The following is a 70,749-nucleotide window of genomic DNA, read 5'->3' as shown; positions in this document are numbered from 1 at the left end:
CCACCCTTTTCATGAGTAATAACTAATAATAAGTATCATTTCTTAGGATATTGGGTAATTGATAGCTTAAAATATCGATCTGCATTTTTTATGCCTCCTGTCTTTCTCAGGTTTTTCGTGAATTTGATATTTGTTTTTTTTTTCTTATTTATACTTGTTCCTGAACCGCAGAAGTATAAAATCTTAGTGTACCCGTTTTATTTGAAGGGCTATAATGCTTAACTGATTAAAGGATGGTCGAGACTGTACTACCAAAAATAATCTTTTCAAATTTGTCCAGTACACATTCTATGAAAAGGCTAAATTATGATAAGGAATATGTTTGTGGATTATTCTTATCTGCTGAATAGTTCTCTGAAACTTATTTTTCTGGGAGTACTGAGTAGTAGTATGCGTTAAGCTGAGCTTCACTCTTCATTTCTTGAATTTGTGTGCACTATAATATCGAACCAGTGTCCCTATCCATTTAATGGGGGTCTTCTGTTTGTAGGTATCCCTCATACTGTGGGCCAAATATATGGCCTCGTGATGCTGTGCCAGAACTTGAAATGGGTAGAATGTTAGCTGGTTTTTTATAAGTTTCGGCAGTGTTCATTGATTTTCTATTATAGTCAACTTTTAACCCACTTAAATTTATTGGATTTCTCCTTAACCCTTGAGTTATTACCGATTTTCAGAATATTGTTGGTGGTGGTTATCTTTGGCAATTTATCTGACCACGAAGTAGTTAAAAATATGTCAGGCAATATGATAATAGTTTATGAGGCAAATTCCGATGATTTGTTTTATGATGGAGCTAAATTTTTAATTTCTAATGGTCAACACACCATATTTAATGTGTTTCCTTGCTGTTAAATAATAACTCGGAAATTTTGTCTGTGTATCAATACTTTATAAAATGCTTTGCTGTCCTAATTTTTTATTACCAGAATATTTTACTTCAATTGACTCGTCCTCTCGAAAGTTTCATGGAATTACTTGATTTATGGACTTTTAGTTTTTGTCTTGCTATGAGATATCTCTTAGGCTCTTCCATTTTTAATACAATTCCTTCACTCTTACTGTGGGCGATATCGCTTTTATTTTTTCATATTAATATGTAGAGTTTAAAGCTCTTGGAAAGTTGATTCTGGATGTTGGATTACTGCTTGCATATCATTGTGATCGGTATGGTAAGAAATTTGTGGGACTTAATTTTTCTTCTACTAGTCTAAATGAAATTCATTTGTCAACAAAATATTTATGAGCCATTTTCCTGCTTTTTGTTGCTTTAATTTTTTAATCGTTGATGTGTTTCTTTTTCAAATTACTGATTTTTTTTGATAGTCATCATACCGTGATTAACAACAGATCCACAACTTTGAAAAATCAAACGCTGTTCTGCATCTTAAGTCTTGTTGTAATATCAGAACATGTCCTGCTGGGAATTTATAACGGAATAAATATTTGACATGCATAAAAAATTATAAGCTCTGAATTTTTAATCATGTCTGCTTTGTGGGTGACTTGTTTGGGCATTTGCTGCTCAGAACTCAGAAGGCACTAGTTTGCACTTTGTGTTTGCTGTTTCAGTATTGAATTATCTCATCTAATGGGTTGGTTCTTGAGTTGTACTTGTGCAGCATCAAATGGTTCCAAAGTCCATGAGAATGAAGGTCTACTACAAATACTTCTTCGATCTCGATGTCATAAAGGTCGTCTCCTTTATTATTTTCCTTCTCTTCAGAGGTACTTTGTTCTCCTTTAAACTTTTATAGCACCATTTAGAGAGGTATGTTTTGTTATCGAAATTTAATGGCTACTTCTGAGTAAGTAAAAATGGACATTGTTTTTACATTATTCAAGTCTCTTGCAATATGCATTCATTCATCAAAGTAAGCCACATGAGCATTAAAATACTTGCTCGTTATAACTAAAGATGCCCCCACCTAAAGCATTCCTAGACAATGGTGGGGATTGAGTTGTTTCTTCAAATAATTGCACAAATCGTTGGTAGCCTTTCCCAGTTTTTTAGGAATATTTGTCATCTTGCGTCACAATGTGCCTATTCCTACAATATACATTTGACAATAAACAAAGGAAGTAAAATGGAATAAGAAACAACACTATGGCAATAAGGTCTGGTTTTATATTAACAGTGTGTTTGGATGTATTAAAAAAGAGATTTGGAATTAGATTTGAAATTGGAATTGGAATTTGATTATAAATCCAAGGAATTGGAGTCCATTTTGGTGTTTGGCAAATACTTAAAATGTAATTTGATATTTGATTTGACAATTAAATCTAATGTTCCTTATATTAAAAAAAATTTGAATCGCTTATTTTTAAAAATTGTTTTAATATTTATATAAATATTCATATATTTTTATTAAGAACAAAAAGAGTTATTTTTAACATATAAAAAATATTTTTTTTAGATAGTTTTTTTAAGAAATGAAAAATATAAAGTTTATGACATGAAATTTAAAATATAGTTAACAAATTTTTATAAATTAGGTTTTTATTATAAANAAAAAAAAAATATATATATAACATAATAATGTTAATTGATAATATATATTTTGGATAAATGATATTTTGTAATTTTTTTTTAAAAACTTAAAATTTATAAGTAATATAAATTTAATAGTGGAAATGATATAAATTCTTTTTACACTAAAATCCCATAAAATCACATGAAATCCTACCGATTTTGTAAGAATTTCACTTAGTTAAATGAAATCTTATGAAATCCCATCAATTAACAATCACATGTTGAAATCTCATTTTGTCAAACACTAAAATGCTATTTGCAATTCCAAATCCCACCAAATTTCATCTAATTCCATTCTGCCAAACATAATGTAAGACATGATGATAAGATTTTTCCTAGAATTGACAATTTTTCCTAGACATGATGATAAGATTTTACTAGCAATCAACATAGTAAGATTTTGACGCGACACAACTGTTTTATAGATAAGGATTATCCCCAACACATGTAGCTCTTAACAAGAAATGAAATCACCCTTGCCCATAGCACAAGCTAGAGCTCTAAAAGATGATTAAAAAAATCACGATGACTCTTCTCTTAATTATTTTCCTGCCCTAGCTTGGCTTTCTAAACCCATATGGATGCATTGGACCCATAACACCATCCCTCCTCAGTTCTTGTTAAAAATTTCTTCCCTTCCGATATGGAGGCGATGTCAGTTCCATTTGAATCTGGACTTGTATTACCGCTGAGCAGTAAAAGCTAATATATTACTTATTTAATTCCAATGCATGGGGTACTAGTATACATGCTTCTTTTGTCAATGCACATGTTTGGAATTGACAAATATATTGATTTCTCTGAAGTTGATCATACGAGGCTTGTATTTGTTATACTCAATAACCGAAATTTACTTTAGGCTAAAGGAAAAAAAATGAAAAAGTATAACATGGGAAAATGGAGTTTGAAATTTATATGGGGCACTTACAATTATCTTTACTTTTTCTAAATGGACTAATTCACAGAGGGGAAAACCAATTTTGAGCCTCGAAGGATGGGAACCATTGGTTGTTGATCCTATAGAGTATAGAGGACATTGATTCTCCGTTTGAGTCATGGAATCTTTTTATCAAGAAATGTATTTGCATGTTCTCTGGAGCGGTCTGCTATTTGAAGTTCCATTACTAACAGTTGATTTTTTATGAATTATTTTCTTTGCAGCAGCTCCATAGAAGATGGCGACTCAATGTCATCATGGTGTGGATGGCATACTGATCATGGTTCTCTCACAGGTGAGCAGATTGTTTAGATTTGAATAAAAAATCACAAATGTGGTTACCTTGGTTAGATAGTTTAGGTGCTTGAGATAAATATTCATGATGTTTAAATCAATATAAGCTTAGCATAATAAAACATATATGGGAACTGTGGTTCCACTATCCTCAGGATTCTATTTGACGGAAGTTTTCATTATTAGCTAGTATTACATAGGTACAATTATTTCACATGACTGGAACCTGAAAGATGATTTTATTTCTCATCACTTTGATTAATACCCACTAATCCTTGAAAGTGCTTGGATAAAGTAAACTGCGTCATGTCTTTATTACAATATTAGTAATTTTACTTTAAAATAAGGAATGGTTTTGTATGGCGATAAATTCGTATTCTTAGGCACCACTTAGTTTGTGGGATGTGATAATAGAAAGTTGTATGACATGGGAACAGTAAATCGTCAGATACGGAAAATAGAAGGATGTATAACTCCAATTACTTTACATTTTGAGTCAATTGCTGGATGAACAAAGATGTGGAAATAATTTATGTGTTATCATTCGTACCAAATGGTGATCTGAAAGCAGTATTTGGATCTACGAGGCAAATATGTTACAAGTAATTTATTCGGAAAAACTATGTAGACGTGAATATAGTTTTTCGAGGATAACAAAAGAAGGACTCAAGGAAGCTATTACACGCTGACCCCCAACCATAATGCAACTTAGCATGTCCCTGATGGGGTTCTGGAGGCTGTGCCCCCAAACAAAAATTTCAAAGAGGTTATTTTAGCAATTTCAGCATAAATTTATTAAACATAGCATTACCAAATGAGTAAAGTTCTCTTTCTGTCTCAAGTATTTTGGGGACACGATCACTAATTGTAAACCAGAAACAAGCAGGTGATTTTTTCTATAACAACCACTTTAAAATCTGAAGGTGGATGAATGTTGAACTTCAATAGCTCTGTCTCCAAGGATATGATAGAAGTAATCAGAATCTTGTATTCATAACATTATTATGAGAATCTAGTGATCATGGTTCATGGCAACTTATATGGTCCTCTGCCAACAAAGAAATAAGTGAAATCTTGGTTAAAGTTTAACGGGTCTTTCTCTGATTTACTGGATATATCGACCTCATAATGAATAATTATCCTGAACATTTTCTGTATTGCTTTTCTTTTTCTTATATTGTGCCTCATTACTGCTTTAATCATAAGTGTAGGTCTTACTTGCGGAATGTTTATGAAAGATGCTGTAGAATTGCCCAACCCTGACAGTGCAGCTGGCCTTTATGTGAAAACACGGTCAGGTCAAATAATCAAAGTAATAAATCCTTCTGCTGATAACTAGAGTAATGCCAAAGGTTTTTTGATAGTTTCCATGCTAAATAGCTAGAATGTCTTCTCTTGTATATTACCAGGCAATAGGTTGAATTGTTCTCCAAGTAAAATTAAATCAAATCATAAATGGTATGAATGATACACAAGGCAACAACATGAGGTATTGTGGTTTGGGCCATCGATATTAAAGCTTTTATGTACAGATTACATCTTGAAAAATTTTGAACCTAAAACAATTTTAATTTTATTTACATTGAAACCTGGTCTCTATTAGTAGAACAGAAGTATTTTCAAGATTCTTTTTTCATACGTGTAGATATTTTTTTATTTCAGCACATGTAAGAGCAGGACTTGACCAATGTGTTTTCTTGTCCCATTTTGGAAAAAAGTTACCGTGCATTGCAAATTCTTGTGAAAAATTGCATATGCAAAATGTTCTTCCTGAAAATAGAGGTTAAATTCTGTGTCATAAGTAAGCTCTGGTGATCTGATTCTTAAGAAAAGATATTAGAAAAGTTTGATAATTTCATCCAGCATAAAAGCAAAGGATCGTTTAGCATAGAATTACACTTTTCAAGGCGTGCTAAAATGCTATCAAAATTAAGAAAATTAAACACACCACTGCAGCTGTGCCACCAATTTTTCCATTCTCTTTCCCATCCTCTTTTCTTTTAAGATTATCATAATGCATGATACTGCAAGCAATTTAACAGATTTGAATATCATTGTTTTATGAATTGTGATTTGAAATTCCTTGTCAAACTGATGGTTTAAACAATATTTATGGGATGAGTCACAAATCAAAAGAAATTTTATAATGGAGATAAATTTTTTGAGTTGAGGGTTAAAACCTAGAAAAATGTCAATCTTTTTGTATACTCTTGCAAATTATGTTGGTCGAAATTTCCCATATTCTTAATGTTTTAGGTGGTGTATGGAAAAGATGAAATAGCATATCAAATAGGTGAAACAACAGAGATACTGTCAAGAGGCCGGCTTTGTGCAACTCCTCATTGTGTTCAGGTAATTTGGCTATTTGATTTCTTTGTTTGATGGGAAACACTGGTCTTTGATTTTATCCATGTTCTTGACTACTTACGGTATTTATTCTTCTAGGCACCGAAAGGGGAGGCAGCAACTGGTGTTGAGCGTTCTACATTTGCCTTATTTATGCAGCCTAACTGGTATAAATGCTGCTGTTAAACCTCATCTGGTCTTTTGTTCAATGTAATTATTTTCCTATATTTACCATTGGCATTTCTTTGGAGCTAGCCATCTTATCTCAGATTAAATTACTGGCATCATGAATGGTATCATTTCTGCGCGTATTACCTGATATTGTATTTGGTGCTAAAATTTTGATTCTTATATTGATTTTCATATGAGACGAAAATATAGCATGCTGATTAATTACATAGAAATATGAATACATGAATTGAATGGGAAATTGTTATGCAATTCAAAGTGACAACACAACTTGGCGCCTAAATCTTACAAAACCTAGACTGCACAGGAATTTATCTCCGTTGTAACAGGAAAAACCCATTACAATACATTTGACTCGACTTCATAGAATAATATAAACGTATCGTGATATATTTTGGACTTTGCTGTGTATATATAACGGTTGAGCCAACCTATCCTGATATATTTTGGACTTTGCTGTGTATATGTGACAGTTTGAGACCTTTTTAGTTGTATCGATGTTTCTGAGAGTCTTTGATCCGTGTTTTCTTGTTAGGGATGAAAAGCTTAGATTTCCTAAAGAAGTGAGTATTCATGAGGTGAGTCTTTTGGCTCACTTTTTTTAACCACAATTTGATAATAATGCTGCACTTCTCATAAGGTACTGAAAATCAATTTCAATCATCCATTTTCCCTAGCTACATTTTGTCAAATTTATAAGAAGCATTTCTTGTAATAGTACGAAGGTAAAAATGTTCAAAAAGTTTCACTCCGAACTCAAGTGGAAGTTAAAATGTTGCACTTGTAAGTGTTGGAAGATATAAATTAGAGAAATCAAAGAAAAATAGCAACATTCACGTTTCCCTTTTCTTTAATTTTTTTTATTCATAGTTTTTGCTGGTGTTTTTTCCTCGCAGTTTATGGTGCCTGATGAGTGTGTTTCTTTTGGAGATTATACTGAAAAACTGCTGGACAAGTATTATGACCTCAAATAGGTAGTTGACGGAAAAAACATTGTATGTCAGTCATTATGCATCTGTCTTCTTCTTTTCTTCTTTTTTGTCAATAGTTTCTGTGCTAGAATGTGAATATTCAAATTGGTTTAGCATTTTGAGATTATTCGTTGACACATAAGTTGGAGCTCGGGCATTGTAGATTACTGGAGCTTCAGATATTCACAACTATTATTATTTTGGTTATAAATTTTATTTAAGTTACTATTTCCGAGGATGCTACTCAAAACTTGGTTCTGCTAAACTGCTATTTTGTTTTGTTATATTGTATCCCACTCTCTCTTTATAGCAGTTTGGAACTTTCTATTTTATCTATTATTTGTATTCAATAAAATAATAAAACCAACGAATGTACATTATCTTTTTCCCATTCCGCAGAGTTAAGATGCAAATACTGAAAGGAATCTCACAAGGTCTATTTTTATGTTTTGTATAAGTATTTACACATGGACCAAAACACGAACAAGCATTGTTGATTATTTTTTTCACAAAAACTAAATTTTAGCTCAAATGGGAGGATTGTCCAAGTCATATATGCAACTCTCAAGAAATATATCCAACCGATGCAGAACATCTTAACATACTTCTCACACCCAGGAATGAACAACTGAAACGTAGAAATTAATGGGTAGTCCAACTATGGGCAGTCCAAAACATGACGGTGGATCTGAGTTCTGATACCACTTTAAAATAAAAGAGTTGAAGAGCTTAGCTCTCATTGCTTAAGGCCAAATGGTTTGCACTTAAAGATTTGGATTTGAAAAAATTGATTTATTTAAGGAAAAAAAATTATGTTATGATTGGAACTTGAACCTAACTCAATTTCTAAAGCTAACTCAAGGGATATGATTGTCCAAGTCCATATATACAATTCTCAAGGATTTTATTCAACACATCACAACTAACACACTCTTCTTTACATAAAAGAATGAACATCTGCCGCGTGAAGTTTACAAATGATCCAACTATAGGCAATCCACAATATAACGATAGAATCTGAGCTCTGATTCCATGTTAAGATTGAGACTTGAACCTAACTCAACCCCAAAAATTAGCTCAATGGGAGAGGATTGTCCAAGTACATATATATAACTCTGAAGAACTTTATCCAACCGATGTGGAACATCTCAACACTTTTCATGTGATTATTACTTCCAAAACATTCCATTATTAAATTATACATCGACCTACTACGTGGATTTTGAAAAATCAAATTAATCTCATCCTATGATTATTGATGATTAAATCTTTTGTGAGACGGTTTTATAAGTCTATATCCGTGAGACGGATCAACTCGATCAACTATCGTGAATATAATATTTTTGGCATAAATTAATTTTTTTTTCATAAGTTTGGTAAAATATTGTCTCACAAAATTGAATCGTACTATCATCGGCATACTAAATTCCCAATGAGCCGATAGACATAGCAGCTCAAAGAATGAAACTTATGCATGATTCAAACGCGGTTGCAAACTGAATAAACAAGACAGAAACTGAATGAGAATTGTTCTTCAACTCCTTCCCCGTAAGTAAATGAACAGCTAAGAGCAAATTTCTGACTTCAATTGTTCTTTTTGTTTTTCTTGGAGGGGTTGGACTGCGAATTTCAACGTAAACATTCTACACAAAGCTTTGGCAACTCTTAACATACTACTTTGCATGAACTCGTGAACCCTTAATTCATTACGGGAGCTCTATACTGTTTCTGTGATAGCAATGGTTTTTGAACTTTGAACCCACAATTGTTCGAAAGCAAGACGGACTTGACAGAGGTAGTCAGGCGTCCAGAAGAAGAGTCTGACCTTTCTAGCACCATCTGGTTCTTTGAGGTGACAGCAACCGAATCACCAGGCATGGACAAAACTCTCAGAAAGTAACCATTCAGTTTTCCTTTATGACAGGAAATTTTCCGCATAACTATCTTCTTGAATCTCACACTCGGTTGGATCTGCTGCAATAATCGAAGTATCTTCCGAACATTTTACAAGTATCTCTGCTTCGGTAAGAAAATCGATGGCATGCCATGCATCAGCAACAAGCTGTATTGTTTTCTTCTGAGGAAGAACACCATCCCTTCTCATAGTTTCAAGAAACTCTTCTGATTTACGTGTCTGTTTTGCCTCTCTATATCCCCAAATTAAAGTCTCACAAGTCTTTAAATTTGGCGATACATCCATTTCACGCATCTTCTCATATATTTTAAGAGCACTGTCCATTTTTCCGGCACTACACCATCCACTGATGATGGTAGTGAAGATGACAACATTAGGATGAACATCTGATAGTTCCAGAAGTTCCTCGGCTTTATTGGGTTCTCCAGTACGTAGATAGCCTTTTGCAAGAATGCTGAATGCGTGGATGTCGGGTTTTATCCTAGCCTTTACCATATCATCAAACACTTCTTTGCATCNAGAGACATGAGGCCCCGACATCTTATGCAAAGTCCGGGAGACACGAGGCCCCGACATCTTATCTCAAGTCCATGAGACACGAGACTCCGGCTCCTCATCCCATCTCTGGGAGACATGAAGCCCCCAATGCTTTTATAAAACCAGATTGATCATCTCTTTGGGAATCCAAGCATGACCAATCAGGACAGCGAGTATGACTCTAGCCCGACTATTTAAGGGATGTGTGATGATACCCCTGTAAGAGCCCGAGTCATGGATGACCCGGGATATCAGATGGATTCCCAAATCAGGGTCAATCTGCATGATGGATTCTTCTGAAGCCGGGCAGGTGCACGCCCGGGCTCTACTCCCCAGGCAACCATACGCCCGGGCTCTTATATAAGCCTCCGGTTGGCATTCTAACTGGGCCACCTCGATATGAGCACCGCACTCGAGTACACTAGCAGAATAAGATGTGGGCGACCGTCATATCTCTTGACACTAATATAAGTGGTTGACAAAATCAGACAGGCGGGATGTGACTAGTATGAGATTTGACATGTCAGGATATAGGGTACAATCAGCAGCCCTACTATAATTAGTAGGTAGCACGAAGAACGAGGTCATCATTACTTCTCCTATTATAAATAACAGGTTACAGCTGGAGCCATATTACAGAGATATATCTTCATCACAGATATACTCTCCCTTGCTCTTATTCCCTTCATTATCTTGATAGCAAATCCGGTGGAGCACCCGACCCGGCTCGTCCATTTCACCCGGATCGCATCACTATCTATGCTACACAAAATTACAAACAAGGAGAAACATTCCACAAAAATGAGAATTCAATCACGTGATCATCGAAACTAGAAGGTTTACCTCGTGTACTCCATCAGTATCAACTTTGTCCAAATATCCTTTGATAAGTGAGTTGAAAACAATAAGATTTGGTTGCGCTCCAAGATTCTTCATCCTAAAAACAAATGCCATTGCATCTGCGAGGTTTCCTTCATTACAATAACCATTTACAATGATACCACATGTACGCTCATTTGGCTGCACCTTGGAAATTTGCACCTGAAAAATCATAGATTCGGCTATGCTGGTTTCCTCTTTCTCTGCATAAGCCTTTGCGATCATGTTATACGTCACAGTATCAGGTTTCACACCACCAGAAACCACCATCTAATTGACTATTTTCCATGCTTGTCAGATGTTTCCTTTGTTACACCAAGCTCGAACAAGTATATTGTATGTCCTGTCATTCGGTTTCACATCGTCTTCCTTCAACATTATCTCCAATAGCTTCAAAAATTCCTCGGGCTTACCAATGATCCCAAAAACTTTAATTAAGGTATTAAATTGCTGGTGGTCGGCTTACACCCTTTCTCTCTCAATTCATGGAATATTTTCATCGCTTCCTTGATATTCCCAGATTCAGAATGCATTGATCCATGCATTGAAGAATATAGAGTCAGGTTTGAGGCCACTTTGTTCCACTTTAGACAGAAGAGAAGGAATGTTTCAAAGAGAAGGAATGGACTTCAAACGTTTCTGGACAATCGGGTGCTGTTAAAACGGTAATGCATGTGAGAAGAGATGGCCTGTGGCCTTCTTCTGTTAAAGCATTAAAAACTGAATGCACTTCACGAGGCTTCCCCCTTTCGATCAAAATATTCATCACTTTGGTTCTTGATCGAACTGTTTGGCAGCAATCGTTGCTCAAGCAAATGGTGCAAGAGGGTACAGTGCTAGAAGTCTTGGCAGAATAAGAAGGTAATTGTCTCTCTTTTGTGAGCGCATCCTCTACGGTGAACCACGTATTTGATAAAGTGATCAAGGCATAGAAAATTTTGAACCAATATGCAAATAAAGTTTACCACAAAAGAAACTCAAAATTGAAAAGGTGAATCACCCTTTGAATGTAAAAGTGAATACAGATAACACAAGTACATTGAAAATTTTGTATCTTTGATCATTAAATACTCCAATGATACAAAATGCATATCAAGCCAAACATTTGATAACAATACCCACACAAAAGTGACGAGTGACATCTTCTCTTAAACTTTAGTAAGAAGAGAGTTTGAAAGAAAAACAGAAACAATCAAGAAATTTTCCCACAAAATTGGCTATGTATACTCCAGAGAAGTGCTGGTTATATTCCCATGTTCCATTTTTGAAAGATGCGCGCTTCAATAACCTATGTTGTATCGAAAGAATTAACTCGATCGATTGAGTAAAGCCCGCGAAGCAATATGCAATACGAGCGAAAAAATTATGCAATGATTAAAGACAATTATTTTATATTATATTAGTATTTTCTATTTTAAAAGAATTATACTGACTTTAAATTTATGAGATGTCAATAAGTTAACATATGAACTGTATTAATTTAGATTTGAAAATTTAATTCAATCAATTTAATGACGAAATGATATTATATTTGGGTTGATGGGAATATTAATTTATTATTTAGAAAATAATGAATCGATCCCGTTGAATTGGATTTTGTACAAGCAGGATCATTCCCTCCTCACTCTGAAACCCCATTCGTCTCCCTCGGCACATGAGGGATTTCTGCCGCCATGATCCGCCTTCCCCTCTCCCACTTCTCCGTCTCTTTTATCTGCCTCCTCTTCTCCATCTGCGCGTACCAGCTCCTCTACTCCGGCACCACCCAAACTTCTACGCAACCCCGTGCCGATAATTTCATTATCCGATTCATTCAGTACAAGAAAGCTGATGAATTCAGGGAATATCTTGCACGCAATGTCAAATCAAAAGGGTGGGAATGGGTTGGGAGGAACAACCCAGCCATGCAGTTTCCAACGGATTTTGCGTTAGTGGCAATCCGGCAAGGTTTTGTTGACTTACTGACCGGGGAGTTTATGAAATTGGAGCTGGTCAAGGATGTTTCCTTGGATTTGAGCTTCCAAAGAGATGTTCTTTACGAGAAAAGTTGGGCCTTTGGCGATGGAAAGAAGAGACCCGGCAAGATTTTAACCGCCATGTCGTTTGAGAATTACTCAGCAAACGGCAGTGGGGTCGAACTCAGCGCGGGGAGGAATCTATTGATGCAGGTGACCTTTTGATATGTCTTTGCCTTTTGGTTGTGAACTGATGTCCCGTGATGTCTTCATTACATCCAAACAGACAATGTTGGATAAAACCTGAAATGAATGCAAGTTTATTCATCATGGAAATAATGCTGATAGAAATTGTTACCATAAGGCGAAGAAAAAGGAAATAATACGCTCATTACTCTCAGTTCACCCACACAAATGATAAATCATGCATGTCCTTGTTTAAGGAGTTTTGTTGTTTTTTTCTCTTAACCAAATCTTCTAGAGATACTCATATACAATTGAATAATTGTTAAAAGAAGTCTTGATTCTACATAACTCGTGCCTTGCATGTCTTTTGAGTTCATTATCTTTGCTGAACTTGGGAAGGGATAGTTGCTCTAGATGGGTTGGATCTCGATGTGTGTTATTTTTTCGGAGTCTTGATGATTTTCTGCAAATCTTGAAGAAGCCTTTTTCTACTTTTCCACATTTGGTAGATGGAATCTTATTGGCAGATTAACCATGATCATTAATGAGTTTGGAATCAATTTTGTCCGCGTAGTCCTTTGCCAAGTCTTTCTTCAAGTGTTCATGGCTTGTCCAACCTGTAAAATGTTAGTTGGAGATCAGTAGAGTAGAGTGATTGTGTAAGTAGGCGCAAACATTTTTAGTTACAGAGATTTGTGTATGTCAGTGAAGAACAGAGCATCTATTCATAGAACAGTAAAGACGAATCAATATTTATGCTCGAATATATGATTACCATATCGAATGTTTAAGAGAGAGTTAAATAAAAATACCCAGTTATTTGTTCATCTTTTTTACTTGGAAAAATAGGATTGTCATGCATCTTCTCTTAATGTGTCATAAGGTACTATTGGCATGCCTTAGGTTGGTGAGGGTGGTTTTCTTTTCCTTTAACTAGCAATTAGATCCTTTTTATCCATAGAAAAAAGGAAATTGTTGGAGTTCTCATATTTTATGTGTTTAGTTCTTACTTGTAGGACAACATGCTTTGTTTTCCGCTTGTATTCACATGAGAAACTTTCCGAACTGTTGCTTATGGTATGTTTTATCTGCTTCCCTAGCGCTCTGAATAACATGTAAATACTTTAGACCTCTATTTGGTAACTTGGGAATTGGCTATGAAATGGACACCTCAACATTAGTCTCTCTTTTTCACTTCCATTGCCCTGGTTAAACATATCTTCACCTTTCGTGATTAACCATATTGCAGAAATCTCAAGTTACATCTCTGTTTGGAGCAGATACCCTCTGGTCAAACGGGTATACTGGCTCTAAAGTGAAAATGGCTATTTTTGATACCGGGATTCGCGCTGATCACCCACATTTCCGCAATATAAAGGTTTGTGTTTTCTAACAGAAAAAAGATTCCATGCCACGTTTCCTTTTCATCTTCTTCTTTTTCTCATTTCAGTTGTTGATAATGACTCACCATATTCAGGAACGCACTAATTGGACCAGTGAGGATACTCTTAATGATAATCTTGGACATGGGACATTTGTGGCTGGTGTTATTGCTAGTCAAGATGAAGAGTGCCTTGGTTTTGCTCCAGACACTGAGATTTATGCTTTTCGTGTGTTCACTGATGCACAGGTAACAGAAACTGTATACTGCAAAACATGTTGTGACTATTTGTTACAAGAACATGATAAGAGACATGCTCAAATTTATTTGAAGTATTGCTGACCTTTGTTTAATTTCATTGTTGTGGTTGAAATCATTTGCAAAGTAATATAAGGTTGAATCATGTGCAAAGAAACATACATCCGACTGAATTCATCCAATCAATTTCTGCACATGCGCAGATTACAATCTTAGGTTAAAAATAATCACAAGAAAACAAAGAATGGAGCTCATTCCACTCTATTTTGTTCCTGAAGCTTGCATGATGGTTTCTTCTGCAAATGTTTCCATTTCTTATTATTACTTGGAAACATGCTAAGGAAGTTTATGAGAAACTTTTTCAGCTCATTGCAGGTCTCGTACACATCATGGTTCCTTGATGCATTCAATTATGCTATTGCACTCAAGATGGATGTGCTGAATTTGAGTATCGGTGGACCTGATTATCTTGATCTCCCGTTTATTGAGAAGGTCAAACTGCATTGACCTTTTGGTTTTGCTTCAACACTTTTTTTCTGACCGGTGTCTATGATGATAATATTCAGAATTTTTTGCGGCTTCAATTTATGTACTTTCCCCTAAAAACTTTTAGCTACTTAACATTTTTTTCCTCTGGTTTTGTGCTCTCTGTTCAAGAGATCTTGGAAAAAACTGAAGTAGTATATGGTCTGGAATTGATTCATTAAACCATGTTTTCTTCATACTATGTTGTTGGATTTCTCCAGCGATATAGACCATTTATGGATATTCACTTCATGTTATGATATCGAGTTTTTTCTCGCATTCCAATCCATTTATGGATTTAGCTAACTGCACTATGCTTGTTTTAAAGATCTATCTTACCTGAATTCAGTTGCATGATTAATTTGAGATTGAACTATGTGGTGTTAGACTTGCCAATGAATAGAGATTTAGACATGAGGAATGTGTTGTAATTGTAAATAAATAGAGTACAATAAAAGTAAACAGACTGGAATAATTAGAATTGTTCCCATGGCATTCATCTATATGAGCACTGAATATTCTCTTGAAAAAGTCTGTCCGATCCGGATTGACTTTATGTATCAAACATTCTGCATTTCATCGAAGAATGAGTTTATCGACAGCTCGTAAAAAAGAGATCATTTCTTATTTAGCAAACAAGTTTTCTTGCTTTAGAAACATTGCATGTCTTTCTCTACGTTAAGAATGGAATATCATCCAACATCTGAATTTATGGCTATTCTGTTGATTAAAATTATTGTTGGTTCTTGTTCTTGTTTTTACTAGGTTTGGGAAATTACAGCTAATAATATTATCATGGTATCAGCGATTGGAAACGATGGACCGCTTTATGGAACTCTGAACAATCCTGCTGATCAAAGTGATGTTATTGGTATTGGTGGCATTGATTATAATGATCACATAGCATCATTTTCTTCACGTGGCATGAGTACTTGGGAGATTCCTCATGGGTACTGTATCTTCATTTCTTCTGTCTACGCTCCTGACTTTTGTTTTTTTAATCTTTCATTCTTTTGATTACAAGTGATTATGGATTTTGTTTTCTTTTTTGAGATGATATTCAGAGAATTTTGCCAGTTCCATTGATAGACATAGATAAAAATGATCATGCAATCCTTTTATGCCTGAATATTTTTTTTAATCTGAGGTCGAACATGATCGCATGTTAAGATGTTTTGTGAGACAGCATTTTTCTTAGGGACATGTACCAAATGTGTAGATGTGAATGTTGAAACGATTTCATTTTCATTCAAAGTTGATTACCCCTTTTTAGGATTAAAGTTTTTACTCATCTCAACTATTGTAAAATTCTTGTACTTTGAAGTGTTAACACCTGGAAAGCCATCCCACAACATTGTTCAGAGATACTTCTTCTCTTAGATTATCTATTGAGTTCTTTAAGCATCCTTTCAAATGATATACAGGCTGAATATATTGTGGAGCATGAGAAGTTGGGGGAGGGAGGGGGGTGAGGGGAGAGGCTAGTATGTGAATAGAAAGATGTTTGGGCATGACAAGTTCGTAGGCAGTTGGTCATCATGTTCTAATCATCATTCACAGTGTGTGTAAAACATATGTGATTGTGAAACTATTACCGTAGTAGTTCATCGTAATCATTGTGATTGAGGATCTACCAATGATTGAACAATTCACTGCATGTAACTTATTTATGGTGGGTATCATGGATTTGTGATGAGGACACCTTTTTTTAATAGGTACGGTCGCATTAAACCTGATATTGTTGCTTATGGACGAGAAATAATGGGATCCAAAATTAGTAGAGGTTGTAAAAGCTTATCTGGAACCAGTGTAGCAAGTCCTGTGGTTGCTGGAATAGTTTGCCTTCTTGTTAGTGTCATTCCTGACGACAAGAGAAAAGAGATTATAAACCCTGCCAGTATGAAACAAGCGCTGGTTGAAGGTGCTTCAAAGCTCTTAGGTCCGAACATGTATGAGCAGGGGGCAGGAAGGGTTGATCTGTAAGTAAATTTGAATAGCATTATAACATAATATTTGATTGTCAAATTCTTAATGCTGATGCTGAATTGTGTCAGGCTGGAATCATATGAAATTTTAAAGAACTATGAACCTCGAGCTAGCATATTTCCCAGTGTCCTCAACAACATGGATTGCCCTTATTCTTGGCCTTTCTGCCGTCAACCTCTGTATTCAGGGGCCATGCCTGTGATATTTAATACCACCATTTTGAATGGAATGGGTGTAATTGGTTATGTTGAAAGTCCTCCATCTTGGCATCCTACAAATGAGGAAGGCAATCTTCTCAGCATTCACTTCACCCACTCTAATGTTATTTGGCCATGGACTGGTTATCTGGCACTTCACATGCAAATCAAAGATGAAGGGGCACATTTTTCTGGGCAAATTGAGGGTAATGTAACTGTTGACATCTACAGCCCACCTGCTCAAGGAGAGAAAAACCCTCGAAGAAGTACATGTATACTTCAATTGAAACTAAAAGTTGCTCCTACTCCTGCAAGATCAGTAAGGATCCTATGGGATCAATTTCATAGTATCAAATACCCTCCTGGATATATCCCAAGAGATTCCTTGGATGTTAGGAATGACATCCTTGACTGGCATGGGGACCACCTCCATACAAATTTCCACATCATGTTTAACATGTTGAGAGATGCAGGATATTATGTGGAAACTCTGGGTTCACCCTTTACTTGTTTTGATGCTCATCAATATGGAACGCTTTTGTTAGTGGATCTTGAGGATGAATACTTTCCTGAAGAACTGAAAAAATTGAGAGATGATGTCATTAATGATGGACTAGGTATTGCAGTGTTTGCTGATTGGTACAATGTGGATTCTATGATGAAAATGAAGTTTTTTGATGATAACACGAGAAGCTGGTGGACTCCAGTCACTGGAGGTGCAAATGTGCCAGCGCTGAATGATCTCTTGGCCCCATTTGGAATTGCTTTTGGAGATAAGATTCTGAATGGTGATTTTGTGATTAATACCGAGCAGAGTCGATATGCATCTGGAACTGATATCGTGAAGTTTCCTGGAGGAGGATACTTGCACAGTTTCCCTTTCCTGGATAGCTCAGAAAGTGGTGCGACCCAGAATTTTCTTTTGTCTGGTATGAGTAAGGTGAGTTGATGTGGTTTGTTCTTGATCTCTCTTAAATTGTCATCTTTGAAAGGGTCACAAGAACTGGATGGCTGGTAATTAAGATGAAATTATGGCCATCAATACGTTCCAAATTTATTTGAACTATATAATTGTTTGAGTGTCCTTCCAATACACCTCTGATGTGATGATAAACGTTTGGCTAGATGACCATACGCCTGAATATTGTGTAAATCGCTCACTTCCTGTCACTTTTCTTTCACATGGTTTGAGTTTTCTCTGGCTAAACTTTTGTTGGGGAATCAGTTAATCTCAAGACTGGCCTTCTTTCTATTTAATATCTTAGTATGTTGTTTGTGTGTTATGATTTTCTTTTCTTTTTAAGATCCATAGCATGATTTGAAATTCCCTTCTCCGTTTCTGTTCTTAATGATGAGTTCTGATCAATGCAGGCCGATTCCCCTATTCTTGGTCTCTTGGAGGTTGCTGGTGGACGAATTGCAGTCTATGGAGATTCAAATTGTTTGGACAGCAGCCATATGGTTACAAATTGTTATTGGCTCCTGAAAAAAATACTTGATTTTACTGCCAAAAACATAAAAGATCCAGTTCTCTTCTCAGATTCAAGTAGACAAGATCAACCACTATACCTGAATGATAATCAATTACCCTCCCGTAGAACTGATGTAAATTTCTCAGCATACTCCAGGGTTGTTGGGAAAGAGTTGATCTGCGGTAGTGACTCAAGATTTGAGGTAAGGGGAACAAAAGGTTATGCTTTGCATGTCAGAGGAAGAAATCGTAGATTGCCTGGCTATGCTGGCATTGATTTGGGCGGAGGTTTGAATTTTACTCGTGAGATTCCAATTTTTAGTAACTCTAAGTCAACTGAGAAAGATGATGAAGATCCTTCAGGGAACCGATACCTGCACTATTTATATAGAAATGATGTAAGAACCATACTTTTGACATGACTGCTCTAAATTTAGTTAGTTATCATGAACAGTAATTGGTACTGCACTGACTGAAGGTTACTATCAATTTAACTTTGTTTGCAGCTCGATTTACCGGAATTAGTTGCCAGCCATTGGCTTATCCCTGTTGTTGTTGCTGTTGCTGGTGAGTGAGCATCATTGGCCGATTTCCCATGTCGATGGATGATTTGTTGGCCCATTCCTGTGGTTGGGCTTTAAAAATTTTGTTCTGCTGTTTTGCAGGGTTTCTGCTCCTCTGCAGTTTTTGGAAAATTAGGCAGAAAGGCCGGAGGAGGAGAAAAGGATCAGGTTCTTCTCGTTTAACTATCCCTTAGTTTTCGATACAGAATTAGAAAATGAAGACATTTTACAAGTGAGTACACAAGTTTTTCCTAGTGTATTATGACATTCTTGGGTAGCTCTAATTGCCGGAATCAGTTTGTATCGATGGTCATATATTTTACCAAGGGCTACTCGTTAATTTTGTACGAAGAAAGTATTTTATTTTCAGTCACTAATGCACATATGATTGTCGTTTGATGGACAATAGGAAATATTTTCTGAAATGGTTTATTTTGTTAGGAAATGAAAACGCAAGTCTTTGAGCAATTGCCGCTTAGAATTTGCAGTATGTTATATGTAATATGTTTTTTGCTCTGGTAAAATTAGGAGTTTTATGGTCTGGCAACTTTGGTATGGTAGTAAAGAATAAGCTACATCAATCATTATATTATATTATACATATATATTCTTTTTCTCAACCAATACGCTCACGCGCTTTTTTTAATTTCGCCATTTTTTTCCCACAAACTTGTACTTTTCATCGCTATATGTATTGGTGAATCATTTCCTTTTTTTTCAATTTAAGCTGGCATCAGTCGTCACTCTCCTCGAGCATCCTTCTTCATCTTTCCCATTTCCATTTCTCTAGTTTGTTGGCCTTCACCAGTGGAACCAGACGGATATAATCCATATTCACTGGTTGGATTGCTATACTGGTCGCTGCTCCCATATTCTCCGCTTGCCGGTGCCATTTTCTTGATTTTTTTCAAGTCGTCATTGTATTGTGCAGTGTCATAGTCTGAACTTCCATAAGATCCATACACAGCTGTGTCCAGGTCTGATTCCTTCGTTCAGATCAGACAAGAAAACATCTCCTTCCAACGCCCTTACAACCTGCTCGGATTCATATTTTTCCTTGACTATAAATTAGAACACTGTTTGTTTCTAAAAGTTTTAAGTAATTTGCCAAAAACCAGTTGCTCTCATGAATGCCAAATTTGTGGAAGTGTTCGACCTGAATGATTTGAACAAGTACTTCCATCTTTGGGAAATCCATTTACCTGGCTCATTCTTGGCCGACGCCTTGCTGAATGGCAAACACAAGCAGCAGCACAGGCTACAACGCGAGCCATCTCATTTTGATGGTAACCATTTTGCAACCGTGAATCAACAAGAGCATCAAAATTTCCATCGTCCAGAGCTCGAGTGAGCAATGGCCTAGCCTATATCACAATTTTATTTATGTATATTACCAGTGAATACACAACTACTAAGTGCTCCAAAATTATCATCAAACTAAAATGAGAATGTAGAACCAGTATTGAGAAACAGGTATATACTTCAGACAAGGCAAGTTAATGTTTTCCTGATTTGGAACTTGGACTCATCGTAGACGACCCCAACTAGATTAGAATTGAAGCTTCTGTGAAGATGATGAATAAACATGGCACAGTAAATTAATAAGAAAGCCGAAAGAAGTTGGTCATACCCAAAAGTTCCCATAACCCGCATCGAGACATGAGTATTGGCATCAGAAGAAAACTTAGCGAGGCCAAAATCCGCAACCTGAGAAAAGCAGTGGTTGGCAAAGTTTTTTTTCGTTTGCAATAGAGGATAAATCTCACATTATTCAATTTAAGCTCAAAGTTTGGTTTTTGAAATGCTCTAGCGAGATTTAACCCCTCGTTAGAAAAAGTGGGAATCAAGATCGGAACCATAGGACAGGATCAGAGTTAGAATGCAATCATGAAACTCAAACATAATACCTTTGCTTCAAAGTTAAAATCCAAAAGAATATTAGAAGCCTTGATGTCCCTATGTATGATTTTTGGATGACCTGATTCAAAAAATTTAATTTGAACATTTAACTTATTTTGACCAAAGAAAAACATGTTCTCCATTTTTCCATATTTTGAATAATCTGTAGAAATTCATGAAAGAAAAACTCACAATCCTCATGCAGATATGAAAGTCCTTTTGCAGCCCCTAGAGCAATCTTCAATCGCGTGAGCCAATCCATTGTAGGTCTCTGCGACCCAGTGCTGCAGTATCCAACCAATGAAACAAGATGCTTGTGGTGCACTCTGCTGATAATCTCAACTTTGGCCTGGAATTCACGCTCCCCTTGTCCACTTCAAGCCTTTAGCTGCTTTACTGCTACCTCTTTGCCATTTCGAAGGACTCCCTTGTGCACATAACCGAAGCCACCTTGCCCTTGAAGATTGGCTGTTGAGAATCCATCCGTTGCCATCAACAGTTCTTCATATGTAATGTACTTTTCGTAATACCCAACGCAATTCGAGGTGAAGGAGGCGGAAGAGGAGTTTCGGGGCCTAAATATTTGGAACCAGAACCTCCATTGCTACTCACGGGAGGAGGAGGGGGTGGTCGAGGTGAAGAGGAACGTACTGCTGAGTGCGGCGGTCTTGATGCACCACCCGGCGGTGGAGAAGGCTTAGGAGGGATTTGGACGACATGATCAACAGGTGGGGGGGGATGTTATACTGATAATGCTGTACCGGATTACCGTAAGGATCAGCTGGGAAACAACCAAGAAATTCAGAGTGAGCAACAACCATACTATATCAACATGATGACGATGAACAAACCATAAAGTTGGAACTTTTGATGAGTTCTAGGAATCAAGAGTTCATCTTCTGACCTTACAAAGCAAGCAATTGCCTTTGGGGCCAAGTGGTTGCGGTGGACGTACATAGTAATTAAGTGTTGTCTTCTTCTTGTAGGATATAAACAGTAGACTCAATACAGCATCACAACACCTCCTACAGCCTTCCCCACAACAAGCCCCGTCGATATTCTTACTGTGCTTTTTTCGTTTTGAATGTAAATTAGATAAGTACTTTATGATCTTGAAGAGTGGATTGTTAAATGTGGAAGAAGAGTGTCTCGTACAATAAAATAATATTAGCAGCTTATATTGAGTTACAGTCATACGGGTGGAATGTCATCCAAGAACAAACAGAGACATGTACCAAAACGATGTCAAGAAAAAGTTGTTCTAATTATGACATATGAAAAAGAGCTAATTCTGAACAATGTGTTGTATGTGTCAGACATCTTTAAGAACTTAGTGTCTAGGTCGCTTTTTAACAAACATGGTTTTTGCATTATTTTTTAGTCAGATAAGGTTTTGTCTAAAAGTGGAATTTTTGTTGGCAAATGTTATGTAAATCATGGTCTGTTCAAACTCAATGTAATGACTATTAAACATGTGATTAATAAAGCTAATATTTTTGCTTACTTTGCTTGAGTCTTCTTGTTTGTAGCATGGTAGACTTGGACACGTTAATTATAATATAATTCGTAGACTAATTAAAATGAAAAACATTCATGCATTCCAAATTGATAAACAACACAAATGCGAAACTTGTGTTGAGACAAAACTAATTGCATCATCTTTTCAAACCATTGAAAGAAATAGTGAACCATTTGATCTAATTCTCAATGATATATGTGATTTAAAAAGAGTGCAAACAAGTGGTTAAAATAAATAATTTATTAATTTTGTTTATGATAGCACAAAATTTTGTTATGCGTAACTTCTTAAAAGTAAAGATGAAGTAATTAAAAAAAATTTCTACTATAAAAGTGAAGTTGAAAACCAAGTTAACAAGAAATTTAAGGTGTTAAAAAGTGATCGTGGAGATGAATAAGAATCACCATTTGCTGAGTTTTGTGTTCAACATGGTATCGATGACGAAAGAACCAGACCTTATTCTTTTCACCAAAATGGCATTGCAGAAAGAAATAATCGTACCTTGAAAGAAATAATTATTGCATTGTTATTAAGTTCTGGTTTATCACAAAATATGTGGGAGGAAGCTGTTTACCATATGGAATCAAGAAATGTTTCGTTCTTTGAACATGTGTTTCCATGCAAATATAAGGAGAACCAAGTTCATTCAAAAGAACACATAAGACAATTGGAAAAGAACAAAAGTTTAACCATGAGGTTGAACCTAAACGTAGTAAGAGAGTTACGACAGAGAAATCTTTTGATCCGGATTTCATCACTTTTATAATGGAAAGTGAACCTCAAAGCTTCAAGGAAGCAGTTTCATCTGAAGGGCTCGATGGAAAGAGGCTATCAATTCCGAAATAGAATCTATTTTACAAAAACATACATGGGATTAGTGGATCTTCTTTCGAAAAGCAAACCACTATGCTGTAAATGGATTTTCAAATAAAAAATGAAATCAGATGGAGCCATAGATAAGTATAAAGTCATATTGATAATAAGGGTTGCCATCAACGAGAAAGACTTGATTACTTTGACAATTGTTCTCCTATAACGAGAATAACCTCTATCTGTGTCATGATTGCGATAGCAGCCCTGCTGAATCTTGAAGTACGTCAAATAGATGTAAAGACATATTTTCTAAATGGAGATTTAGAAGAAGAAATTTACATAGAACAACATGAGTATTTCCTGTGACTGGACAATAAAATAAGGTCTGTAAATTTGTGAAGTCTCTATATAGCTTAAAAAAGCGTCAAAGAAATGTGATGAAAAATTTGATAAAGCCATGATAGAAAGTGGATTTAAATTAAGTGAATGCGAAAAATTTGTATACATAAAAGATACTGAAAATGGTTATGTCATTTTATATATTTACATAGATGACATACTTATAATTGGTAGCAATGATAAGATGATTAAATAGATCAAGAAGTTTTTGAATTCAAAATTTGAAATGAAAGATTTGGGTTTAGCAGATGTGATATTTGGAATTAAAATTCATAAGACATCAGAAAGGATATTTCCAAGTCAGTCACATTATGTGGACAAAATCATTGAAAAATTCAATAAGGATGACTCTGCATTGGCTAGAACCTCAATAGATACAAGTGAACATCTATCAAATAATTGATATGAAAGTATCTCTCAATTAGAATACTCTCGAGTCATTAGGAGTCTGATGTACTTAATGAATTGTACAAGATCAGATTTAGCTTATGCAGTAAGCAAATTAAATAAATTCACGAGTAATGCAGGTGTTAAACATTAAAAAAATTATCAGATTGTTAAGGTACTTAAGGTATACTTGTGACCATGTATTGCACTATACCGGATATCCCGCTGTTGTTGAAGGATACAATGATGCAAATTAGATATTTGATATGAAAAACTCAAAATCTACAAGTGGATTTGTATACTTTAGGAGGTACAACAATTGCGTGGAAATCTTCTAAACAAACTGTAATGTCCAGATCCACGTTGAAATCTGAATTTATAGCTCTTGACAAATGTGTTGAAGAGATTGAATGGTTGTGTCAATTTTTAGAAGATATTCCAAGATGGGAAAAAATTGTGCTGACTATATGGATATATTGTGATAGCCAATCTACGATTAGAAGTGCACAAAATAATATGTATAATTGTAAGTCTAGGCATATACGTCGTAGACACAATACCATTAGACAACTACTCTCAACTGGAGTTATGTATGTTGACTACATAAAGTCAAAAGATAATATAGCAGATCCACTAACCAAAGGATTAAACAGAGAGGTAGTTGCAAAATCGTCAAAGGGAATGGAGCTTAAGCCTATAGAATAAATTGGTGCAAAGAAAAACCTAACACACGCTGACTGGATATCCCAAGAACTAGGTCTAATGGGACAACCTAATCGCATTGATTTGATGGATCACTGTGGGGGTTATCCATGCCCATTAATATTATGAAATGGTAAATGTTGACGAGATTCCAATTGTCTCTGTCTACTATATAGCGAAACCACAGCCAAGGGAATGGGCTTGGCAGAATCATCGAGGAAAGAAGACCCTGTTGAGCTTAACTCTAGTCCGACTTTGTGAAAGCACTTGAGAGGTGTAAGATAAATGGGAGCTGAAAGGCGAAAGTGAAATACCACTATTTTTAACGTTATTTTACTTATTCCGTTAATCGGATGTGTGGCTATGCCCCTCTTTTTGGACCCAAGGCTCGAGCCGATCCGGGCGGAAGACATTGTCAGGTGGGGAGTTTGGCTGGGGCAGCACATCTGTTAAAAGATAATGCAAGTGTCCTAAGATGAGCTCAACGAAAACAGATACATCATGTACAACAAAAGGGTAAAATCTCGTTTTATTTTGATTTCCAGTACGAATACGAACCTTATAGAGTGGCCTAACTATCCTTTAGATCTTCGGAATTTGAAGTTAGGGGTGTCCGAAAAGTTTCCACATGGATAACTGGCTTGTGGCAGCCAAGCGTTCATAGCGACGTTGTCTTTTGATCTTTTGATGTCAGCTATTCCTATCATTGTGAACTAGAATTCACAAAGTGTTGGATTGTTCACCCACCAAGGGAACGTGAGTTGGGTTTAGATTGTCGTAAGACATGTTAGTTTTATGCTACTTATGACAGCGTCGCAATAATAATTCAACCTAGTACGAGAGAACCTGCTAATTCACACAATTGGTAAGCGTACCAGCACGACTTGAGTGCGTCGAATATCGGATCGATCAAGGAAAAATTGTCCACCAAGATTCACCTGGTTTTTGCTATTTTTCTGAATTTTATTTTCGAAAATTTACTCTAGATCATTCTGGATGTGACATTCCACATGCCTGATTTTCGGTGCTCCATATGACAGATTGTTGGTGCTCCAGCTTAGCAACCTTTCGCCTTTCAGATAGTCAATATGTGACTGTCTATATGGAACCCAAGTGTCTATATATAGAGGCAGACTCAAGTCCTTCAAGGATATCTCACACTCATATATTACTTTCATCTATCTGATTTTCTCTGCCTCCTGCTACCCTTCTACTCGGCTCCAACTCGTGATAAAATTCAGGTACTTCTTCAATTCAGTGACATAGTACCTTCTCGCTAGGTAATTGTTGGTTGTTCCGTTGTACCCTGTGAAACAGCTGTCCAACTTGATCCTCAAAACACATACCAAAAGAGATAAATCTGTTTTAAAGACATTGTATTGTGTACATACATCAGTTTGCTTTACTGTTTTAATTTTACCAACTGTATTTTCTCACGATATCGTTCATTGATTTTACAATAATTTATTTCAATTTCGAGAACTACGATGTTGCTTAACACCCCCACCGAACGATGACGTGAAGGACACGGAAATCTCCGTGTGCCACCGGATGGCGCAGGTGGAGAACCTCTACTCGAAGGCTCCCGGCGGCAGTGAAGACATTACAGGAAATATGAATTCCAAATATTAAATCAGGAATCAGTTAATGGAGATAATTTCTATTTTCTTTACAGTTCACTCCCAAGCAAGAAGAAGAAAGGTGGCGTGTCCGTATCTATGTCGGAAAGATTTATTTATTTATAAAATATATATTTATATAATATAATATAATAATGATCCACTTTCGGAAGCAGTGGTCTTGATTTAATAAATAAATAATCCGCAAATTTCGGTGGACCGTTGGGTGGATGATGTTTGATCCCGCGAATTGATTCGCCTCTCACCACTATTTTCATTTTTAATATATTTATTATTTATAATGTATGCTTTTATTTTGTCATAGAACTTTTTAATAATATGTAATTATATTGGAACCTACGTAAGCAACTTCAAGAAATATATCCCTACATTTTCTTGATCCTGTAATAAAAATACAATGGGGTAAAAATAGACAGAATCACCAAAATTTTATTCTAAAAGCTCAGAAATCCAAAGAATGCAGAATAGCAAGCAGGGTTAGATAAACCTTGTCACTGACACTCACACCATTCATATTTGGAAATCAATCGAGCATTTCCCAATTTTCTCTGCAGCCTCAAGTTCGGGGATGATGGAGTGATGATCAAACTTTGCGGATGGTAATATTATAGTTTTGATATTTGAATATAATTCTTGAAGTTCTTGAATTTGCACATGGTTGTCACCTTGATTTTTCGTCGGGCCACCTGTTCTTGCTTCTCCCTTTTTCTTGCGAGAAAGGCGAGATCCTTTCGAGACACCAAGTTTGGTTGGAGTTTCTCGAGCTGCATCAAACGCCACAATTTGTTACTTACCAAATAACTCAAATCGATTAGCTTTTACGGACAACGAGTTGATTTGCAGCCCGTAGAGAATCACAAAAAAGTGTATAAAATGTTGTCAATCTATCTGATAACAATATGAGACAGAACAAGAATCAGAACATAAACCCAATGTCACATGATATAAACCATTTGTTTATGTTTAGAGATTGTGGCAGCTGGGAAATTACCCACAACAGAATCTAAATTGTTTTCAAACAAAGTAAAGAAAGAACAAATTTATTTTAAATACATCTCCCTATCACCCAAGTAAACTAAGGTGGTTATGAATCCAACTTATTATTGTTGAATGAAATAATGAACTTATTGATTGTTCTCCGTGACAGTCTTTTTACCTTTCAAGATTTCCGTTCAAATATGCTAGCATCTTGATGTGGATCGTAAGGTCCTATAATTTTACGAATTTCTACAGGGGAAACTGATAAAAAAAAAATTACATAAAGTCCTACAGGTCAAGAATACATTGACTTTTCAATCCATTTGGGTAAACTGACGATTCATATGTGACAAGTTTAACCCAATATGATGTAGTTCCTAACCAATTTTACAAATAAATAGGATAACTTAGGCTACCAACTTTTCTTCACATTTAATTGGCAGCTTGGTGCCAGCTTTCTCCTTCATTTTGTTCAATTAGTTTCATTTGTCTGCCCCTTTGGGATGGAAACACAATGATGATCCATATAAGTTTTTTATATCCTGATTGAGCAGACATAAATGAAATTTAAAGAATTTGGAAGGAACTCAAGTCACAATCTTGATTTAAACAAGCATGGTCCCAATTCCCCACAAAGCGTCTTCCTTTTGTTAAAAGGCAGGTTTAGAGAGGACAATCTTAATTTGTACCCGGTTATGATGTAAAATCAGATGAAAAAGACAGAAAAACAGTCCCTCATTCAGCTATAATAAATCTTCTATTTGCATTTACCTTCATTTAAATCTTCAAAATCCAGCTGTGGCAATCTCGAGTCTGCACGCGTACAGCATAACCATAATCTTTGGTCCTCTTGTTCCACTTCTGATGCAATGGGAATATGCCAGTGGCCCTTCTCTGATTCCTGTCAAGCGATTACATCATGTGGAATGGGTCTTACCATAATGCCTCAAGGCCTTAAAACCAATTATGAGAATGCATCAAGACAACTGAGACTTAAATGTCTGGTTTGGTCTCTTGTACTTCTGAAGAACCACGCCCACATGCTCAATCACGTTGATAGAGTCTGTGGAGTCTAAGAAATCTTAGAATACACTATACCCAGTTTGTCTGTTAATTCTTGTAACATAATTTTTGTAAGAACATAAGATTTCTGTGAGGCATGTTTTTCACTTTTTCGATTGAAGTAGGGTTTGGGTTTAGTTATCTTATTGCTTTTGTTCACTTTTCTAGTTTCCTATAATTGTTCCTAGCACAAGTCAGAACATGCCTAAGTCTCTGCATGAAAACAAATTTCTGCTGCACGTCAGAATTTAGTTTGGTACATCAAATTGTTGAAGATAAATACTTCAGCAAATTAAGTTAAGAAAGACTGACCTGTATTACTACGGAACAAGGAGGTGGCATGTGAAATATCGGGCCCGTTTCATCAAAGCTGAAACGTATCTTCAGTAAAAAAAAAATAAAAATAAAGGCAATCTCAATAATATATCACAACAATAAAAGATAAAAGAGTATCATCGTAGCTTTCAAGTTTCTCACAGGATCAACGAGCAAACAGAGATTAGCTTACTAATAAACAACAGAATACAGCCATAGAAAAATTTTATCCGACTGATACACATTTGATTGCCCTTGTCCATGTCATCTCTGAAAAGTGGACTCTAGATACAATGATTAAACACCATATATATCCCCATTACAAAATAGGGAGAATTAATAAATGGAGGGATATGACAATCAGTAGCACACTACCACTATTATCAAAAGCACAAAAGAAGCTCACATGTCTGAACTATTTCTCGGTAGTTATATAGTTTAAGTTTCTAGACTCATTCGACCAGGAAAAATACCACTTGTATAATTGCTGAACTTGATTAAATAGGCTTCCACCTTTTACATGCAATAGCTCACCAGATGTCTTTCTTTCCATTTAGGAAAAATATCATTGCCCAGTAATTGGAACAGGTGATCTCTCATCTCGTCATTAGTGACAAGCAAGCATTTAAACTTTATAGCCGCATACAACCAATACCTGAAATAAAGATCAATTTGTAGGGCGGCGATCTAACCAATCAGCATGAAGAATTGATGACATTATATTATCGGAAGAAACTATGATGAGCAGCTCTTACCAATCATCATTTGATCCGGTCGGAGTAGCAAAGAGAGCATCTGCATTTTTCCACTTCTCAATGAAACTTCTATTGACCGAACCTTCCATCTTATCCCCAGCAATACGCCGATTATGCAGTATAATCAGTGGCCATTTTCTGGAAGGCAGCATTTGGCGAATTCCATTCGCAACAGCATTGACCTATGGAAGACATGGCCAACCACCACAATTTTTTTACCAGATAAAAACTAAACGCAGAGGGTTACAAATTTTTTCATATTCCATAAGCACTTGCCTTTGATGGTTTAAATCTTTTCTGGCTGTTTAGGCCAACGTTTGCACCATCCACCACGGCTTCAAATGGTCCATAGTAATCGAGCCAATTCTGCAAGATGGTGCAGCTTTCAGTTTGTTACACCTTCAAATTACTCTATTTATAGAGAAAAGAAAGTAAATGCACCCGCATACTTGAAATTTCTGAAAACTTGAATTTTTCTCTCTTTGCAAGGCTATAGATGCCACCGATTGTGCAAATTTTTCGGTTTCTTCGGGATCAAGGTCAATAGTTACTAGCCTTTCACTACAGGACTTGCATGAGCCATGAGAATCAACAGGAGACCGGCAAACAGTCCATTTCCCTTTGCCCAACCAGCCTTTTCCATGCCATCCTCCTCCTGCATTTTCAATTGCTCGAACAATCAATTCCCGGTCCCATTTTCTTTTACCCACTTTCGAAGCTACCTTACTCTTAAACCACCTCTCAATCAAATTTGCTGTAGCTGGTGAAACTTGCCTCACACTCGTTCTAAGTTTGTGCAACACGTGATATACTTTTTCGCTCTTTCCAGCTTCTACACTTACTTTTAGAAGTGCCTCCAATTCAGGCTCCTCTGGATTGACATTATGCTCCAACATGTGTTCTTCGACCATGAACGCTTTCTCAACATCTCCATTATTGCAGAAAATAGCTAGAGCAGGGCCATAGGATCGTAGTCTAGGATTTAAACCATATTCCTTCATTTGCTTTACCATATCAAAGGCCCTATCACCATCACCAAAAGATACAGTCATTCTGGCCACAGATGTAAGTATGGCTTCATTCAAGGGAACTTTTTCAACACACATCTGGTTAAATATTTCAAATCCCTTCTGGAGGGCAATTCTTTTTAAATCTTCACTCACTTGAACTACATGACCGGAACCTCTGTCATCTTTAATCTTCGTAGAATCAGCAATCCTCTTCATTGATTGAACCAAGGCATCTAAAGTTTCATCGAAGATCCCCATGGATCCATACAAAAAACTTCTTGAATAAGCTTCCCCTTGAAAACTAGCATTTGAATGACCAAGTGCAAGTTCGGGTGCACAACCGTTCCCAAGGAACTTATCTTTTTTCAATTGTTCAATAGGAGGATTCTCTCCCTCGTCTTGTTCATGCAAACTATTTCCTGCATAACACCCTTTTCCCACTCCACCAGATACATTCAATGGTTCGGAATCAATAACAGGATTTTCTTTTGACGGGTTGACGTGACTCAGACTCCTAATTCCGCTCCCGCTTTTCGCTGGCTGAACCAGACCAGTGGCGGCAGAAGAACAAAGATACAACAGAACAGCATAATGGTACTGCCCCATCTTAACGCCTTCCGTCCTAGCCAAATCATATAATCTAATGGCACCCAAGAAATCACCCCTTTTAGAGCACAACTCCAATCCAACTCTCAGAGTAGCTTCCGCCGAATCGACTTTAGGTTTCTTAGTCAGCTTCTCCTCAGTTCTCACTTCCAACCGATTTTTCAGGAATCTTTTATCCGTAGCATCCTTAGTACCCTCTTGAAAAACGCTAATCTTCTCGTTAATGTTTACCACTTTTTTCTCCTTAAACCTCGTGGAAGATAATCCAGAAACCACCTCTTTCTTCCTCTTAGAACTCGATACATTCTCGTTAAGTCTATCCCTCGGCACCGTTCTCCTCCCAGCAGGTTTCTCAGCACCAAGGTTCCTCTTGTCAAATTTACTACCATCATTTTTATCAACCGAAGTAAAAGAAGAATACCCTGAATTAATATAATCGTTAGAGCAAGTATTAATGCTGTTTCTTGAGAGTCCACCCACTGTGTCTTTGGACAACCTCGTTTCCAAGTGCTCGGCAACTTGTGCTTTAACTTGAAGTGGCGCAATCCCCGGGTCTGGAGTGTCCGTAGTGGGTGGAAAACCGAGAGATTGATGATTAGATGAGTACTTACAGCGACAGGAGTAGGAGAAATGGAGCTGAGTTTGTGGCATCGATTTGAAGGCGAAGGAAGCCATTCCCAAGCAATATGTGGTCGTTCGAAAACCTCCCTATCAACGTTGGGTGACGTTGTATAAATTACCAATTAGATAAAATTCGAGTTTATGAATTTTTTAAACATATTTTTATTTTCTATCAATAGTTGTAAGGGAAAAAAATGTGTTTGTATTTTCTGATAAATCGAATTATGTTATTCCACTCTTTGTTTATAATTTTTTTCATAAAAATTGATATAAAATATTGAAGATATGGTATTTCATATCCGACACTAATATATGATTTTTGAGTACTCGAATATGTATAACAAGCATTGATATTAATGACTCGTCTTTTCTCGGAAGAAAATCTGTGCAAAACATTAAAAATATGGTACTGATATACAATATTTGAGTACCAAATGTTTCAGATTTGGTATTAACATATAATTTTTGAGTACCCAAACCACTCATATATGATTTTTTTAATACACAAACCACTCATATATGATTTTTGAGTTCTCAAATATGTGTAAAAAGTATTGGTTAACTACCTGTGTTTTTTTCGGATGAAAATCGGTACAAAATATTGAAAATGTAGTACTAATATGTGATATTTGAGTATCAACTCTTACATATGATATTTAAGTATTCAAACTAAGTGTAGCAAGTGTTGATTTTATACTCACAATATTATATTTTGTATCAGATATAAAACAGCTAGTACTCAAATATCATATATCAGTACTATATTTTCAATGTTTTGTATCGATTTTCATAAAAAAAAAATATATAAAGACCCAAGTACTGCAGAATTTTTGGGTGAATCACATATTGCAAAAACTATTTTTTCCGACAAGACACTAAACAAAAAGTCATGCTTAAATTTAATGATTTAAAAACAAGTTGCTCTTATAGTCACAAAGATTTATTCTATCGTAGTCGGTATTCTTTATATACATTGAGTTTTAATATGTTTACGTAAGTTGTGTACACTTATGTAAATACTTATGAGATAACATTCATCTATTAGATATATACAATTTTAATATGATTTAAGACATTTTAAAAAAATAATAAAACATCAGCTACAAACACTTTCAATCGATGAAAGAAGTAAAAGCAGCCCAAAAATGAATTAGTTCAAAGTTGAGCCTATAGATATACATCCTGCTAAAGCCCATTTCAATGAAACATAAGCCCGCCAATATGATGTTTTGATTTATGTCATACACAGATATTTTATTTTATCGTAACTTTTTTTTTTATATCATAATAGGGTGGAGAAGACTCGAACTTAAGTCAATACATGAGGAATTTCGATGAGACCATTGAGCCAAATCTTCGGTCTTTATTTTATCATAACTATTAACATTACTCTTGCTGTTGTTTTTTTTTTTTTTATGTTTTTTTGTCATGTATAATTGTCTATTTGAGATTTCCATCGTTCTAAGTAATATGTCTTCTAATTTTTTTTATAATTTTAAACCTTTTTAATACGGAGTGTTGATATGACACTACACAAGTCAGCACAACATCAACACCGCATCAGTGTCACACAAAAAAATTAAAAATGCAAAATAAAAAAACAAAGATAGATGATTAAAACTAAAATTTGATCCATTTTCCATGCTAATTATTATATTATAATTTCAACAATATATATAAAAGTATTTTCTATTTTGATCACACTTCCCACCGCATAACAAATCCGTGAATTATGACACCCATAAATCGTGTGCGAGACAGCTCCATCAGATTTGGAGCAATATAGGCATTTTTTTTGGCTGGGAAATATATTTAATTTATATCTGTCAGTGTGCATTATAAGTATTCCTATTTATAATAATATATAACCCACCAAATTAAATAAAATAAAAATCTGGAAAAAATTTATATCGAAAAACAAGATTTTTAATTGCGAATGTATGACACTTATATTTGTATGTACAAGAATAGATCTGTATATAATATACACACAAAAACTCTTGTGAGACGGTCTCACGGATCAATTTCGTGGGTCGAATCTCTTATTTGGGTCATACATGAAAAAATATTACTTTTTATTGTAAATATCGGTAGAATTGACTCGTCTCACAGATAAAGATTCGTGAGATCGTCTCACAAGAGACCTACTCTAATATACATACGGATATAAACACGAGATCTCCATTCCCATACAAGCATTTAGGATAGGATTTATTACAATATCATCATAAATAAGTACAATCTTTCTTTATTTCTTTCTTTGCTTTTGTCCTAAAAACGAAAGGAAAGGTTTATCGGTTGTGGTAAACCCTCTTATATGAATCAAGAAGGCGTGAAAGTAAAACTAAGGGATACCCGAGAGAGATGACATCAAACATCGACTTCCAGAATATACTCCCCACAATATTTTAGTGAGGACTATGTTCTATACGAGAATCGATTATGCGACGTCAGGAATATCAACTGTTCACATCACCTCAAGCCTAACCAACTTGCCCTTGCCCTTGCCCTTGCCCCTAAGACTATTTCTTTGCTTCTATCCTTATCATAGAAGATGGATATATAACGCAACTCTAATCATACAAAGTGTGTGTAATTAGGAGAAATATAATACTTCTTAAATATAATTATAACATAATACATGGTTCAAATTTATGCATGATTGATGAGTTCTGTTAGATCGAATTTCGAACGATCTAATTAGTTATAATTTTTGGGAAAAAATAAAAATAAAAATAAAACCACTTGAGCTCTAGTTAATTATTAGAAACTCCCCCATATGATCTTATTTTAATCTAAAAAATGGGGTGGGATGGTAGGTGCAAAGATCGCAATTCACGACATTATTATTTTATTAAGGATTGGAAATGAATAATTTAAGATATTAAAATATCAAAAAGTGATGGAGGTGAACTGGTAAATATTGCCACTAATATTCAAACAGAAATCTTCCTTCCAGGAAAAAGAGATACGTATTATATGTATAATATTTTCAAAGGCAAAAATTTATGTGAGACGATCTCACGGGTCGTATTTTGTTAAACGAATTTTTTATTTGAGTCATCGATAAAAAATTATTACTTTTTATGCTAAGAGTATTACTTTTTACATCTACTTTTGTAGACCGTCTCACAAGAGATCTAATCATTTTCAAATATTATATATGTAACTTTACTGCCATCATCAAATACCTAAGATTTTTTTCCTAAAATGTAAATATTAAAATATGATGCTATATTAATTTAATTATTTATATGGTAAAAATCTTGAAAAGCATGAGTTACGCCATTTTTATTTGCAAAATAAAATAAATGTTGATATAATAGTATAATAAATTTAAAAAAATAAAAAAAAATTGTTAAGATTGAGACTTTGACCTAACTCAACTCCAAAAACTAGCTAAAGTAAGAGGATTTTCGAAGTCCATATATACAATTCTCAAGGATTTTATCCAACCGATGCGGGACAACTAACAAAATGAACTACTTACTTTATATCGATCATAAACAGACAATGAATTTACTGCAAACGGAATTACGGAATAGCAAATGCAATGATAAAATAATGGAATAGATCTCATCCAAAGCATAAATGTAAAAAAAAATAAAAAATGAATCACATAAAATCTAGACGCAATCTTCAGATCCAGCAATGCAATTAATTATCACTTAGTGCAGAGTTTTGACAGCTTAAAAGTCCTGCCGGTTGGGATGCTCAAAAATCAAATATATATATCTTTCTGAATCCACGGATCAATACTGATAATTAGTTTTCAAGAAATTATTTCATAACAAATTAGAAAAAATAAATGGGAAGAAATTATTTTGGATCGGATGCAAATGGTAGATGTGTAGCAGGGAGTCCTTCATCATCAAGAAAATCGAAAAAGAACGATTCGGATAAGCCTAAACAGCCACAGAGAGGACTTGGAGTTGCTCAGCTTGAGAAGATTAGGCTACATAGTCAGATGGAATGCAATTATCTTCCTACATTTCGTATCCCTTATGCCCAGAATTTCATTCAGGTATATATACATATATATATGTAAAGAATTCGGTGTTTTTGATGATGCGGCCACGAAGAAATATTCGTTATGACTATGCGCAGGAGGATATGGGATTGCGAAATTCGTTGTCTTCGCCTTCTTATGGCTTTCCTGGATCTTACCAAGTCATGGTACGTACTACGTACGGATGTTTTTCGTATAATGTTATAAATAAAAAGAATGCTAAATCAATAGAATTTTCTACAAATTTTATTCAATGGCTGTAAAAAAAACTTCGTACGTGAACATATATGATCACTTATATACATAGATCTACTGGGATTTGATGATATTGGATGGATGTTTGAGGACTTTAAGTTCTTGTTTGTTCATTCCTTGTAACCCTAGAATATTTTCTGAGTTTTAGCCACCCTCGAGTTCTAAGTTCAGTGTTTTTACTTGGTAATCTCTTGATTCGAGCTTGTGATTAAATCATCCAAACACGTAATTAAGTCATTTTAGTTTATTTAGATGGGATTTCAAGATTTTGAAGGGGCAAGTACTACATATGGGGAATCCCAATCCAGCAATGTTGCAAGGTTTGTGTAAAGAATCTTTTAGCAACTTCTTCCTTTCCAATGGAACGTTAAATTTACTCACTATATCTTACAATCTTGAATTAATATAATTTCTAATGAGAAATGTAATATATATCTTTCTGGCCTTGAACAGAAGATGGCAACCAGGCAACGCATGAGGCTTAGAAAACCATCATTATGTGCTGCCAATTAGCATGACTACATCTTCTTTCGACCCCGAAGTTGAGGTACATACATATATATATACATACACATTACAATTTAATTTATATACACATCCTACCACATGTTATTAATTGTCTTTGTTCCCATGGATTTCGTAGGGATCATTCAACAGAAAGAAAGAGGAAGGCCAGACCGATTTGTTCGCTTATACCAATTGCCAAAGTTCTGATCATCAATCTTCTAATTCTCAAGATATAGATCTGGAGCTCAGGCTCTGATATGATCACCTTGAGAAACTATATACTAGTAATCTTAATTTTACGCAATTTATTATTTTTTTCAACAAAAAAAAAAGTGGGTTAATTGATGTTCTACTTGTGGTTTCCTACTGATCATGCATCCGTAAGTTGAACATATATATTACCAGGTAAATCAAATTTTGCACAAATTCAAGAACAAAGCATTGCTTGTCTCCCCAGTGTAATTTGAGTTGAAAAGGTTCTCAGTATATATATAGACACATGGAACCTTTCTCATGTGCAAGTGTCGTTCACATGGAATATTTCTCTTCTTCGACCTTCAAAGTTCTCATTTGAATATTCGTTACTACCACTATTTGAAAACTTTATATCCTGCTCATACACAACCTTGACATCAATTCATTGTGCCGATTGGTAACTCCACCTGTATATAATGACACACATGAGTGGATTAACGAGATTCCTACTGTCGTTTTCTACTATCCAACGAAACCACAGCCAAGAGAACAGGCTTGGCAGAATCAGCGGGGAAAGAAGACCATGTTGAGGTATGGCTAGCCTTGAGGTTCATGAAATTTTCAGATGAGTAAATACAAATTCAACTCCGGGAATGCATTCTTTATATGTGAAAACTTGGGGAAAAATAACCTTAGATCGGGAGAATCATCACTTCTAACTTAGAGGCGTTCGGTCATAATTCAGCTCACGGTAGCTTCGAGCCACTAGCTTTCAACCAAACACGATGACCAATTATGTGAATCAACGGTTCATCTCGTATTAGGTTGAATTACTATTATGATGCTGTCATCAATAGAGTAAAACTAACATGTCTCACTACGGTCTAAACCCAGCTCGCGTTCCCTATTGGTGGATAAACAATCCAATACTTGGTGAATTCTGCTTCACAATGATAGGAAGAGCCGACATCGAAGGATCAAAAAACAACGTCGTTATGAACACTTCGTTGCCAGAAGCCAGTTATCCCTATGGCAATTTTTCTGACACCTCTAGCTTCAAATTTCGAAGATCTAAAGGATCGTTAGGCCACACTTTCACGGTTCGCATTCGTACTGGAAATCAGAATAAAACGATATTTTACCCTTCTGTTCCGCACAAGATTTATGTTCTCGTTGAGCTCATCTTAAGACACATGCGTTATCTTTTAACAGATGTGCCGCCCCAGCCATACTCCCCTGGCAATGTCTTCCGCCGAGGCGAGCCTTGGGTCCAAACAAATAGGCATAGCCCCGCATCCGATTCACGGAATAAGTAAAAAATAACTTTAAAAATAGTGGTATTTTACTTTCGCCTTTCGACTCCCACTTATCCTACAATCTCAAGCCATTTCAAAAAATCGGACTAGAGTCAAGCTCAACAGGGTCTTCTTTCCTTGATGATTCTGCCAAGCCTGTTCCCGTGGTTGTGGTTTCGCTGGATAGTAGACAGAGACAGTTGGAATCTCATTAATCTATTCATGCTCGTCACTAATTAGATGAAGAGGCATTTGGCTACCTTAAGAGAGTCATAGTTACTCCCGCCATTTATCCGCGTTTGGTTGAATTTCTTCACTATGACATTCAGAGCACTGGGCAGAAATCATATTGCGTGAGCATTCGCATGGGCCATCGCAATGCTTTGTTTTAATTAAATAGTTGGATTCCCCTTGAGAGAGTCATAGTTAGTCCCGCCGTTTATCCGCATTTGGTTGAATTACTTCACTTTGACAATATTCACAGCACTGGGCAGAAATCATATTACGTGAGCATTCGCATGGACCATCGTAGTGCTTTGTTTTAATTAAATAGTTGGATTCCCCTTGTCCGTACAAGTTCTGAGTCTACCATTCGACATCCGAGGAAGGCCCCCAAGGGAGTCGTTCCCAGTCCGTCCCCCGACCAACACGCGGAGACCTTCTCTCACCGCGCGAGCAACTCGAGCAGTCCGTCGACAGCTGACGGGTTCAGGATTGGGATCCATGCCAGTCCTCAGAGCCAATCTTTTTCCCGAGGTTACAGATCCATTTTAATTTTTACCTACTTCCATTGACTACATTGTTCATCGACCAAAGGTTGTTCACCTTCGAGACCTGATACAGTTATGAGTAAGACCGGGCACGGATGGCATTCGGTCCTCCAGATTTTCAAGGGCGGTCGGGAGCATACCGGATGCCACACGACTTGCGGTGCTTTTCCAGCCGCTGGAACGTGCCTCCAGCTGAGCCGTTTCTAGGGTAGGCAAGCTGTTAAACAGAAAAGATAATTCTTCACGAGGTCCCCGTCGACGTCTCCGGACTCCCTAACGTTGCTGTCAGCCGTCGTGTCTCGGTTCAGGAATTTTAACCCGATTCTCTTTCGGAGCACACGCTTAACACGCTGTCTATCGGAGTTGACCCGACCCGTAAGATCGATTAACCAATGTGCAATTACCGTTCACATGGAACATTTCCCCTCTTCGGCCTTCAAAGTATGAGGGGCCGGCGGTCGCCACAAAACCTAGGGCAAGAGCCCGGGCGGAGCGGCCGTCGGTGCGAATCTTGGTTGTAGTAGCAAGACGAGTTAGTTTTACTCTATTGATGACAGCATCGCAATTGTAATTAAACCTAGCACGAGAGGAACCGTTGATTCGCACAATTGATCATCGTTGTGAATTAGGAAAGCAAAACCTATCAAGGGTATGTCTAACGTGAATCCCGAGGTTGATTGTTGGTCCGGACAACGTGAATTGATGGCAGTTCCCCTTGATGATTTAGAAACTGAATTGGAGCAGTTATATAAAAACGGAATTTTATTGTTTGAAATTTATTCTCAATTCTATTTTGGGATTTCGAAATTATGGAGTAATCATCCCGATTTCATTCTCTCAGCTTTCACTTGCTGGCAGACAAGGGATTTCGAAATAAATTCCAATGAGTGTTCGAGTTGGTGAAACATGTGAGTGTTTAACCAATAATTAGAAGTTTGATTCTCCTACTAACACATTCTTGGGTAAACTTGTTAAACAGACCTGACTAACGTGGTTTGCATTGAAGAATAACAGTTCTGGTCATCAATTAAAAAAATTTACTTTGGGATAATTTGATAATGAAGTCTTTTGTTTGGTTGCATATTTGACCCATTTCTCTTCATTCATAGACCCGATACTATTACTCCATTTCTACCCTTTTAATTCTTTTATTTATTAATTTCTTCAACATCCATTCACAGGCTCTCGTTTCTCCATAAATTTGGATATTATATATGCATATACATATATACACATTGAATTTTGTTAAAAATACGAAAGAGTGAGACATATATTTAAAAGATTTTGGTAATAATTGTAGGAAGAAACACAAGAAATATCTGATCACCCAAACACTTATTAATTTATCATGTATCGTATTTTCCGATCTCGTGTACTAAAATCAAGTAATACATTCTCTCAAAAAAAAATTTTTTAAATAAAAAATCAAGCAATAATACATTATTAAACTGACATACAAGATATGCAAAATATTTTATTTTAGACATATATATTCACACATATTTAATTAATTAATTAATTTTAAAAGATATTAATAGGTGGACCCTTTGGGCTAATGTTTAGGTTTAGTTATGGGGCGCTCTGTCACGGACTTTTGGTTGTTATCCCAATTCACGGGTGAAAAATGGACCGGGTAGGGCCCAGCAGCCTCTAAGCCCAATTACGTTAGTTGATTGATTGATTTATTTATTTATTTTAACCCGTAGACGGAGTAGATTGCAAAATTTCGGTTAAACCGAATTAATCGACCGAACCGAATTATTAAAAAAAATCGGTTCGGTTAACTCGGAAGTTCGGTTTTGAAATTTTAAAAAATCGGTTAATTCGGTTCGGTTTCGGTTTTAATTTGAAAAATTCGGTTAACCCGAATTAACCGAATTAGTATATATATTAATTTAAATTGTATATGAGCATTAAAAATACATTAGAAAGAAACTCAATTTTTCATGCATCAGAAGGAAGCTCATTCATCCAATGATTTTATCTTCAATATTTTTATTTGTTACTGATATTTTTTGTTCAATGTTTCTAGTTATTTATAAGCTCTCCAATGTTTTTTAATGTGTTAAAATTCGCATATTTTAAAAAATATCGATGATTTCGGTCGATAACCGAAATACCGAAATATCCGATTTGAAAATCGGTTCGGTTAATTCAGTTTTTACGAATATTTTGATCGGTTCAGTTATTCGAAAATTAAATCGGTTATAGGTCTATTCGGTTCGGTCGGTAACCGAATAGACCAATTGCACACCCCTAATTGGACATTCGATATATATTGTCTAATATTTATCAAATGCAAGTTTAATTGTTATTGGATCAAAATGATAGTGCATGTAAGATCGAACACTTGCCAGTTATAGCTGGTGTCGTATAGTATCTCAAACATCATAGTTCGATCGAAGACAATTATTGCACACAACAGTGCACTTTATTGTAAATCTTTTTTATATATTTAAAAAAAAAAACAAAGTATAATAACTCATATTGGCAAGAAAAGTTGTAAGGGTATTAAAAAACTTTTGAATTGGTTGGAAATATGTATGGGGTAGTTAGTATTAATGGCTGTTAAAAGACTTTTTTAATGAATGGCTTGCCTGGTTGTTCTGTAATTAATGGTATCACACTATCTTCGGGTATCAATTTACGAGGAATATTAGTCCATTTAAATTATTATTTTCTTTTTTAAAGAAAATAATTGAAAAAATTTTAATTTTATCAAGTCTGTGGTAATTTAATAAAATATGATGTTGATTTTTTATTTTATATTTCAAATCCACACACAAGTATTTTTCAGTTTAAGTTTGGCCATATATATTACCTGTGAGAATAGTGAATAATACATGTGGTCCTGAATAATAAATAGTGCACGAATTCTCTTTTAAATCTGTCATAAATCTTTGACTTCTCCATATCCACTAGTTGTCAATCATGTTATAACCTTAAAAAGAGTGTTTTTATTTAAAGTAAATATAATGTATTCACAATAAAAAATAATATTTTTANCTAAATGCATGTTGGATAGAAATGCGAGTACTTGATGAAATTACATTGTCTACTAGAATATCCAGTATTTTATTAATTTTTATGAGTATCTCAATTACCAAATCAAGTATTTAAAATTGAAATTAGGTATTTCGCAAGTAAAAGTAAGTACTTCAAAATGTTCAATGCTTAGTTGCGAATTTTTTTTAAATTAAAAAAATAATTAAATGAAATGAACATGTAATCCAAATGCATCTTGGATGGAATGCGAGCATTTGGTGATTTACGTTGCATATTCGAATATCCAGTATTTTAATACACATTATGAGTATCTCATTTATCAAATCAAGTATTTTAAAATTGAAATTAGGTATTTCGCAAGTAAAACTAAGTACTTGAAAAAGTTCAATGCTTAGTTGTGGATTTGTTTTTTTTTTTAACAATAAAAAAATAATTAAATGAAATGAACATGTCATCCAAATGGATCTTGGATGGAAATGCGAGCATTTGGTGAACTTACGTTGCATATTCGAATATTCAGTATTTTTAATACACATTCTGAGTATTTCATTTACTAAATCAAGTATTTTAAAATTGAAATTAAGTATTTCGTAAGTAAAACTAAGTATTTCAAAAAGTTCAATTAGTTGCGAATTTGTTTTTTTTTTTAAATAAAAAATATTTAAATTCAATTTACATGTCATCCAAATGCATCGGAAATGATGAGTGGAAAGAAAAGATGACCAACAAAAATGGGTATTTATATAATTTTTTATTAATTAAAAGGATAAAAAGGTAAAAATACATAAAACATGTAGTAAAAGTTAAGTTGGTCTTTTGTCAGGTATTAAAATACAAAAAAAACTGATAGGTACTGAATCTTAAATAAATCATAGAGAGATTATTTTTCTTCAATTCACCTTTTGGATAATATAATTATAAATTGAATTATGAAATTGTCTTTGTATTTTTTTTAAAAAAATTATTGTGTAAGCATCGTGTAATTGATAAAGGTCGCAGACAAAAGTTTCCCACTTGGAGAGCGAGAGAGAAAACCAACTCTCTTTTCTGCAGAAAATGGCGAAATCTGCTATCTTGGGGTTACCGTTTCTCGTATCGTTTTTGATAATGTCGATATGTTTAAGTTTGGTGGAGGGGAAATTCAAGAACATGATGTTTTTTAGCTGGGGCGGTCAACATTCTGCTTTACGGGGGAATGGGGACGATGTGACTCTGGTTCTGGACCAAGAATCTGGTGCGTACAAGTCCATTAGTTTTCTGTTCTTCAAATCTTTTGTTGGGTATCTTTTATTTTCAATCCCTCTCTGAACCATTTGAAAAATCCCGGGTTGTTTCAGGTTCTGGAATCGAATCCAATGGAACGTTTCTATTCGGAACTTTTGAAATGCAGATCAAATTGGTGCCTGGAAACTCGGCCGGAACCGTCACAGCTTACTATGTAAGTGCAGTACTGTAGGTTTTAGAGTTTCGGGGAAATGATTTCTGATACTAAAAATTTTCTGGGTGTGCAGCTGTCTTCCATTGGTGAAAAACACGACGAAATAGACTTTGAATTTCTAGGAAACGTATCGGGGCAGCCATACACCATCCATACAAACATATTTTCTCAAGGATGCGGCGGCAGAGAACAGCAGTTTCATCCATGGTTCGACCCAATTGCGGACTTCCACAACTACACCATATATTGGAGCCCATCTCAAGTAATGTAAGATTCAGACATTTCTTGTCCTGTTTTTGTGTCTTATGTTTGTCCTGAATGATTGATTACAAATGACTCGTCAAAAAAAGGATCAATCTTTTACTCCAGTCAATGTCATCATCCTATATATACCCCATTGCGCATATTCACATCAAAACACTGTTTTTGTTTTTGATAATTACACGGAGCAAATTTCTTGTTTCAGATGGTATGTTGACAGAGTCCCCATAAGGGTCTACAATAACTATCTGAAAGACGGAATCCCCTACCCAAATCTTCAAGAAATGAGGGTGTACTCCAGTCTTTGGAACGCCGATAGCTGGGCTACACGAGGTGGGCTTGACAAAATCGATTGGCAAAACGCGCCATTCGTAGCCAAACTGCGCAATTTTAGAGCGACTGATTACAACTACGATGAGAGACCACCAGCAAGTATGAATATCATCGAGTACGATACAATGATTTCCCAGTCGGAGCTGGACGAAGATGAATATGATGCGATGAAAGATCTGAGAAAAAAGCATATGATATATGATTACTGCAAAGACGTGAAACGATACCGTGGACTGTTTCCTGGCGACTGTTTGATGCCACAATACTGATATATTACATTTACTAGTAAAATTCTTCAAAGGCTGCAAACTGAAAGGCACGAGATTCATGTTTCTTGGACACGATCGATAGATTATATTTTCAAGAGTTTGATGCTTTCTTTGTTTTGATTAATATTTGAAATACCACTCGATTCTCTATTCTTTAGTTTTTGTGTTGGAGGAGATTTAATTGTTGACAGCTGTGTTTGTTTGTCTTAGTTGATGGGCAATGGCGTGTCGATTGAAGCTGCTGCATTTCCGGCCAGCTGCTTTCCTTAATTACTTCTCTTCTTTCTTTCTATTAAATGCCCATTTTTATCAATTCCTACCTCTTTATGTTTTTTTAATTTTAAAAATAATTAGAAAACATAACGTGCGGCATCATATATTGTCGAGGTTTATGTTACATGATTGATCAAGAAATTAATGATTTTGAAGAATAGAAGAGCCGATATGGTTGATGCAGTTGGCAACCTGGTACTGACCTCTAGTGCATGCGCCATGTCTCGACCCAACCTGACAGCAACTCTGAAAATGCCCCACTAAGCCTAGTACCCTTTGTACAATGCCACAACAACAGCCAATTGTATCTGTAAACTTTATCATGTTTTCATGTGAATGAAAGATATATATGACTCAGATCGGGTTTGTAGTCCAGTGGTCTCACCTTTTATCGGATTAATCGGTTCTCCGGATTCGATCTTTCTTTCCCGCGTGTGTTGTAATAAAAAAAAAAAAGAAAGATATTTATGACTAAAATTTGAGTGTCATGTCATGTCATACATGGTTATCAAAAATAAAATCACAGTAAGTTTATGTTCAAATTTATAAATATGTGATCTTTTGTGGTATATTTATGATTTGAGAAGTTGATAAATGCATTTATTAGAAGTTAACTCGAACGGTGTGCAAAAAGACAACATATGATTAATGTAGCTAAATTGTCCGAATGTGACATTCACGTTCTAAGAGGTCAAGTAATCATCAGGTAGATTTTGTTTGTGTAATCTTGTCATATATAAAAGATATTCCCCGATTTTATTTTCATTAAATAAAGCTCTAATCTTAATTTATTATCATGCCATAATATTTGAAAGTTAATTAATTGCACGATAATTCATATATACTCTAATTACAAACTCCTTCAAATATCAAGAATTTTGCACGGCGAGAAATATTGTCACAGAAAAGGATTAAATCGCATAGCGTCGCGCATTTGAAAATTGTTTGAGATATTTGAAGAAAACATTTGTGAATGTGTTGATTCAAGATTGTGTTTTTGTTGCTTCATTTTTCGGCATACTATTTGTGTTCTGTGAACATTTTTTATCTGATTATTTGTTTTAGGATACAACTTGATTCCTTAACGTGTTAAGAATGATAGTTTTCACAGAATCACTAATGTCGGTTTTTGTAAACTCAAGTTGTTTTTCTTGTTATTATTTTGCTCTGAGACATCGCACAAATATTTATACTTGTGTATAATTATCTCTGAGTTATTTTTGTTTATGTTATTTATTTGTATGTTATATTATTCTGTTGTATGTTTAGATTAAACAGAAATCTTGACAATAATAAATCGGTTAATTCGGTTTAACTTAATTTTTCAATACAAAACCGAAACCGAACCAATGTTTTTAAAACCGAACTACCTAATTTTCGAAAAAAAATACTTGTAAGATCGATATATATATTGTGATAATTTCCCTTTCATTTTCATGTGTATATATGAATTAATTATTGGATGACACTGTGGAAAATCTTGGAAAATATGATACAAAAGTTGGTAAATCTAGTTAATTGTGATAGATATAATAGATAGATGGGCCACAAATCCACCTGCAAATATGTGTTATATATGGCGGAAACGATCGATCATTATCCAAATCATTTAGTGAAAGAAANAAAGAGGAGATGCATGGTGGTTAATTTCACATATCAATCGATAAATCTCTTCTCTGGTAATTATTATTATCAATAATAATGGGATTACCTTGCAAGCTAATTGCTCAAGTAGCTTTTAAGGCCGGAGGAGATGTGTTTCATCAGATTCTTTGCAATAACCCTGGTCATTTAGTCACTACGTCTCCTGCTAAATTTCAGGGTTTTGATTTGCATCATGGGACTTTGGGGGCTAATGGCTCTGTTCTTTTTTGGAAATACACCCTTGGTATGTATATACGTAAATTATATGTATATATTATTGATTATGTATGCAATGATTTTGTTATATGTGTGTGTGTGTGTGTGTGTAGAGGGAAAAGAGCAGACATGTAAGCAAATCATTCAAGACATAGACGAGGAGAAGAAGCAGATAACATTCAAGTTCATCGAAGGAGAGTTGATTGAGATGTACAAGAACTTGATCATAACCATGCACGTCGAGACCAAAAACGGGATCGATTACGTTACGTGGACTATGGAATATGAAATTATCGATGATGCTAATCCGCATCCCTTCTCGGTCTTGAATTTCTGCGTGGAGTTTACAAGCGAGATCGAGCATCATATTTTCGGCAAGTAACTACTAATAAGGGATTCCGTCACACCTGGCTCGTTCTTTGTTTGTTTGTTTGTTTTTATGGACGTGAAATAAAAGAATAATAATAGAGTCAATAATAAAATTTATGTATGAATAAATGTAATGGTGCATGGGTGTGGGGGGACTTTTAATTTGTTGTGTTCGTAGTCGCATGTTTGAATAATAAATTTATGTGAGTGTGTTATTTGTATTAAAATATCGAATTATATGATTAATGTTGTTTTAATTTGTGATATTTTATTACACACAACAAAATGATGCATGGATATATCATGTTAATATATATAGCTACTCATTATGTAATACCGTTAAGCTAAATCAAAATACTCTTCGATTAAGTTTAATGGTCCTTGAAAATATACAGAAATATAATAATTAAATTTAGATTAAAGATGACAAAAAATAGGAAGAAACAATTATATATAATTCATTATATATATAATGAGACTTAGAATTATAATCTATTTTTTCAGTTAGGAATCTTAAATGTTGCTAATTAATCCTGAACAAAAGAATATTATTTGTAACCAAATTGATTTGAATGTATCAAATTATAACCAAATGAGTTTATCATAATTTTCCTTGATCAAATTCCTATCAAACTCGGTTCTTCCTTTTCCCATCTCTTGTTGAATATTTGTCATCCGAATATGATCATTTCCCGGATCCGGGAAAGTAGTACTAAATCTTGAGCTTGTTGCATCACATGATGTCGGAAGGGCTAACGTTGCTCCAACGATTCTTGATCACTACAGCAGCAGCAGCAGCAGCAGCAGCAGAGACAACAATCTTGTGGTTGAATCTGTGGAGAGTTTTCTTGTTTTGATCCTCTAAATCCATGCTTTCTTGTGTCGCCTCCGATACAATATCCTCCTTACTATGCATGCCCTTTTCAAATCTACTTCTTGAAGATCCAGAGGTATCCTCCTCTCTTTGAACATAAACCTCTAGACTGGATTCTTCTCTTGACTCGGTTAGATTCCATATATAGAAATCGAAAGCTGTTTGAATTAATAGGCTATTTGTGAAAGGTCATTAATCCCCACCTTTAATTTTGCCTGCAAAGAGGACAGCTCAAATGTTTTTCAAGCCAATGATCAATACAATCGACGTGAAACGCATGCTTGCACTTAGGCAGCAGCCTAAGTATCTCGATATCATCTAATTTCAGAGACAAACCGCGCATTCTAGGCCTTCTCTCGAGCCCTTTAGCAAAGAAAACCTAAAGAAAGGTAGAGACTCGATCACTGTCTTCTCTATCCCCGAAGAAATATTAGGCCTCGACGGAATCAGCCAATCTCGAGTCTGTTCGGCTGCTGCCCCCCGAGCCGGGGGACTGCCGGTGACAGAATTCGGCATAAAGGAGGAGGAGAAAAGTTAAGGAAAAAACAACAGAAAGCATGCCAATTACAACTGCTAGACTTGGTTGGAAATTGGTGACTGAATCTTGTCATGCTAAACTGCTAGCTGTTTCATGATGAAATCAAAGAAACAAAACAAGACTGAGATTTGGGACAAGTTGGAATGCCGCCAATGAAGTATTAACTAACTTGACTTGTTTTTGACATTATTGAAGACGACATTATGCTACTTTGTCAGTTTATTTTTTGTTTCTTTCTTCATGTATTTGTTCTTTGAGTAGGTCTCTTGTGACACAGTCTCACGAATCTTTATCTGTGAGACTGGTCAACTCTACCGATATTCACAATAAAAAGTAATACTCTTAGCATAAAAAGTAATACTTTTTCATGGATGACCCAAATAAGAGATTCAACCCACGAATTTGATCTGTGAGACCGTTTCACAAGAGTTTTTGTGTATTTTCTTTTGTTTTCGATTTTGAACCATCGATACTCATTTTGTTTAGATTTGAGGGAGTCATGGAGTTTCTTGATAGCTAGAGATTAATTTTTTTTTATTATATGTTGATGTCTTTTTATATTTCATAAAAATCATATTTTTCCTGTTTCTGATAATGTTTTTAAAAGTATATCTTAACAAACTTTAAACTTTTTATTTTTCTAAAAAAAAAAATATTTAAACCCACTTTGTATTTTGATCTCGTAGATGATTGATCACAAAATCCGCAACACTAAGTTTGGAATTTTTTGAAGAAAAGTACTCCACCATGTTATGTTTTTGCAGTTAGATAATAACAATAAATTATTATAAGACAAAAAATATGCATTATTCATTTCCAAGGAAAAGCTTTTCTTGGAGGTTGACCCAAGAACAAGTGACAATTTTTTAAGAATTTAGTATATTATTTCTGTATTCACGCATGAATGCCGTGGATTTGTCGAATTTAAGCAAGAAAATCAATGAAAATTTGATGTTGTATGGAGCGCTCATCATGTCTTTAATGGTTGACATATTAAATTTTTGCTAATGGGATGTTATCAAATATTAAATAATTTATCAATTATCAATTTTTTTTGATTGTTTGAAAAATTAAATATTCATCTATATTTATAATATTTTTTTACATTTATTTTTAGATTTAAAGTTTGTGCCTTTATTAGAAACAAAAAAAAGAATCAAGAATTGTTAAAAATGGAAGGATGGCACACATAATCCGGCATGCTTAGCTCAATATGGACATGGAAACACATATCTAAATAAGTTATAGTTGGTCTCTTGTGAGACGGTCTCACGAATATTTATCTCTGAGACGGTCAACCTTACCGATATTCACAATAAAAAGTAATACTCTTAGCATAAAAAGTAATACTTTTTCATGGATGACTCAAATAAAATATCCGTCTAAAAAAAACGACATGTGAGATCGTCTCACACAAGTTTTTGCCAATAAATTATTATGTAATTCATGCTTGATTATATAAAATAACGTGCAATGTCATGAGACGTGTGGGAAATTAGCATTTCATTAATATTTTTAAATCTATATTTTTTATTAAGGAATGTTATTTATATATTCCAAAAAGTGTTAATAAGGATCCATCTTGCTTAATTAACTCATTGTTAGACAAAACTGCTGTCAAAATATATTTTCTTGTAAAATGAAATTTTGATTTACGCAAGAGGTGGCTCTAGTTCAGGGAGTAGAGAGCGAGAGTGTTGTGAATGAAGAGTGGAAATGGCACGTGGATTAACAAGAGGGTTGAATGGAGGACCTGTGGCTTTGGATGATGAATGCTTGGAACTCTGGGAGAGATTGAGACTTGTAATGGAAACCTGAGCAGAAAAATTAGAGAAAACTCTTTTGAGGCAGAAGGTGAGCCTTAAGTTTTTTCTTGAATTTGAAACTTTGTGGGGAGTGGATTTCTTTGATTCTTCTTCCCAAAGCGGTCCAACTCCGTAAATGCAATTTTGATCCCTATTGTTGCAAACAAGTAAAGCGGGAGAATATCGTGGGTCATGGGAGGATGGAGAGAACCGACGCTCTGTGTTTGAAAGAAAAGGATAGCATAGGCAGCAGAAAACAAATACAATCTCTTACAGAAATTCTAGCAAATTCCATGCAGAATTCTCATAGACTTAGTCAATCTTTTTCATAGTTTTCATTTCAGATATCATTAGTTCCAGTCGTTTTCTTTTGGATTTCTACAACGTTATTTGTTTTATGTTAATATTTTGTGAATTTCTAAAGTTTATTTAAAATATAAACCATATTAAGAGTTTATTTTTAAATTTCAAATAGTTCTTCTCTAGTTTTATTTGTTTATGACGTCATATTTGTTTAAGAGATTATAACGGACAATCAAATTTAGTATTTACAATCGCTATATTTTTAGAAGTTAGATTGTTTTTTTTTGTTTTTTTTACACAAATTGACACATCTTTGTATCTTGCACGCCCACAAATCGAAATAATGTGCAATAAGATATTAATATTTTTTTGTTATTTTTTATTTTATGATATGTTTCCTAGTAATTAACAATATAAATTCTATAATGTGAAGATCTTATTCGAACTTTGTTTGTATTATGTACGTACAAAAAAAATATTAATATTTAATATGGAATTAGTATTCATATGTAGAGGGATAAGCTGGACAAGAGGTGATTCAAGCACTTTGGAAGTGATAGAGAAGGCTTTGTTTCAAAAATATCATCTACTAAAATTGGTTGTGTATCTCTACGAAAGATTATATGAAAGATCCAACTTGAAAAAGGTGAGCGCTAAAAAATTCATAACTTGTGTAGTTAGCAACAAGTCAAAATTCTTAAACCACTCTCCCATCAACTGTATCTAACTGAACGACGATGTCTTGGTTTTTCATTGCTTTTTTTCGCCAATCGCGTATCATTCAAGTAAAAAGGTGCGATGGTGCAGATGGATCCTGATAAATAGCATACCAAGTGAGGCTAATGCCAGGGATTTTTCTTTGCACCACTTCTTTTTGAGCTAACTTTCTGCTGCAGTTAGAAACAAGGAAATGATGGAATTCAGGATAAACGTTTACATGAATAATGAGATAAAATACTAATGGATTGTGCTAACCGTTTTAGATTTCTTAGTCTTCCCACGAATTCTATTCCTTGGAGGTTTTAATTTGTATATCCGGACCATCCAATGGTGAGTGGTGAATACCTAGAGCAAAATAATAACATTGATGAAGCATGAAGAACGAAACAACTGCCTAGATCATAATATCATACACGGAGAACATTTTCAAGAAATGGAATGTATTATGTAGAAAAAGCTCCTTGATGATGTCAGCTTGATGGGGTAGTATAATTTTGGTTACTAAATAATTTGAATAACAGAGCATTGACGCTTGACACACAATGCAGGTCGCTGATGTGAGGCTAAGTGTAGCACCAAACTGTGCTCAGCCAGCAAATAACAATCACATCGTGCCTTCTTGGGTTCAATTGGTAAAATAAAATAAGTTGTGAATCGGCCAGCTGATGTGAGGCTGAGTGTGTAACACCAAAATGTGCTCAGCCAGCAAAGAACAATCACATCGTGCCTTGTTGGGTTCAATTGGTAAAATAAATTAAGTTGTGAACCGGCCAGCTGTTTCACTTGAACAAGTTTGGTAGCAGGGTGTATACTTTCTCAAAATCCGTGACTGAGTCCAGGATATCTCGGGATTGTATACATTTGCTGAAAAAATTTAACAATGTGGGGTTTCAAACAAAAACCACATTGAAACAGCTGTTTGAAATGTTAACCTATATCCATGGCAGGCTTTTCTCGTCAAACTATCCAAAACCAGACAAAAATTGAAAGCGTTCAATTTTGTCATTCTTGAATTTTGAATAAATAACAATTCACAGTAGTTAGAACTTCGGACTTCTCCCAACTTCATTTTGTGGTACTTAAAGGACACTCTGCACCTAGTCCTCCATATCTCTAACTACTCATCCAAGAATTTGGAACCCTAAAAATATATATGTATGCTTTGACTGCAATTTCCCTATGGCAATATCCAGATATAGTGGAACATGCACAGCCAACATAATGATAAGTTACATTACATACAACGAAGAGTTTACAGCCTCAGAATTACCTCTTCAAAGTGGGTGAGTTTGAAATATTTTTTTCCAATTTCAGTATGCCTCACCCTATCATAGCCTTTACCATCTGTCTCCACAAACCTACAAGATGAAATAAGGTAGACAATAAATTTGTGGTAAAGAAGATAAAAAAACACTCGCATAAATATCAAATAAAACTGCACCTGTGATATGAAAGTTTGTACATGAGACAGTTTAGCATGGTTGGAGTGGCTTGAGAGTCTATCCGGTACTGACCATCTCTCTGTCAGACACATGATAGAATGGATTAAACAGAATTCAAATATAACGCAACCAGGAGAGGTAACTTAGAGTGTCAGATATCATTAATGAACTAAAGGCAGCAGCTGATGCATGGCTATTCCAATTGCCAGCTGATTGAGCACATTTATTTATGCTGAAACTCAATGATTCATAAAAAGTGTTGCTGAGATTTTGTGATTACAGGTTGGAGTTTTTAGCTTTCATAAATAAGGTTGCCATTTTCTCATCCAAGTCCAAAAGTCATCGTTTGACTTTAGCTTTTGCAGCTGTTGTACATCAGATCAATATTTATAAAGATACACTTATACCTAATAGCAATCAGTGAAATGCAGAAAGTAGCATGTTTTTAAATGGCATCAGAATCCAATATCGGTTGCTCACACCCCTCTATCTTTCGCCGCTATCTTTGCCATTTGGCTTTTCTGCTCCATTCATTTCCCGCTGTTCTTTAAATTTACTCACTTTACAACTAAGTAATATATACTATTTCTCTCGTTCTTTTTCCAACTCGTCCATCTATATTATTTTAAAGCAACACCTACGAAGTTCCAAACTTGACAGTTACACGTCATCTTCTACTCCATTTCTTTCTCTCTTTTTTTATCATAAAAGCTCAAATGATTTTCAGGAAATATAACAGTTTTCATTTAAATAGTGTTGACAACTAATCCGGCCAAAATGCTGGTTGGTTGATGGTTTGGAAGATAAGATTGAACAGCCTGGTCCTGAATGGATCTTCGAACACTAATTTGCATAGACTGAACTCATATACTATCAAATATCTTGCAAATGTATCCACTCGTGGGATACAGAAAAAATACAAAACAAACATATTACTATCATCAAAAGGCTAGATACTGCCTTAAGTGTGGTAAGTTTATTGTTGTGCCAGACTTTAAATATAATGTAGTATGCTACCGCCATCAATTATGTAATAAATAACAGAAATCACCATTTGATAGGCATAGCATGCCAGCATTAACTTTTAACTTATTACCAAATAATCAGGTTCCTTTATGTGAGGAAATACACCTCCTCCTATTCGAACCATCCACAAGAACTTATTGATGTCATCACTTGGGTAACCAACAAGGCCTAAAATGAAAAGGCGCTGTCATCAAAATACAATTCCAGCCAAATAAATGTTCAAAACAAAATAGTAACAAAAACTAACCTCCAAAAACGACAAGAACATATTTTACATCCAATGAATTGAAAATTTCCCATGCCGCCTTTTCAGGAGAGGACATGGCAGTACCAACAGTTGCAATATGTGTGTTGTTCCAGGTATTGTTGTCAACAATAACAGTACGGTTAGCCATAGCAGTGGTTTGGTAACCATAATCCCACCAAGATGCAACCTAGAATAAATCAACAGCATCAGGAAACAGCAGAAACTAGAACTGAACATATGGACTCTACAAAAGTGACAATTTGAAGATTGTTCTATGATCTCATGATGAAACAAATGGAATTAATTTAATATATCGAAGTTGGGCCTTCAGAAAAGAGAGGGTTTTATCAAGCTCATATTCATTCATTTTTGAACTTGAGTATGCAGGAATATACAAAACATTGAACAACTAAATCATGGCATAAAGCCAAAACTTAAATTAATGCTCAGCTTCAAAGTCAGCACCAATTAACGCTGTAGTACAGTCGCTATAAGTATTAAAAGCATACAAGTTATGGCCTAAATGAACAGAAAGCATTATAACTAAATGTGGGATGCAGAAAAAATGCCAACTTACTTTATCATCCACCTCAGTGTTATGGCGCAACCAACCATATGCCTCTCTAAAGTCATCAAAGACATGAAGGCCATCATGAGAATGAGACGTCAACACAATGGAGGGCGCCGAATATGCCTCGGCCGCAGCCCAAACAGAATGGACCTAAAACAGGAATTTTCTTTCATTAGTCAAGACAATGGTGAGAGTACAGGGAACTGTGTGGTTGGTACTAGCACCAATGCACTTGAAGTTGCCAAGATCTAAAAGTTGCACGCTTACAAATATCAAAATAGAGGAAATTAAAGGAAAAACTTCTACAACAGATGTTTATTGTTTCAAGTCCTCAATCCTTCACATTTGATTTTCCATCTAAGAGTAACATAAATATCTTACCAACCCAAGATGCATTAATATAAAGTTATTAATTTTGGGTTTTGATAAGCTTAAGCATAGCACCAAACTTTTTAATGTTTTTGTTTGATAATATGATTATAAAACTTTTGAAAATGTTAATGCTTAACTAAGGTGAATAATTTTATTTTGAAAACTAGAGCTGAGATAAGAGTCAAAGAAATGGTTTCACGCTTCAATTATTTCAATATTGAATGCATCTCATTGTATAACAATTAAAAACCAAATATCATATTACTCAGAGCAACACTAGATTATAGCTTTTCCAAAGAAAAGGCAGGATCTCGAGATTCTGATCCCAGACCTACGGGTTCATGCTTGCACTACGCTAGATTAAAGATTTCATTCATTTTGCACAAAAATGAAGAAAAACCCCAAAAGTTAAAATGTTAGGGCCCAAGCATATTTAAAAACCATCTTCATTTGAAAATGTTCTTCAGCGAAATCAGTTATTTTCAATCTAAATGTCAAATCATGATATATACTCATCGTTTCCAAATATTTATACACTGTATCATTGTATTATACCTATCATGACCATTTTCAAAACTTACCATTTGAAACTTCAACATTTTTTGGCTATTAGTCAGTGGCAAATTCTTTGTAAGCATAACTGAGACCTTTAAGCATCATAAAGAAGTAATTTTGATTCTTATGTAAACAAATGAAGATCTGGCAAAAAGAATCCCTAAGCCATGAAAGATGATCATAGAACGGGAAGAACAAGACATGTTAGTCCTTCAACATTCATGTTAAAGATTGATGTAACATGATCAACAACTTAATCAAAGATTACATACCACATAAAATGCACCCAGCAAGACAAGTAGGAAAATAGCAATCAGAGAAACTTCAAATGGTAAAACCAGAAGCCTCTGTTCAATCCGGGATATGACTGAAGCCTTCTCTGTGTCTTTTGCTTTCTTTTTGTTCTTTCTTGAAGATCGTTCCTTCAATGAATCTTCACTTTTCTCCATCTTCACTTCATCAGTTTTTGAATTGTTACTAGTATCCCCTGCCTTGTGCAGATCATAAGCATTAAATCCCCTCGTAGTAAGCAAATAATTAATTGATTTGCTATAGGTTGCATAGCTTGCTTACACTGAGCTGGGGGTTTTCTGTTTTGTCATGGAACTGATATTTAATGGATCGAGTGAGAACATCAAAAGCCTCAGAAAGAGCAATTCCAGAAATTATACAAGCTGCTGGAGCTAGCACAAGCATTAATCGCACCTAGCATATCAGTAATAGAAAGTCATAAACTCAGAAAAAGAAAAGCAAAAGTGTGATGTCAGAGAGTTTCAAGTGTCTGTACCATGACACCAGAAAAATATACTGATGTAACTATATAAAGAACTGCGAAAGAGCTAGCGTCAGAGAGTGGCGAAAAGCATGCCTGTGAATTACAATATAGACAGGTTAGAGTTAATACAATGGATGCAACAATAAACAAATAGAGCAAACCCAAAATATAAGCTTAATCAGATACAATTAAAATATTGATCACTCACAATAATGCCAGCAGGAACCAAAAATGCCAAAACGTTGATATCCATAAAGTAGGACGGCCACGTAGGAGGTTGATGCTCGCTAACACTGGCTATAATTGGTATGTACTTGCTTGCATATGTTCTAACCCAGTTCCAAACAAAGGTGGAGAAACCCATATAAGAATGTTATGACATAAACAATCACAGATAGTACAAGAGAAGAATCAATGTCAAGGTAATAATAACAAGATTCCACATAAATGAAAAGGCACTTGGTATCAAGAAGGTCAGACTTACGGATCCAGAAGGCTCAGACTTCTTCCACTCCAACCTTTTGTAGGGCTGGAAGCTACCAATGCTATTAGGACAGCTAAAACAGCAACACAGATAATCCTGAATATAAGACATAAAGACCATCGTAAAATATTTCTTCTCAATTCTGCCCATCAAAATGGCTTATTATTTCAAACAAACTAAAATCAAATTAGATGAGGAAAACAACATCACATTGATTCAAAAGACCTGCTACGACATGCTACGAAGACAAGTACTTACTACAAAAACTGTGGTTAACCACGTGTAAGTTTGCATTCTTCCTTGCCATAGTTTCATAGAAGACCATGCAGTAAATTAATGCATGCAAATGAGAAACTTACAGGCCCACGGATACGACTATAGTAACAGCTACTTTGAACATTTGGGGAGTGAGAATTCCTTTGATGTAATATACAAGAGCTACGACATGTATAACTATGAAAACCTGCACATAATAATCAGAAAGACAAGTTATCACAAAATAAAGAATATAACATGAAAATCTGGTAGCATCTAGAGATACATATAATTATTCAAATAGAATGAGAAGTAGAGCAACATTGACCACATGGAACACATTTGAATATACGAGAATCTAAGTATTTTTCCCACGGTATCATCTTACTTTGACTCTTACAATAAGAGTTCTATTTATAAAAATACATACCCTTATTGTCTCAAAACTTCGTCATTTACATTCAATATGTATAAAGATGGTTCAACTTGGAACATTTACAAAAATATCTTCTCGTAATCCCCAAGAAACAAATTAATTTCCAGCTATATCAAATAGATATACCATGAGGACTATTTACCTACAGATTACAAAAATTTCTTGCGAGCCCTATGCATGTTTCATACAAGTACTTCGTATATTTTATAATTTAATAATTATGTTAAGAATGAGGTAAATTTACCACAAAAATGTAACCAAGAAAGAAAACAAATCAGGCTGCATCATTAAAATCTGAAGCCACCACGAATGAAGTAAAATATATAAATACTGACTTACTCGTCATTTTGCAGTGATCATTCATCTCTTAGTAATCTACTTTGGGAAAAATAAAATGGTAGTCAACTTACTAAAAATGATGCAAAATGCTCTGATGTCATTACAGCATTAAAACCTACAACGGGTACCAAAGATGCCAATAATGTCCCTAAGACAACCTGCATTTGTAAAATTGAGGTATCACGTGACAGTATTGGATCAGCCAAAGTACACTGAAATATAAGAGATTTCAAGAGTAACCAAAAACTTTATCCACTGTAATAGTTAAAAACAGATACTGAGGAAATACAAAAATATAAACTTAAGTTTGAGCTCCTAGATAAGGGGAAGATATCGGTCGGTAAATTATGAGCATGTGATCAGCAGTCACCTCTACAAGCTTTTAGCACCAATTCATGCCACCTATTGCAAAACCAAATTTGAGAATTTGTTCCCAGGAACTCTTAATGAGCTCCTATAATGTTTTCTGAGAGAAATTAGTCAGCAACTACAGTTCATGTTCCTAGTAATCAATATAAAACAGCACATCATCTCTATTTTTCAGATAGTTGATGACTCTATGCCACAATGATATTGTGTTCGTTGGGAATACACAATTAAGTGAAATCAGAAATATCATATATACACTATACCACCAAGAATGGCTAGAGCAGTACAATTAAAATGTCTAATATTAACTCCCTTCGAATTCCAAAGAGAGAACGGGGACTATTTTTATGCACTTGCAAGTGAAAGGTTCACTTGTTATAGCTACATGGAAATCATTCATAGCTCAAACATTTGATAGTTTTTATATACATTCAGACAACATTGTAGCAACAGATTTCAAAAAGGGACAGAATAGGAACAATATGCCCAAAGACATATCATTTCGCAAATCATCGAAATCCACGCACCTTCTAACCTCTCAAAAGACATTTCCCATGTTGCATCTTATTTTTTGGTACAAATATCACTTTTAAAGCTTATCTCAGTAGACACCTCAGAAAAGTAAGATCTAGTGAGGCGTTAGCAAAGTAGTCAGTAGCCACACAAGGAAGAAGTGGATACTCTTCCAATTTAATGATGATATAAACAAAGGGCAGGAATAGTGTTCCATGGAAAAGATTGAAGAATTTCTCCGTACGGATCAGCTTCGTGGTTGATATTTATGTTGAGACTTATATCTTTGACATATTGTATAAAATCAATAGACCTTATAATCATTTTACATTCTTGTCTAATTCTAACAAGCAACAAACATCAGCAAGCTCAAGCAAAACTACAAGTTCAAGCCAAACATTACGGGAAGACACTCACAAGTGGAGCATAGGCAATGCAGAGGCGTGAAAAAGAGCGGCCAGTAACAATGCACAGAAGCATGTGCATTGGAATAAGAGTTATAATAAACGTATAAAACTGATAGCAGTGAACAAGCTTACAATCATTTTAAATTCTTGCTTAATTCTTACAACCAACAAACATTGGAAAGCTGAAGAAAAACTACAAGTTCAAGCCGAACATTATGGGAAGATACTCACAAGTGGAGCATAGGCAATGTAGAGGCATGAAGAGTAGCGGCCAGTAACAATGCACAGAAGCATGTGCATTGGAATAAGATTTATAATAAACGTATAAAACTGATAGCAGTGAACAAGCTTACAATCATTTTAAATTCTTGCTTAATTCTTACAACCAACAAACATTGGCAAGCTAAAGAAAAACTACAAGTTCAAGCCGAACATTATGGGAAGATACTCACAAGTGGAGCGTAGGCAATGTAGAGGCGTGAAGAGTAGCGGCCAGTAACAATGCACAGAAGCACATGCATTGGAATAAGATTTATAATAAATGTATACCCACCCCAAGAGCAAACCTGAGACAGGTAAAAGAGTAAAGAACTCCATCGAGCATGAACAAAACAAATGTATCAGCTAATATGAGAAGAGCATGGTAGACCAACAGTAGGCAAGTTTACCATGTAAAAGTACGCCATTGCATTTATAGTAGCATAAAAAAGAGATCCTGTGTTCAGTGTCTGCAGTAGATGGATTAGAAGGTTAAAGAATGGCTATAGTTCAGTTCCAGACTGACGAAATCCATGAGAAATAAATGGATCAAAGGGGAGGAATGTTTGAAATTTCGGCTAGTTCAGTTAACATGAGGACGTTTATTTAAAAGGTCAAATTGTTCAGTTGATTCAAGTATAATAGCACGAAACATAACTGATGAAGCAGTCAATTTGATGAAGCAATTACAAAATTGAGTGGTCACCTTTACATAGAGATAGAAAGTGAAGATCAAGGCAAATATAGCTACAGCTTCATTGTCATAGCTTCCAGCCACAGACCGAGATATATATGATGGCACCTGCGGAATAAAATCCATAAAAACCTTAACAATGTACAGGGACAAGTTCACACAAGATTAGAGCATCTGTGCACAACAAAGAATCAACCAGTTAAAAATAAACACGTAAATTTTCGATCGAAAAAATTATGGAATATCTGATTAGTTAATATCTGTTATGGATGAGTCCATGAATCTTTTCACTATAAACGCGATGGAAAGAGTCACATAACATCATTGTTATTGAAGGCAACAATGAGTGACAAGAAGACAAAAGGCAGAAAAGAAAATTGCAAGATGGTGCTTCAGGATTGCAGGAAAAAAAATGCAAGATGCTGCCTCGGGATTCAAAATGACAAGAGGTGAACAAATAGAAAAATTACCATGGCCAAAAGAGCTGCAGCAGTCAATCCAGCACCAACACCTTTGACTTCCTATGTCAAGTGCATTAATTGATAAAGCATTGCATATAAAATAAAGCACGGGTCAATTCCGCAAGGCTTATGATAAAATGAAAATATATAGAAGGATGATCAGCAGAACCTTTGTCAAAAGGTATGCGGCCCAAGAAGCAAAAGCTGAAAAAATAGGTGCAGTGAACACACAGACAGTCTCCACAGACAAAGGGATATTCAATGAGTTCAATATCCTGCCAAAAATTAGCAAAGGTACATCAATCATGGCTGAAACAAAACAAAGGAGAGCATTATTGATTCCTAACTTGGTCAGCATTTTAAACAGCAAAATACTAATTAAGTAATTAAGTCTGGTTTAGTGTACTGGTAAACAAAAATGGTGTGTGCTACATACTTCCATAATGAACCAGCAGTCAACGTAAGACCAGGGTAGACAGTACCTCCAATCACCCGCCCTAGAGGATACCTTTGAGACAGTAAATAATAAACTCAATTATCATAATACACTAAAAACAGAACAAAAATGCAATAGCAATCATTTTTGTAGTGGATTTTCCATGATATAGCAGGAATTACCATGTCCGGTCATCAAACCAATTCCAAAAGTCATATACTCCAGTTTTTGTAAGATACTGCAATCAGAACTCGTCAACTTCTATGATGGAGCTTTCAAATATTCAAGTACAATGAAACACACAGATGGAGCAATATTCAAAATGCAAGCAAACAAGCAAGTGTAAACCAGTAAAAATAAAGTTACACAATTTTAAATGTAACAAATAAACATAATATATAGGCTTGGTCGCTTCGGATTGCTATATTTCACTCTATGCACAATAAAAGTAACAGGGGTCAAGAAAAGGTTGATCAAACATTTTAAAGAGATCGATTTTCAAAAACTCTCCTACTTATGCATTGCTAACATATCAGTGTGACAGGTGCCCAAGATGTTGACTAATCCTTACACATTTAACAATGACAAAAGAAAACGCTGATGTTTTATCCCGTGTTTCACAACATTGTCTACATCCTCCATAAACTAATGCCACACAAATTGCACAAGATTGATATCATCTTAGAACAAGTCAGATATGAAACCAACGATAAATTTAGTATGGGCATTTTTCTCTGAGTTGTATTCACCAATTTTCACAAAAGTTGCCTTTCTAAATGCTCAGCACCCACTATCAAATTTTTGTATTCAGTTCTTTTGGGATTGCACCATCAATACTCAATTACTGAACTCGCAATTGCCTTGTAGTTGACAACTTTATAAAATTAGATTAGATCTGCAAAGATACAGTCCTAACTCCAAACAAATATCGCATACGCGTACGGCGTACCTATTCAGTTCTTTAAAGATTGCAGTGTGCAATTATTGAACTCAATCACGGAACTTGCAATTGCTTACTTCTTGACAAGTCCATTATCAAATTTGATTGGTGAAGATACGATATTTGCAAATATGATGCACCAAAGGCCAAAGGGTCAATATTCTTCGAAGTGGGAATTGATTTAGCTCTTAGATGCTTAAACATGCCAACCTTATCATCTTATCAAATGTACAGATACAAGTCATTTTAAACTGGTCAGATTCGGCGACACAAATTCCAGCATTCAGTTGACTCAGTTCTTCACAATATGTAACTTTGAATAAAAAAAAATCATTCTTATCATTGAATGATTCAAAAACTTTTACAATCTAATAAACAGAAGATACACAGAATCTAATCTCTGCATTTTGAACAACGTAAATAAACAGAGAACGGACAAACCTGAGTCACTCTGTAGTTGAAATACGGATCAAATTCATGAATTACACTCTCGTACTTAATCACCTGTAAATAAAAATGAGAATCAAATTAGGAAAAAAAAATCACATCGTCACTCTAATGAAGGATACTCCAGAGATGCCAATTACCAAGGCAAACTCCCACTCGAAAATTCAAACGACCAATGATACATTAACTAATAACTATAAACAAGACCGAAAGCAGGAGGAGATTGAGGGAGAAATTTACGGAAAATAGACGGATCGAGAAAGCCAGAACGCCGATGAGCAACAGAATAAAGATCGACAACACATTTCCGAACGCGTAGCGCAAGTTCGACGTTGGCGGAGTCTCCGGCGCCGCCATGGACGGCAGAATTCAAGGTTCTCGATTAGTGCCAGAGAACTGCGCACAAACGAACGCGGATGACTTGAGCAGTGTAGGCCGATGGGAGGAAGGTTTTGTAGAAAACGCCTAGGCTTTTTTATTACAAGACTTTTATTTGTATCGGATTTATTATGGGAAAAGACTAATTTAGCCTTTTGAAATTTGGTTGACTCCACTGTTTTTGGGAACGACAAAAAGAAATGATTGGATAATCCAAGTGGATGGCACAGTTGGCATGTCCTCATTGGTTAATGACACAACGCAGTTTGGAATTTATTTTTGTACCTGTCCTTTTCTTATGAATTTCATTCATAGATAGATATTTTTAAGAAAATATTTTAATATTCAAGACAATTTCCTATGTTTGCTATTTTTTTTAATTATTCTAATTAATTGTTTCAAAAAATTTATAACTATTTCAAAATACTTAATCTATTATTTGGGTTTTTTCAAAAAAATTGGGGATGAATACATAAAAGCATTTCTATATGCTCGAATTCGAGATTGTCACAAATTGAAATTTTAGATACTATTGAGTCAAAAGATATGTGGTAATATTTTTATCATAAAAATTATGTGAGATCATCTTACAATTCAACTTTGTAAGACTGATCTCTTGTCCAACGATCCATGAAATTTTTTTTATGCTTAAAGTATCATTTTTTTCACCAGAGAAGTATCATTTTTTATAAGTTATGTTACGAATAAATATTGTCTAATATATGCTAATATGAGTTAAAAATATTACTTTTTATGTCAAAAAGAATGTTGTATAATATAATTTTGATATGATGAACGTCTTTTGCTATGCGTTTAATGGACGTATTAAACATCTTGCAAGCATTTAATATAACACGTTTCTCGAGATCGACCAATGTGACATTTCACGGGATGTGAACATTTCGCAAACATTTAATAGAAGACGTTTATCGATATTAACTGATGTGACATTCATAATAGAGTAGGTCTCTTGTAAGACGGTCTCACGAATCTTTATCTATGAGACGAGTCAACCCTACCGATATTCACAATAAAAAGTAATACTCTTAGCATAAAAAGTAATATTTTATGAATGACCCAAATAAGAGATCCGTCTCACAAAATACGACCCATGAGACCGTCTAACACAAGTTTTTGTCATACTGTTTTTACAACCGAGCTTTTAAAAACATAGCCAAAACTAGCCCTACATAATATTAATTTTTTTGAAAATCTATTTTTTGAATTAATATGTATACCTAATTTTGATAAGTGGAGTTCTTCAGGCCGTTCGATGGGTGCCACAAGATGTTCATATGAACTTAATATAAGCATTTAACGCAGAACGGTTATCAAAATCGGATGATAATTTATTTTTTTGAAAATCTATTTTTTTCATTTGAATCCACTGATTTTTTTTGCTAAAAAATAATTATTTTCAATATTAACTGTTCGAAACAACNACCGAACAAACCGAAAAAACCGAAATTTCATTAAATTAATATTTTTTTTATATTTTTAATTATTTTATATATTTTGATATGATATTTAGTGAATGAAAAACTATTTTCAACAATTTTTAGTTGATTGTTATTTGTTTAATTTATTTAGACCTTATATTTAAATATTTTACTAAAAAAATGTAGAAAATTAACATATTATATTTTACAATATATTTATATTATTAATTTAAATAATTATACAAAAACCGAATTAACCGACCGAAATAACCGAACCGTTTTTGTAGAAAACCGAACCAAACCGAAAAAAATAGTTCGGATATCGGATTATATATTTCTAAAACCGAAAACCGAAAAAACCGAAATAAAAAACTGAAAACCGAACCGAACCGAAAAAAATGGTTCGGATATTGGATTATATATTTCTAAAACCGAAAACCGAAAAAACCGAAATAAAAAACTGAAAACCGAACCGAACCGACCGATGAACACCCCTAATTACAAGTCTTGATTGACGTATTCAAGAGCTAAATCTTCATTCATACTTTTAATTTGTTCCGTGAATAACTGTCTAAAAGACTTTTTCATTTGAATCCACTGATTTTTTTTGCTAAAAAATAATTATTTCCAATATTAACGGTTCGAAACAAGTTCATAATTATTTTCAAAACTAGTTGATTTTCTCACATATCTCGTTCGAGAGATTTTCTCACAGATCTAATAATTTACATTATAGAAAAACCTACAAACTAATTCTTGCACTTATTAAGCCGCCTCTGGCTTTCCAAATCCTTATAGAAACGTTTGATGAACTCCTCGGGCGTCTATGTCCACTTGATAATCTTCTCCCATGTCCTTTACAAAGAATGGGGAGTCCGTTACCCTAAGCTGTCTGACCTCGGGGCTATGTCGGAACCCCGGTAGCCTTATCAACGGAGATGTACTCACGACACCGACATTCTACCTCTAAAAAAAAGATTAAGCTTTAGTTCAAATTCAGCTACGAGATCTTGATAAATGCAAGCAACAAAATGCTGATAAAAAAAAAACGAGAGATAATTATTTAATGTGAGTAGAATATACCAATGGCTAAGAAGTGGGGGCAACCTCTAAAATTTTTTTGTTGTGATATTTTGATTATGTTACTTATAGTTTGAATATTATAAGTTAATATATATTTTAATTTATGTTCTACATTTTTTTTTTTTGAAAACTAAGGCCATCTTCATTCATAAAATCTATTTTAATATAAATTTTATACTAAAATAGTGCGATTTTTTGGCCATCTTCAATCACAAAATCTATTTTGGGGTAAATTTTACACTAAAATAGTGCGATTTTTGCACCAAATACAATATCCATCTCCAACTCATTTACTTCAAATCTTACACTAAAATGAATATTCTCGAAATATTCATTTTATTTGTATTATTTATAAATGATTAAATCAAATTATTCCTTAATTATGAATAATAAACATAAATAAATATTTAAAAAATCAATAATTATTTTTTTTAATTTTTATGTTTAGTATCTCATTATTAAAATAATAAAATAAATATTTTATTATTATTTAAATGATATTAATATTTAAAATAAATAATAAAATTAATACATATTTATAATAATTAAAACAAAATAAATTAAAAATAAAAAAATTACCTCTGCACCAAATTGGCCAGAGAACACCTCTTGCGCCAAATTTGACGCAGAGGTGGAGACTGTATTCATTGGAATCAATTTGTGCACCAAAATGATTTTAAAACACTATTTTAATACAAAGATGATAAAAAAATGAGTAGGTCTCATGTGAGACCGTCTCACGGATCTTAATCCGTAAGACGGGTCAACCTTACCCATATTCACAATAAAAAGTAATACGCTTAGCATAAAAAGTAATACTTTTTCATGGATGACCCAAATAAGAGATCCGTCTCACAAATACGACCCGTGAGACCGTCTCACACAAGTTTTTGCCTAAAAAAATATTATTGCATTCCACTATTTGAGGACTCTTTTTAAACTCGTCTCCGACCTCAAAATTGTCAAGTACGACTGGGTCTTCACGACCAGTCATCAGCCACTTGATTTGCCGATCACAATCAAACCCAATCACTACGTTCTTTAAAGCCTCAACAATCAACATTGCTTTCTAATTCTACAATGAATGTACATACATAATTAGAAGTATGAAATTTCAACTTAAAATGTTAATGAACTGTTTTATGTTTTTCTTTTTAAAATACAATCATTGCTAAAAATAAAGTAATAATACTGACTAAATATTTTGAGATGAGAAATGAACCGATTAAGATTGAGAACACCTACATTGAGTTTGAACACTAACGTGGTGTTAATACCAATTCTGGGTGACCGACCCACTTGTGCCACGTAATGTTGTCATTCAAATGCTCACATTATTTTTTTATTATTTTTTTTGTAAGGTGAGTGAAAGGAGTGGCCTGCTTGGCCCACTCCATTAACTACATATATTAATANATATTATTTAATTTGTTTTAATAAGACGAATAAGTGGACAGTAAAACTTACAAATAATGAATCTTAATGTTAAAATGAATGTAGTAAAATAGATGTATTAATATAATTTGTATTTGACATATTAACTCTACGATTTTTAATGAGGTGGGTGGTGTTATAATAACATAACAAAATATCCCATGAAATTCGGACAATTTCACGGGGTATTTGACGTGTGGCACATATGCATATACCAAATCGTGTGCTCGTCAATGAACCAAGTTGAAGCGCAGAGACCACATTCAAATTCACACCAACCTTCATTTGAAAAATCGTGAAAATTCTGGAGTTCGAGAAATTATTCACCCTTGTGGGGCTCTAGATTATTTCTTTTTCCTCCCAAATTAGTTTCAATTCTTGAATATAAAATCATTAAATTAATCATTTGAGAAATCCCGAATTTTTATTTATTGAAATTAATAAATATTTCCTCGCTGGATCTCCCCTAGAATACAAAATTAACAAAAGAGGTAATCAAGAAGTTGGGTGAGCTACATTTGAAAAACACATGCTACTGATTTACTATATTTATATAGTATTTATTATTTATTAAATTCTATTAACCGTTCATCCGTGAAATCGAAAATCAAGATTTTGTTATAGACATTGAATCAATAATAGTCTTGTATTAATCTCTGAGTATGTCTCTTGTGAGACGGTCTCACAAATCTTTATCTATGAGACGGGTCAACACTACCGATATTCACAATAAAAAATAATATTTTTTCATGGATGACCCAAATAAGAGATTTATCTCACAAAATACGATCCGTGAGACCGTCTCACACAAGTTTTTGCCTTAATCTCTCTACATTTTTTTAAAAAAATTCAAAATATCGGTTTTAACGATTACTACATAATTCTTCATCTCTGGGTGCCTAGGTTCGGCGCTTTGTATCTTCTCTTCCGTAAAAATCCGTTCTTGATAAATAATAGTCTTGCAATATTAATTATTCTCGTCAAAATCATATATTTAAATAAATAATGTTATTGTTAAAAATTTATAATGACGTTATTAAACATATATGATTGATATTAAAATTGATAACCGAAACAAACTTAAAACGAAAAAGTCATACCCAAAGATATACGACTCTTTTAATTTTTGATCACAAGTCAATATCTATGTTCTTAAATTAACTTATCTTGAAATAATGAAATTGACTACGTTTAGCTTTACTTGTTCGTCTTTGCTCAAAAACGTGGCTGCTATGATGAACGACGGAGGAAGCCTCCAAGTAACAACCAAGACCCGCAAGAAATTGGCGTCTGCTCGAAAAGTTGGTATCTTGTCTTTTCCTATATAAATTTCATTGATTTTTGGTAATAAAAAGGGGTGGGATTTTCTCCGTATTCCCCCACGTGACAATATCTGAACGCGATTTTGTTGGTGGAACCAAAACTAAAATCGCCTTTGATGGATGGCATGAACTCTGAAGAAGAAAAACTAGAAATCTACCAGCGGATGTACAGAATTTTGGAAGGCCTCAACAAGGTTATGCATGAGTCGGAAGCATGCCAAGATTCGGCCGCTAGTAAAGCGTTGCTTGAGCTCCAATCTGTTTCGACCTCCATTCTTTCCGGTAACCCACATCTATTTACCATATCTGAGCACCTCTCCCAATTGGCTGAATTTGTTCTGGAGCACAACAGCTCCAAGCCGACAAATCACGGTATCAGATCTTTCATAGCTAGTCGGCTTAGATCGCAAGAGTTTTCGAGACACTCCGCGGCTATCAGATCGGAAGTTGAGACTTGTATTGATCGCGAAGTTGTGTCAAGTTTGAAAGAAACTCTGTCGGAGTTGCGTTCTTACGAGGATGCTTCGTCTCTGTATATGATTGACGAAGACAAATTATGTGATAAAATGTCTGTCTTAGAAGAGAGGATATCTCGTGGTTTTGACATAAATTTGCAGGACTTGCTTTTGAGGTCAGGGATTTTTTCGGAGCTCGTGTGGGTGTTGTGCACTTCAAATTTCTCGAAAATGGTTCGCGAAATGGCGGCGAGTTGCTTGCAAAGATTGGTGCTTTTCAATAAAGATGTGTTTGTGGGATCAGTATTGGTCGGTGGAAGCGTGAAAGCTTTGGTGTCAATGGATTCTTTGTGTTCTTTACAAGTCCTTTCGTCGCTGATAAAGGCCATTAAAAGCCCTTTGGTGGATGAAATTGAGTCATGCGGCGGAATCTTGAAGATTATAGAGTACCTATCATCTGAAGATATGGAAATGAGAATCATGGCTTTGGATTGCATAATGGAAATCGGGTATTTTGGTAGGAAGGAGGCTGTGGAAGTTATGTTGGATGCAGGGCTGATAAAAAGTCTGGTGGAACTACAGCGGAGTGCTGTGACTGACGATGGATTCGAGACAAAGTCGGAGAGGAAGCATCAGCATCAGCCATTTGCAGGCTGTGTGGCACGATTTGCAGTGCAGTTGGAGGTTGGAGAAGGATTGAGGCAGAGGGAGAAAAGGGCTTTCAAGCAGCAAATATTGGACAAAGTTAGGGAGTGTTGTGCTTCCGATGCTGAATCTGCCACCATTGTGGCTGAGGTATTGTGGGGATCTACTCCTTGAGAATGTGCAAACTGGGAAAATGATTAGTACTTGTGGCAATATGCTTTTCTTGATTTGTTTCTTGTGTATACTTTCATGGTGTGATAATAATACACTACATTTGTTGTAGAATGTTTTTTTTTTGGGTAAATTGAATTTTTGTTAAATGATATGAAGTTGAAGCTTAGATTTCTTCTATATCCTGTCAGTCTATTTTGCCTTGTTGTCTAATCCTTCATTTCCAGCTAACACATGAATAAAGTTCAGCTACTGAACAGGGGCAGCCTACTCTGTCTCCATCTCTATCTCTGCTAGTTCATCTATAATAACAATTCATTGGTTTATTTGGATTTCAAATAAAAAAATAATTATTTTGCGAACAATTATAGATAATATTATTTTGCGTTACTGTTACAGGTAACCACGACAAAATCATTTCTGAGATATGTATTTTAGTATTTTACACCAAAAATAAATATGATTAGACAAACATATATTTTTAGAATATTCCTTATAATTTTAGTTACTTATAAAAAATAGTTTTAAATATTCCTTTCCTTATAATTTACTTGCATCTGTTTATAAAGTGGTCGATATATTGATTTATTATTTTTAGTTTTAACATATTTAAGGAAGGTGTATTGGTTTTAGATTTTTAATAACTTTTATCGAGTTTAAAAGTCTACATGTATTTAGGGGTTTCAAAATCAGACACGACCCACCAAATTCAATCCCAAAAAAATTATGTTTGGGTTTGGGCTTTCGTGTTCGGGTCAAATCGGGTTGGACCCGATAACTGATCCGAAAAAATGATCGACACAAGTTTATGAAAATGACAACTTTGATCAGTTATTTAATACTCAAAAATAACAACGAGCAAATGCTAATTGGAAAGATATTATAGCCAATTATAAATGACAAAATTCACATAATTTTATGAAAAAATATACAAAAATTTTGAAAAAAAGTTTATAAGAGTCTATGAAATTTGTTTTACAATTTTATGAAATTTTATAAAAGTCAATAAAAATCTATCAACTCCATAAAAATCAATAATTTTTAAAAAAATCATTAAAATTCTTTAAAAGTATATAATGAATACACCTCAAGTAGATTAATTAAGTTCGATTGAAATTTAAGATACACATAACCAAATTTGTAAACTGATAACCAAACTTAAATACGTAACTTTTAAATAATTATTTCATATAAAAAAACATTCATTATAGAAAAGTTGATAATGTAATACAGTGATTCTTATAAAATAGGTTATTTAAAGTTATAACGTAAAGCTAAAATTAATTTAAAATAAGTATAATTGTTTATATCAATTGTTTAGATATGCAGCGAGCAAACCTCCGGCGCTATTTTGGCAGCGCGCCCGGAGAGGCCTCAAGCTACACAACTTACAATTTGTAAACAACCAATTCTATTATTTTGTGTTCAAATTCTCCAACAAATTTTCTGGAGTCATAAAATGTAGCTGATCAATCCTCGTTGTCTTGTTTCTTGCAGCGATGATGTTTTTTGCAGGGTGGCGGAGGAGAACCAGCTCTTGCGGCGCAAAAATTCTTCATTAACTTGAAAGGAAGGTTTGTCTTCGCGGAAAACTTGAGCAAACAACCGTCCTGAATCAGCAGAACCGCGTTGCAACATCGAGGTCCGAGCAATCTTGGCTGGAAGTTCAGAAAGGATGAAATGATTTCGTTAAGGCATCCGGGCACCGACAAGATCAGGTCGAGGCATTGATGAACGCGCGGCAGCGACAGCCCACCGCTAGCACTAGCAGCGACGCCCACTGAGCCTCGCACCCCACCGACAGCACCAGAAACGCCGACTGAGCCCTGCACGCCTGCGTCGCCGACTAAGTTTGCATGGCTGGGTGTAGCTAAGAGTATCGAAAT

General features: G+C 34.9%; 7 protein-coding genes and 3 pseudogenes across 11 annotated transcripts in view; 5 read left to right on the top strand and 5 right to left on the bottom strand.

The window, feature by feature from the left end:
• LOC140976413 (uncharacterized) overlaps positions 1-7,511 on the top strand; it is a 9,024-nt gene extending 1,513 nt beyond the window's left edge. Inside the window, exons 7-15 of one of the 2 annotated variants that reach the window (XM_073440544.1) lie at positions 491-552; positions 1,104-1,172; positions 1,623-1,728; positions 3,698-3,765; positions 4,976-5,076; positions 6,021-6,116; positions 6,210-6,277; positions 6,835-6,877; positions 7,196-7,511. In XM_073440544.1, the coding sequence (XP_073296645.1) occupies positions 491-552; positions 1,104-1,172; positions 1,623-1,728; positions 3,698-3,765; positions 4,976-5,076; positions 6,021-6,116; positions 6,210-6,277; positions 6,835-6,877; positions 7,196-7,273 (691 nt within the window). In that variant the 3' untranslated portion in view covers positions 7,274-7,511. Of the gene's footprint in view, positions 1-490; positions 553-1,103; positions 1,173-1,622; positions 1,729-3,694; positions 3,766-4,975; positions 5,077-6,020; positions 6,117-6,209; positions 6,278-6,834; positions 6,878-7,195 lie in introns of both variants that reach the window. The other variant, XM_073440543.1, reaches the window with a different exon arrangement.
• A 2,984-nt stretch (positions 7,512-10,495) lies between these two features.
• On the bottom strand, positions 10,496-11,556 carry LOC140977452 (uncharacterized; annotated as a pseudogene).
• Positions 11,557-12,176: 620 nt separating this feature from the next.
• LOC140976414 (subtilisin-like protease SBT6.1) lies at positions 12,177-19,517 on the top strand. The gene is made up of 10 exons (XM_073440546.1): positions 12,177-12,769; positions 13,992-14,120; positions 14,220-14,372; positions 14,757-14,873; positions 15,672-15,856; positions 16,622-16,885; positions 16,961-18,029; positions 18,461-18,958; positions 19,067-19,127; positions 19,226-19,517. The coding sequence occupies exons 1-10, from the start codon at positions 12,275-12,277 to the stop codon at positions 19,315-19,317; spliced, it is 3,063 nt and encodes a 1,020-aa protein (XP_073296647.1). The 5' UTR covers positions 12,177-12,274; the 3' UTR covers positions 19,318-19,517.
• Positions 19,518-19,853: 336 nt separating this feature from the next.
• LOC140976416 (proline-rich receptor-like protein kinase PERK1) lies at positions 19,854-22,142 on the bottom strand (annotated as a pseudogene).
• Positions 22,143-26,823: 4,681 nt separating this feature from the next.
• LOC140976410 (proteinaceous RNase P 1, chloroplastic/mitochondrial-like) lies at positions 26,824-31,941 on the bottom strand. 2 transcript variants are annotated; one of them, XM_073440540.1, is made up of 7 exons: positions 30,042-31,939; positions 29,869-29,958; positions 29,593-29,774; positions 29,372-29,492; positions 28,835-28,903; positions 28,232-28,361; positions 26,824-27,246 (listed from the first exon to the last, which is right to left on the bottom strand). In XM_073440540.1, exons 1-7 carry the CDS (start codon positions 31,881-31,883, stop codon positions 26,993-26,995), a joined length of 2,688 nt encoding a protein of 895 aa, XP_073296641.1. In that variant the 5' UTR covers positions 31,884-31,939; the 3' UTR covers positions 26,824-26,992. The 2 variants fall into 2 exon arrangements, with proteins under 2 accessions (XP_073296641.1, XP_073296642.1); XM_073440541.1 differs by lacking the exons at positions 26,824-27,246; positions 28,232-28,361 and having other exon boundaries at positions 29,351-29,492; positions 30,042-31,941.
• Positions 31,942-35,473: 3,532 nt separating this feature from the next.
• LOC140976041 (protein SPEAR3-like) lies at positions 35,474-36,875 on the top strand. Its single transcript, XM_073439885.1, has 5 exons — positions 35,474-35,853; positions 35,937-36,005; positions 36,346-36,413; positions 36,547-36,640; positions 36,737-36,875. The coding sequence occupies exons 1-4, from the start codon at positions 35,638-35,640 to the stop codon at positions 36,569-36,571; spliced, it is 378 nt and encodes a 125-aa protein (XP_073295986.1). The 5' UTR covers positions 35,474-35,637; the 3' UTR covers positions 36,572-36,640; positions 36,737-36,875.
• Positions 36,876-42,796: 5,921 nt separating this feature from the next.
• LOC140977508 (probable xyloglucan endotransglucosylase/hydrolase protein 26) lies at positions 42,797-44,206 on the top strand. Its single transcript, XM_073442249.1, has 4 exons — positions 42,797-43,100; positions 43,204-43,304; positions 43,378-43,571; positions 43,771-44,206. Exons 1-4 carry the CDS (start codon positions 42,923-42,925, stop codon positions 44,165-44,167), a joined length of 870 nt encoding a protein of 289 aa, XP_073298350.1. The 5' UTR covers positions 42,797-42,922; the 3' UTR covers positions 44,168-44,206.
• Positions 44,207-46,141: 1,935 nt separating this feature from the next.
• LOC140977451 (kirola-like) lies at positions 46,142-46,682 on the top strand. The gene is made up of 2 exons (XM_073442196.1): positions 46,142-46,328; positions 46,414-46,682. The coding sequence occupies exons 1-2, from the start codon at positions 46,142-46,144 to the stop codon at positions 46,680-46,682; spliced, it is 456 nt and encodes a 151-aa protein (XP_073298297.1).
• Positions 46,683-47,402: 720 nt separating this feature from the next.
• On the bottom strand, positions 47,403-48,283 carry LOC140977450 (E3 ubiquitin-protein ligase ATL42-like; annotated as a pseudogene).
• Positions 48,284-50,756: 2,473 nt separating this feature from the next.
• On the bottom strand, positions 50,757-62,397 carry LOC140976409 (dolichyl-diphosphooligosaccharide--protein glycosyltransferase subunit STT3A-like). 3 transcript variants are annotated; one of them, XM_073440537.1, is made up of 23 exons: positions 62,177-62,397; positions 61,931-61,993; positions 60,732-60,787; positions 60,550-60,621; positions 60,283-60,388; positions 60,123-60,173; positions 59,665-59,760; positions 59,369-59,428; positions 59,153-59,266; positions 57,483-57,569; positions 56,741-56,844; positions 56,382-56,477; positions 56,106-56,226; positions 55,910-55,990; positions 55,696-55,827; positions 55,395-55,613; positions 54,202-54,345; positions 53,625-53,811; positions 53,448-53,545; positions 52,351-52,430; positions 52,180-52,267; positions 51,165-51,254; positions 50,757-51,079 (listed from the first exon to the last, which is right to left on the bottom strand). In XM_073440537.1, exons 1-23 carry the CDS (start codon positions 62,291-62,293, stop codon positions 51,029-51,031), a joined length of 2,313 nt encoding a protein of 770 aa, XP_073296638.1. In that variant the 5' UTR covers positions 62,294-62,397; the 3' UTR covers positions 50,757-51,028. The 3 variants fall into 3 exon arrangements, with proteins under 3 accessions (XP_073296638.1, XP_073296639.1, XP_073296640.1); XM_073440538.1 differs by having other exon boundaries at positions 50,757-51,076; XM_073440539.1 differs by having other exon boundaries at positions 62,077-62,204.
• Between the last annotated feature and the right edge of the window lie 8,352 nt (positions 62,398-70,749).

The sequence above is a fragment of the Primulina huaijiensis genome, chromosome 5, assembly GCF_012295235.1.
Source record: "Primulina huaijiensis isolate GDHJ02 chromosome 5, ASM1229523v2, whole genome shotgun sequence".
NCBI classification, from domain to species: Eukaryota; Viridiplantae; Streptophyta; class Magnoliopsida; order Lamiales; family Gesneriaceae; genus Primulina; species Primulina huaijiensis.
This window is presented reverse-complemented; position numbering and strand designations above follow the sequence as displayed.

What these genes read in the sequence shown, in the direction of transcription:
- LOC140976410 (XM_073440540.1), bottom strand. Translation starts at nt 31,883, where the DNA reads ATGGCTTCCTTCGCCTTCAAATCGATGCCACAAACTCAGCTCCATTTC. An exon ending in AATGGAAAGAAAGACATCTG is followed by an intron (nt 28,904 to 29,371) that starts GTGAGCTATTGC and finishes TTTTTACTGAAG; the next exon opens with ATACGTTTCAGCTTTGATGA. An exon ending in TTTTGAAGATTTAAATGAAG is followed by an intron (nt 27,247 to 28,231) that starts GTAAATGCAAAT and finishes CGTTTGATGCAG; the next exon opens with CTCGAGAAACTCCAACCAAA.
- LOC140976409 (XM_073440537.1), bottom strand. Translation starts at nt 62,293, where the DNA reads ATGGCGGCGCCGGAGACTCCGCCAACGTCGAACTTGCGCTACGCGTTC. An exon ending in TCTCGATCCGTCTATTTTCC is followed by an intron (nt 61,994 to 62,176) that starts GTAAATTTCTCC and finishes TTTTATTTACAG; the next exon opens with GTGATTAAGTACGAGAGTGT. An exon ending in TATATTTTTCTGGTGTCATG is followed by an intron (nt 55,828 to 55,909) that starts GTACAGACACTT and finishes CTGATATGCTAG; the next exon opens with GTGCGATTAATGCTTGTGCT.
- LOC140976041 (XM_073439885.1), top strand. Translation starts at nt 35,638, where the DNA reads ATGGGAAGAAATTATTTTGGATCGGATGCAAATGGTAGATGTGTAGCA. An exon ending in CTGGATCTTACCAAGTCATG is followed by an intron (nt 36,006 to 36,345) that starts GTACGTACTACG and finishes TAGTTTATTTAG; the next exon opens with ATGGGATTTCAAGATTTTGA. An exon ending in CAATCCAGCAATGTTGCAAG is followed by an intron (nt 36,414 to 36,546) that starts GTTTGTGTAAAG and finishes GGCCTTGAACAG; the next exon opens with AAGATGGCAACCAGGCAACG.
- LOC140977451 (XM_073442196.1), top strand. Translation starts at nt 46,142, where the DNA reads ATGGGATTACCTTGCAAGCTAATTGCTCAAGTAGCTTTTAAGGCCGGA. An exon ending in TTTTTGGAAATACACCCTTG is followed by an intron (nt 46,329 to 46,413) that starts GTATGTATATAC and finishes GTGTGTGTGTAG; the next exon opens with AGGGAAAAGAGCAGACATGT.
- LOC140976414 (XM_073440546.1), top strand. Translation starts at nt 12,275, where the DNA reads ATGATCCGCCTTCCCCTCTCCCACTTCTCCGTCTCTTTTATCTGCCTC. An exon ending in GGAGGAATCTATTGATGCAG is followed by an intron (nt 12,770 to 13,991) that starts GTGACCTTTTGA and finishes ACCATATTGCAG; the next exon opens with AAATCTCAAGTTACATCTCT. An exon ending in GTGTGTTCACTGATGCACAG is followed by an intron (nt 14,373 to 14,756) that starts GTAACAGAAACT and finishes AGCTCATTGCAG; the next exon opens with GTCTCGTACACATCATGGTT.
- LOC140977508 (XM_073442249.1), top strand. Translation starts at nt 42,923, where the DNA reads ATGGCGAAATCTGCTATCTTGGGGTTACCGTTTCTCGTATCGTTTTTG. An exon ending in GAACCGTCACAGCTTACTAT is followed by an intron (nt 43,305 to 43,377) that starts GTAAGTGCAGTA and finishes CTGGGTGTGCAG; the next exon opens with CTGTCTTCCATTGGTGAAAA. An exon ending in TGGAGCCCATCTCAAGTAAT is followed by an intron (nt 43,572 to 43,770) that starts GTAAGATTCAGA and finishes TTCTTGTTTCAG; the next exon opens with ATGGTATGTTGACAGAGTCC.